Raw genomic sequence first — 72,089 nt, forward strand, 5'->3', positions numbered from 1 at the left:
AAGACCCAACTGTGAATTAAATTCTGCAAATTTTAAATCTAGACAAAACAGGTAAGAAGATATTATGCCAGAAAATACAACAAAACAAATTTCGAATTGATACTGCTCTTTGAAGCCATAACGGTAATGCTTTGTTTATGGGAGAAATATTTGGCAGCTCACCACGTTCACGTAGGTTCCTTTCCAAATGGCCATATCAAAACGGGTTCGAACACTCAGGGTGTGCCCTTCAATTGTGTCATACTGGTGTACGACACCCTGGAACAGGTGTAACTTCTACCCACTGTGGCGACCTTCATTTATTTATTGATTAATGTTTATTTATTTATTTATTTATTTATTTATTTATTTATTTATTTATTTATTTATTTATTTATTTATTTTTATTTTTATTTTTATTTATTTATTTATTTATTTATTTATTTATTATTTATTTATTGTTGTTGTTTAGGGGACTGGCACCCTCCTTTTAAAATGAAATAGGCAGGAGGGAGAAGACCAAAGAAAAGCATACGCGAAAATAAACATACTCGCATAGATAGAATCAACATCCGCCAAGCAATCCAAACATTGGCCTTAAGAAAAATGTTTAATTTGAATGCGCACTCCTTCTCATCAATTCAGAGGTTCAACCGGTGGAAAGCGTTACTCAAAACAGTACGTGCCACGAAAATTCGCAACTTTTTCCATCTGGCCGGTAGCGAACACAACTTGTCGTAGGAATACGTGTATGGTGGCGTACACATTGGAGCTCGTTTACTGAAATATAGCGGTTTTCTCGAAGACTACAGAACTACACTATCAGTGCTGTGGTATTTCTACTTTCTTTGTCCTGCGTCATTGTCGGGTGTTGGCTACGTGAAAGTGTTCGAGAGCTACTACTTGCAACCCCAATGGTCAATCTTGATTTTTTTCTAGCAATAATGAATTACCTCAAAAATTCTCCCACCTGATTTATATCAGGAATTCAATAACTGAAACGTTTTCACTAACAGCACTACAGAACCTAAAAAAAACGGAATGCACTAGGGCTTGAAAGCAACATTTATTCGGGTATTTTGAGGGAGAGGTTTTGAGGTAGTTTGTAAACTGAGCACTTTTACTTGTTGCGTGTTGGTTACATGCCTCACTGCTGACATCGTGTGGATAGGTGAACCAGGTATATTTTTTTTCTGAGAAGCGTATGGCGTTACATCCATGGCGCCCATGTTCCGTTCAGGTGTTCCGGGTAGCCGTTTTCATCCGCGGGAACGTTTTTGGGCGAAACTGCTGTGGCATCGTAGAGTCGCAACTTCTTCAGCAGAGTTGCCACCAACTGCACGCATCACCAAAAGAGAATGTTTCAAGATACAGTACGTGCCTCAGTGCTACGTTTTTCCTGCTGCTACGTTGTTTTTGTCTAGTCCCGGCGAGCTCACATACACCGTCATGTATTAATATCCGCCGCGGCCCAGAGTACGTTCCCGGATCATTCGCGGTAATCTGGCACACCAAAGCCGCTATGCGTGGACGGCCATTTGGACGTTTGACGAGCCTTGGCCAGGCTTGCCTATAAAACTGACTGAATGAAGCCGCACGCGGGTACAATTCATCACCACTAGACGGCCTTTTTTACTCTATGCTATCACCTTAGCTTACAACGGAAGTTTTATTTCGGAACGCCGAAAATGTCTGTTTGCCATAAAGAACCACCGCAAAAATATCACGCACTCTCGTCGTCATCATGCGCTTCAAGCTTTGAGAACACCGTTGAACTTGCAGAAGGAACGTTTTTTGTGCCTTGGTGGCGTCGCGAAAACAGGGGTCGCTTTTCATTCAGTAAAAGCTTGATACTAACCGCAGTAGACACGCAGCCAGCGCGTAAGGGCGTCGGCATTGCTAGGGACCTTGCTTTGCCGCGCGGGCTCTTTTCCAGTGATTGCAAAAAGCGGCAATCCGACATACTCGAGTGTTTTGAGGTTAGAAAACCAAAGTTACATAAATTCATGATTGCAAGTAATTGTACACTTTTTCGTTAATTTGGAAGGTTTCATCACTGCTGCGTTTTTCTGCTTGTTACGTTTTGCTTCTCCGGTGCAGTGAAAAACGTATGGACGAGTTTCACTGCACTAAGCCACATAAGCCATAAGTTTAGTACATCAACTGCAGAGCTGTTTTGTATTGTCTGAAACGGAACATGATTTTGCTCTTTTTATTACACATGCCATGGCAAAGAAATATAATATATCGGTTTTAATTTTGAGAACCCTTCTTGTCACTCTTGCATTATCACTCAGCATTATATCGAAAAAAGCCAGTGTCGTTTTTAATGACACAGCCGCTAAAGTTACAGAGCGAAGCAGCGCTCTTAGGCAAGAACTTGTAGGAACGACGATCGGAGGAATATATATAACGGTCATGCAAATCTCTGAGAAGATTTTTTTGGAGCAAACAAAACGCATCTGCTTTATGTTCACAATTCATCGCAGCTCTCCCAGCAGAAAAAATATCGTGCTCCGTAAAAAATCGCGCCCCTTCGTCCAAAAAAAAAAAACTTTACGCTCGAAACGTTTTGGTGAAAGATATAGTTTCGCGCATGGCTCACCCGCTATTACACCAAATGATTTTTTGAGTAGGCTCGCGAATACGCGTACCCTTCTGGCGCCCACAGAATACGAGCCCAATTAGCCTCGACAAAGAGTGTCTACCGACTTAAACCTGCCCACGCGGTCAACTATATAGGCAGAAAGGTGTTCCCTAGCGGCGCCTGTATGAGCGAAATGAACGACCCCAATAGACTCACTTCGCTGCAAATATCGACGAATGACGGCGGTCCTTTGCCGCTTCTGTCACGTAAGAGGCTTTCTATTTGCAGTGCACCTCTCACGCGCTTCACCTCACGGATCGCTCCTCTCACAATAAACACTGCTGATGTTTGCTTAAGGTAATTCAATTTCGTGCGTTCCACTGCTAGCGCGACATCTAGTACCACTTTAGATAATGTCGAACTTCGAACATCGTAAAAAGGCACATACGTCGAGTTCTATGTATGAACTTTTGGTTCGCAAGACTGTTTTCAAAGCGGAATAATTGTTGTATCACTCATGTCAACCAAAATGTATAGTTTAATTAAAAGAACTGTGCCAGTTACAGTTTTTGTATTGATGGTTGCTTCAAATATGCCTAATAGTTTATTTTTCATCAAAAGTTGAGGTTCAAATGCATGAGGTATCTGCCCAGTTTTAGTGGTTTGGAAACGCCCAACGTGCATAAACTTCGTGTTCATGAATCCTTTTATCATTTGGCCGGATGGCTGATTCCAGGGACAGCCAAACAGGTATACAAAAAGAGCAAAAGGCCAGAATTGTTCGGGTCAACTGAACCAAGAAAGGCTATCGTTCACATAAAGTGACCACCAAAATAAACCCATCCGCCCAATCAACTATATCGGCTGCACGGTGAGCGTGACTGGCGCGTGTATTTCTAAAAAAAGTAAAATACTCGGTTTACCGTTCATCCTACCATGCGTAAGAAAATTATCATAGAAATAAAACCGCTTGGCAGGCATTAAACTCTAATTGACCATGAAATCTTTCTTTGCTGGAGCACCGCAGAAAATAAAACAATAATAGGCGCCTGGCCCACAATATCGCTTGCAAATACTCGGCGCCTCCGGCGTCTCTCAAAACAGTATCGTAGACGCTGAGATAGGTACTCAAGTAATGATTGTCCATGTTATGTTCAAGTGTATATCCAGCCTAACCACAAAGAGGGGAAATACATATTCCACAAATATTGCGTCACACATCTACACTTCTTCATTTGGGCCACACACATGGACCTTCTGCATGGGGCAGAAGACAAGATCAGTTGTATAACTTCTTTGAGTTCATTATTTTCACTCCCTAGAGGCTCCGAACTTATTAAAAATACTTGCAAAACTGCAGATAATCTTTTGTAAACCTACGTGAGCTATTAGTATTTTTGCAGCCGGTATGGTGACAAATATCGACGCACACGTATTTATTTGGTTTGGCTTTTCTGCGCCTATTTGGCACTAAGAGTGTACTGGAACCATTCGCTGTGGAAGGTGGCTTATTGTTAGGCAATTCTGAATATGTTGATGGTGATATGTTGATGTCTGCTGTTAGGTGATCGGTGACCTTTACCCTAACCAGAGGTGTGTGGTGACTCGTGCAGCAACAATTTATAGCTTCTGCGTTATTTTCTTCTCACAAGAGTCATAAAAGCAATAACCTCTCTTAAACAATGTACAGACGAGCCGCTTGTCTTTATTGCAAATAGCATCATGGGGTGAGTGTGCAACGTCGGAATCATCGTGAAGGATAGCACCATGATGTGGGTAAGATTCATGTGAGGCGTTGTCTAATAAAGTTGTCTGGGATGAAAATGTATGGCCGAAAAATTGCTCAAAAAAGGCAGTAGGGTTTTAAAACGCTTCTGTGTATTAAAGCGCCGTCGGAGTTCTGCCTGTTCAAGGAGTGCGACCGAAGTCACAATGAACTTCGTGTATTGTGTCTTTCTGACCCCAGCTTAACCGAAGTTTAGGGACTACAGGCAGCGTCGGGAGCTGGGCCTCGGGGCTTCCGAGGGTGAAGTTCGAAAACCTTGACCATCGCCTTTTGGATCATTCTTGCGGGTTTTTTTTCTCGTCCGGAAATGAAAACAATCCTGTGTGGCAACGGGGTGAACTTGCTCTACTCCCCCCCCCCTCCCTGTGACACTTGTCAGGATTGCTTTAGCAGCACGTGCAGCAGACATGATACCACCGTCATTGTCAGAGAGATTAGTGGAGTTTAACCTGTCGTGTAAATCCAATCATTAGCCACTCCATCATTTTCTTCTGCACCAGCGTTTCATTGTCAGAGAGATTAGTGGAGTTTAACCTGTCGTGTAAATCCAATCATTAGCCACTCCATCCTTTTCTTCTGCACCAGCGTTCCGACCGTCCAGGTATGCAAGTCATCTTTCTCAAAACTATAATTTGTTTAAACACGTGCGGCAGAGTTTTTAGGCATTTAACCTTGATAAAATTTTCTCTGCGACGTGTTTTTTGTGCAAGTAGAAACATTCGTATAGAAGGCATTGCGATGCCTAGCAGTGGGCTTCTATCCATTCCCCAACATGACCCCCTGCCACCTCATTTTCCCAGCAGCATGACCAAAGCTTTGCCCTAACGATGTTCCTGCATAATTTTGCGCACAAAGACAATCAATCTGTTAAAAACAAAACGTCCGCTAAATGTAGCTAATAAACTAGAAATAAGTGATGTCTAGCCCGGAAGGACTCATCCCGAAAAGCCTGTTTTACCTTTGGGTTACTGCTGGCCAGGTTGTACAGCTCGCAGGGATCTTTCGCCAGGTCAAACAGGTAGGGTGATTGCCCGCTGACGAAATTGGACCCGTCATCTCCCTGCCTTCCGCACTCCACTATGGCGTGCTCACGCCAGTCTGGAGGAAACTGGAGATCGTCGACACCGTAGAAGTGCCTGCGTTTGTAAAGAATTGGGTCTTGGAATAGCGCGTTTAGTTGCATCCAAATTACCACCGCAGTGTCGAAAGCAAATGACTAAAGCAGTATTCAGTTTCCACCTGGGAACAAAATTTTATTGGCGTTTGCATACTACACTAATGTGCGATCTCTGCTATAGCTTGCATAGAACGCATAACGCCGTAGTTAGACTTGAAGCGGATTATCAGAAACTAGCCATGGTGTACCAGTACGAAGGTTATCGCGATGAAGAAAGCTGTAGATATTTCTCGCTTTCTATCATGCCGCAGTGCAAAAGATGCATAAACGAAAATATAATATCAATGCACTGCATTGAAATTTTTCCTTATAAAAGGGGAGTGTTACGTCTTGCCACTAAAATGAAGCAAAGCGGTATCATTGCAGCTAACAACGCTGGAACCGCCGATAGCTGGTTCCAGCTGGCTTGGGCTATCATCTAACGTGGCAATAAAACCAGTAAAAAGGCTTTTCTAAAGAATTAGGATGGGGACGTAAAATATTTTTAGCAATAGCTACTGTGAACAGCTCTTACCTTCATGTAAGTAATCAAGCTGAGCTACATGTTATACTACCTACGTCCTATGCCTACACGCATAGATCCATAAAATGGGTCTGCGCGATTCTTTGCAAGCGTTGATTGTAATTTTCCGCTTCGCATCTTGAAGTTCATACAGCACTACATCTGTCGTTAGCTGCTTCCGATTTGTGCGTATTTGTTTGCGTACTTATATGCGTGCACACACACGGGCACAAACAACTCCATCTTTCTTTGTCATGTTCCATTCACATTTCAGTTGTTCCTATATTTACTGTATTACCATACATATGCTTTCCACCTCCCCTAGCGGTTACGTGTAACATTAGTACGCTCAGATTACATTTTGGCCCATCTATACATGTCTCTGGCGCGCATTTGTAAGTCAAATGCAGCACGGCTTTAACGGGGTCCGTCTTTATTTATCCGGATCCAAGAATTTTCAGTGGTGTATCCTCGAGTCCTGAAGCCGCGCGCTGGACTTGCAGGTGAGACTAAACTGATTTTTGTGCAAGTCAGTTAATTTGCTTTGTTTAGAGGAGTTTGCTTCAGAGGAGTGTCCCAAAAATGGCAATATTTCAAGGGCTGTTTTCTCTTTATCTTACACTTCCAACCATCGCACATTTTTTGTCTACCTCTTGGCTACCATGTCGAATTTCAGGGCTACAGACATTGTGTTGCTGCCACCGTACAGCCTAATGCACCCCAGTGAAATTAAAAGAAAATAGTAAACACCATACTTGGAAGGCTCACTGTCATATAAGAGTACTTAGTGCACAGCGCATGATTTTGTCTACGGGGTGTAGCATTTGCCCACAGCCGTTAATTGAAACAGTGACGGCTTTGATATCCCTAAAACGCAGTCAGCGCTACACTACCCTACCGAGGTTGCAGTCAGCTGACTGTCACAACTGAGGACGCTTAACCTGCCTGGTCATAGACTGGTCACCTCAGCAGCTCAAACTTGTAATGCTTAGCACCAAAACTCTCTCGTGCGGAGGCAGCGAAGTTGATTCATCAGAGGCACCCTTAAGCTTTTAATAGCACATATATTTACGGAAATTGAAAACCACTGAGGGTGTTGATCTGTCGGATAGGGGGTATTGCGTAATACAGAGCCAAAACAGAAGCGACGGAGCGTCGTTAAGCACATTGAATGCTCAAACGTATAGCGGGGAATCAAACGCAATTTTACCACGTTATTTTCAAAGTAGACTTTATTAAAAATAGCCTAAAGAGTTGATAGAAGTAAATTTATAAAAACAGATTCAGTAATGCTTCGATAGGATACTGAGCATGTCGACACTGTGTGAATGGTGAACTGGTTTTATGAACGTAAACGCTGAGCACGATATTGCTAACCAAATTTCCTTAAACCGGCAGAAGCAGGCGAGCTGCCGTGCTTTGGGTCACATTACAATAATTTCCAACGTGGTGGTCTAGGATATTTTGCAGTGAAATTAACATAAAGAAAGAAACAGAAATCCATAATGCATTTTGGCGCACATGCGAATAGGCATTCCAGACAAAATGGCTTGAAGCCTAATTAAATTTGTCTTTAGTAACTACCCAACCAAACAGAGGTCTGTCAAATGTTCTCTTTTGCGAATAAGCATTCTGCATTGAAAAATTGAAAGACTTCAGAAAATCTTATTGGACCTTTCTCCAAGTTTTTGTAGTGTTGGTGGGGCATGAATTGTGACGACAGCAGCACAGAATTAGCGTATAACTGAGAAAAAAATAACGATACCACTCAAATAGGTAAACCACAGTAGACAGGGCAGAATAGCTTAGAGTGAAGCGCTGGTATGTCGCAAAAATATTGTAGATATGAAGAGTAACAACCTAGCTACGAGAAAATCAGAAATATTGGCAATTGCAGGACGAAGACCTGATAGAACGAAGCTGGTATTCAGGTGAATAAACGAAACAGGTTTTGTGAACAACCATAACGTTAAAATTTTTAGCTTGATTTAGAATTTAATTATCACAGCGTGCCAATTTGACAACACAACCATAAAGAGTGATCTTTGTTCCAATGAGGCAAGCACTAAAGAAACATGAGTAGAACAGACTTTCCACTGCGTCTGCGGCGTCCTACCCATTTTGAGGGGCAAGATTGAGTTGGACAATAGCGTAAGAGAGTCGTCTTGCAGTTTATTTTTTTCTCATTGTAATACGTTTATGGTTTTTGCAATAATAAAACAATTGTGTTCAAGCTCCGCGGTGAGGAGCCATAGAAGAACAGTACCGGAATTCACAGATCTGGAGGCAAAAATTCACCCAGAGGGCATATAAATATCCAAGGTACCCTTAACGTACCACGTTTGCTACAGCTGCCAAAGCAAAGCTGTAATAGCCCTTGCCCTGTTTTGATGCTACCTAACACCGCGACACCCTGCTACGCTTTAATTATAAGTTCTACTGGACACCTTGTAGAACACTTACCTGAGCACCTGCGCGACGGTTGAGTTTGCCGTCAGCTCGTCGAGATCATTGTGTGGCCGCGGATTTCCGGTTGTCATGTACCGACCGTCAAACTCCCCATTTTCATACGTGCCTAGCACAAGCTTGTGGTTTCCCTGTCGAAGTCCTGCCATCTTGTCGATAGGGTCAATGTTGTACAGCATCTCCGTTCGAGGTGACGGTAAGTCAAAAGACAGATGCCGCCACATGTCAATTCCATCTAGGCTCCCTTTCAGCTTGGTTGCGTTTCCACCTGTGGACGAGGAGTGGTGAAATGTGAGACAGACCTTTCTCTGGCAGGTCCTATGCTGTCCCATTAAAAATTTGTCAAAATAAAAATGGGAGACATTGAGGCAAAATTAACATCATTTATGCCTTGAAGCTGTGCAAATTATTGCTGTACTGCAAAGTTACCAAAAGCCGACAAATCTGCAACCGATGCGTGAGCTCAGAACTGATGTTTTGCCTTTCTTTCTTTACACGACGAAGCGTTGACTGTTTTTCTCAGAGGTTTATGGAGGCGTAGAGAGCAGTGCGCATCAACTGTTACCACAAAAAGTTGGTGGCACATAAGAGAATACTTCATGTCTATCAGCAACATCAATCACGTTACAGACACGCAACGGATCTTTAACTGTCATAATTGCTAAGCAAAAGCATGTTGTTTGTATTTTTAAAGTTTGATAAAGGAAGAACAAGTGAATGCACAATAATCTTTCGCTTTTATAAAAACTAATTTTCGTAACTGCTTAAAGCTAATCACTGCAATTGGAAACTATTCTTTGAGAGGAGTAAAGGCTACAACACATGTTTATGTTATGCGATCTGGTTCACGAGTATTGAGATTTCTACATGCTCTCTTAATAAAGCCGAATAAATCTCTCTTCCTAATTACTCTTTATTGCATCCATACGTCTAATTTTAGGCCTTTGCGTTGTCAACACGATTTACGATCAACCCGCTCTACTGTTTTTAAAGCGGCCAGTTGCTGTTAGTGAAAAGCCTCACGATCACTGAGCCATTTTTATTTTTTACCAATTTTGAACCACTGGTTTTGTAAAACCTTCTTGCGGATTTCGCTCGCGCTGAGTCTGTAATACAGCGGTGAATATATTGTGCACAGATATTAGTTAAGCATATCTCAGAATCACATATTCCTTGTCGCACCTACAGTCTTCTTCAAATTTTTATGGCCAAGGGGACAGTGGCCGGAGTAGGCGTGCGGACAACGAGGGGCGCTGCGACTGCACTATCGGATGGTAGCTCGGCTAAAGAACGCGAGAGGAACTTTAGTTTTTGCCTTCCTAGCGTGACTTGCGTGAAAGAGCAGCGCGAAGTGTCGCGCCCAACACAATACAAAAAAGAGAGCGAGACTGGTCCTCACTCCTTTGATTGCGCACCCAGCTGACAGAGACAAAGGCAGCAACTATGCTGGCATACGTGCCAGCTCCTGCCACTGTCGCCTGGGCCTACAAAATTAGGACAGAGAATGCACCTGCCTTTTCTTCCATCATCAAACCGCAAGCACACTCATTAAACTGGAATTTGGCTGAATGTAGCCAGACCCAAAGTCCTCTCGGCCTGTTGCTGGCTTGGTGAATAAACACGGGCTTTGTGTGAAAAAGACAATACACACAGGAAGGACGTGACAAGAAGATGAAGCCACTCTTCACTCTTTGTTGCAGTAATGGGTAATTTTACGTGAAGGAGATAGGAGCAGCACCGTCGTATTTGCGCAAACGTAGACGTCAACAGACAGATGCAGTTAATGGTATTGCGAATAAGAATGTCATGGTGCTTTAAAACAAAGCGTTTTATGTTTTCAGCAATTGTCCAAGCTCAGTAGCGGCTTCTGCTAGAACTATCAAAAGGAAATACAGTAGAAGACTGAAAAAAATCGGCCCACAATGCGACCACTTATTGTAGAGAACACACATTGCTACGCAAAGCACATCTTTCATGCTCGAGGCATAAGGTTCAATTGGTCTGAGTTCTTGAAACGGCAGTATGTATAACGAAGCCGGAAAGAATTGGTTGGTGAACACCAATAACACCACGTATGCTTTTGGAGTTTGAGTTTAGTGGGAGCCGATTTATTCGCAACTTCTTTGGCATCCTCGCATCGGCATCATTAAGAAGAAGACATAAAGCACACACAAGTTAGTAGTGTGTGTAAAACATATGCCACCACATCCCTATTCAAAATTTCTAACTGATCGGAGATGACCTATGTTGCAGAGGGTTTCTAAATGTAGGGTTTTGTGCACAAGTTTTTTTGGCTGCTACAAGGTTAACGAAGAGATATGAATCTTATTGTTTTGAAGCAAAAAACGCAACACAATTTAGCTTAGGGAAAAACCATACCGCTGATCGCCTTTCAAAGACGATATAATTTCAATGCACGATTTATCCTAGCATGTCTTGGTGCACCGGCTGCAACTGGTCTTTCAGGGAATCTGGTTTGAAAAATACAAGTGAACCACTGCGGTACAATGAGGCAATGTCACCTAAGCACCGAGGCAGAAAACATGGAGTTGTGTACAGCGAATGCCCGCGATACGCCAGATCCCATCATTTAAAAAAAACAACGGAATGACAGCAATGGAAGCCAGGAGTGCGCATGACAGAGAAATGTCTTAATAGATTCCCGACACGTATACGCCATGCTGAACTCGGCTTGCAAAATACAATCAAGTCTGAATAAATGCTTTCAATGAGTAAGTAATATCACTTCTGCTGGGGGTGTGTCCCTGCAAATTCGTTTGGGGGTCATGCTGTTTAATCAAACTACCTTAATGCAATTTCGTAATTGCTGAGTACGGTGTTGCAAAAGGTCTTCGCTCTGGTCGTATTTGCACTGAGGGTAATTGGCTAATGGTGAGAAAAGCTCCGATCAGAACTGTGAAGTGTACAGTCGTGTAATTAATTTGCAGTTGGCTGCTGTTTAAACATTGCCACCCACCATTCCTACATACTCACACACGTGACGGACCAGGGAAGATGGCATTATTCGTCAGAGGGTCACGGCTGATTCGCGCAACCTTCATTGGGATAATGATTTTGTATTCATAGCACGTAAGCAGATGCACGTGGCTCCGACAATTTTTGAAGGGGAAAGTTATTCCAGCTTCCACAGGGGTGGTGTGGGCCCTTAATGACTTTATTCTTAGTGAGCCGGGTCTGGCGTGGTTTTTTTTTCTTGTGTCGAATACTCCCTCCTTTGCTTCATCTCATTTAGAAATTCACGAAGCCAGATCCCGTTCTCATCGAACTGCAACAATCAGTATATGCTTAATATCTTCCACCGCGGTTTCCCATATGCGCACAAATATTTCTGTGACGAGTTTTGAGATCATGAGATTGAGGTGTTGTTCAGCCAATTACAGAATTTGACGGTTCAGGTGGTCTACCGTTTCACCGAATCAATGGGGCGCCACAACGCCCCTTGACATAGCATGTAGAACTCACCAGCTGCACTGTAGAGCGTTGGGAGCCAATCTGTAATGTGCATTAGCTGCTTGTACACTCGACGCTTCTTGGCAAGCAGTGGAGACCACAGGAAAGCTGGTACCCGGGTGCTGCCTTCCCAGAGACCAAACTTGGCACCCCGCAGGGGCCAATTATAGCTCCGAGTTGAGTGAGGGCCAAGTGGCGTCCCCCCATTGTCACTGCAGAACACCACAATTGAGTTCTCAAGCATGTTTTCTTCGTAGAGTGTTTCCATCACCACGCCCACAGACTCGTCCAGAGTGTCCATTAGTGCTATAGCCAGGAAATAAAAGCATGCAAAGCTAATTAGTAAAAAAAATTGGGCAGTAAGTTTGCGCATTGCGCATTTATATAAAATTCCAGCCAAATGCAACATAACGGTGCTCTCCGAGCAGGATGATAAAAAGTTTTTCCTTGGCTCAATATAAAAATATAGTGCGTTCGCTCGTCAGCAACGCATATCAAACGGTGTAAACCCCACGGCGACTCAACCCTCATGACAACAGCAATTGAAAAAAAAAAATACCTGGCAGAATCATTGTTCCTCCCAAGAGATATTTTTTTTATTTTCGTGCCGCAGCTTTTTATATTATCTTATAATGCCACTAAATTTTACCTGTTTGCCCCAAACGTGTAATGAGCAGTGCGCAACAATAAAACATTTTCCTGTAAAAGTCTACCCGAAAGATGTTGCGAAAATGGTTCCAAAAGGTCCAGATGGAACTACCACTGACCTCAGCCATTGTCCATTGATTGAAAACAGAAGCCATTACCGTCTCTGAAGGTGGATAAACCACGAAGCTTGGGCGACGGAGAATTTTCAAACATAGGCGCAAACTTCTATATTGTCTACCTAGTCGTTGCGCATAAAAGAGAGACCCAAAAAAATATTATATTTTTTTTTCGATTTTTGTACCCATCCGCGGATAAAACTAGAGAGGCATGGCGTTAAACATGAATGCCACCAACCATGTCACGAGTTATTACTATCAGTAGCACGCTGAACGCTCTTTTTTCTGCCTCCACCGCCACAGGTTGTGCCTCTACCGCCAGCACCGGCCAAAAAATGGCCGTCATCAAAATCGGTGTGTTGGTTGTTAAATGGTATTTTGAAGATCAGCCCAGTTACCGTGTGTCTGTTTACCAGAGGTACTTCATATGAACGAAAAAAAGGTGACGAAATTTTCGGAAGTGGGAAAGCGTATGGTAAACTGGACGAACCGCTGCGGTGTATAACTCAAAACAGCTGTTTTATGTTTGGTAACAGTTGCAAGCCGATATTTGACTGCGATTACAGTAGCGGAAAACTTGTTTTCTGGCGTCATTGCTTGAAATCTAGGAACTAATTCTGGAGGGGTGACGTTGCGTCGGTTCTAGATAAACAGCGATTTGTTTGTCTCGCTAATCCGGCCAAACACACACTTTCTGCGTTTCTTCCTAGTTCGTTTTTGTGTTTGTGACGAGGTGCTGGAGCCAATATGGCCACCAGAGGAAAAGAAAGCAAGTGAAGTTTCTGCTATGAGCGGGGTGGGACCCGGAAAAGATGTGCTTTAGCCACACTCAAATCATCCCACCAGCCGATCCGCTCCCTGGTGCTTTCAAGGGATCAGTGTCACTTCCGCTGTGAAGTGTGTATGGCCAGTGGTGCTCTCCAAGTCAAAAACATAGACCACCGCAATGTTCCAATCCTTTCAACGAAGACGAATGAGAAAAGCTTCAAGCAAACAAGCGCATAAATGTGTCCGAAGACAGAAAAAGGTACTTCAAAATTGCCGGCCTTCCACTGATAATAAAGTTTCTTCGCCAACCTTACTCATCCAAATTATGTTGCGATCCATAAGAGCCTGCAGGTGCATGAAGCTTGTCTTACGTTGCATATAGTAAAATTAGCCTGAAAAAGTGGGTGATGCAATATGCACCCGGATTTCGGTGCGGTATGTTTTGCTACAAAAGAGAAACTGGAAAACAAACCGCTTAGGCGTGACCACAGACTGCACTGCGAACATTGGCTTGGACTATATTCGAGAAGGTAAATTCAGAAAAAAGTATTGGTTGTTTTACTGATTGTTTGATCAATGAGAGGAATTACCGGGTGAGTAGAAAAAAAACAATGATTAAGGGAACTGCCGAAGATAGTAGCACACACCGTGTGAGAACTTAAGCAGATCGTCCAAGATATTTTGCTCTAGCACCGGGTCGGAATTTTCGCAGCCTTCCGTCGTGCTTTTGCTTATGGCTTTGAACTTTATTTGTTACTGCGCTGGCGTGAGCGCCGGCAAGCATAAGTTCTGAAGTTTGTGCAACTCTGTTTCTCTTTTCTGGCGAGATAAAAGAAACAGTTCTGAAAGAAAACGCCCTCCATAAAATAAAGCTTCTCCTACCAACGATGAGTGTGCAGTCTCCGGGGTCTTGCCAGTGCCTTATGGTAAACGTGAAGCGGGGCATTGTATTGGGGCCGCATTTATCCTACATTACTTGAAGTTTATAATCCGATCGCTGCTGAACTTACCAGCGTACATTGTGCGCGCCTCTTCTCCAATGTACGAAAACTTCTTGATATTCTCGGCTGGAGCAGCAAATTGAACGTCTACACCAGCGTGAGTCGCCTGGTGACTAAAATAAAGGAAAAGAGGCTGAAAAAAATTAATGTGCATACATTATGTGACGAAATATCAAGAAAAAACTTGAAATATAGACCTGCGTCTTTTCGATTAGTTTATAATTTTGAACCCAAAACTCATAAGAAGACCTCATGTATCCCGGCGCTTCTGGGAAATTATACGTACAATTATAACGCTTAAAGGACGTTTATACTAATTGTGGTAATATTTTTCTTTAATACTGTTTAAAAAACTTTGCGCAGACATGGACGAAACCAAGAATTATTTAACGAGTCTGCGGACCAGAGCGCTCATGTTACTGAGCACTGCTCAATTGCGAGAGATTTTGACAATATTTTTGTATAGCATGTACTATGTACACATAGCACGGTGTGAAAATCACAAGCTTAGCGAATATGATAACCACAGCCGATGTTTTTCTAAATGAATGAATGAATTTATTGTATTGAAATATGAAATGAACGATCACAAGCAGGTCGAATTTGTCACACCTTGGGGTAAACGAGGTAGCGCCTCCTGGTGAGGGGGGTGAGAGAATGGGGATGACAGGCCCATAGAGAGGAGAGGTAAAGGCGATAGAAAAAATAAAATCGGATAAAAAGTGAAGTCAAAACACACTGGCTAACAGATTTGCAAAGCAGTAGGTAAACCTGAATGTTACGAAGTTGACAATATTCGCACATTTTTGTTACATACAGGTTTTCGTTACATATAAGGTTCCCTTGAATGAAGCATAAACAAAACAAAATGATGGACATAAGTGATGCTAAAGTCCCACTTCAAGGATTCATTTCACAGGAAAACACGGCGTGATTCACGTCTGCGAGTTTCACCCACGAGTTTAGTCGCTACGCGGCTCTCCAAATGAGCAAGGTTACTTACCCCGATATTCACAAACGCAACTTGAGTATCAGTTTGCCTTTGAGAGTTTTGGATTACTTAACCACTTTAAAGGGCCAGACGTAGCCTTTGAGATTTTCGGGTTACTTAACGCCTTTCAAGGGCCAGCCGTTGCCTTTGAGAGTTCTGGGTTACTTAACTCCTGTCAAGGACAAGACGTTGCCTTTGAGAATTTTGGGTTACTTAACGCCTTTCGAGGGCCAGACGTATGCTGAAGGGACGCCCTTTCGCTAACTTTATGCTTTTGTCCGCACTCAAAACTGGAGAAGAAGGTAGCTTGGATATTGTACTGGGAGGGGGAATATAAAACTTATAGCTTGTTCAAAAAAGTAAAAAAATTCGTTTTCTTGGAGCCGAAATCATCACCGACGAACCACCACCACAGAAAACGGTGGAGACGCACGACTACACGTCGGTACACAGGCCTAGCACGTAACCGACGCGGCACTCACACGTGGAAACGCACGGTAGTGTGCTGTGCTGGCGTAGATGGCTAAAGTAGCGCATTTATCCAGTAGATTTTCCAGAAATAGGGCAAAGAACAATGGCTCATCAGCGTATCAAATTTCTTATATCAAGGTTAACTGTCGCAACGCCTTCGTTTTATAGAGGTCCAGAAAACGTGGGTTTCAATGGGGTTGGTAATGCAGAAATAAAATAATTTGCTAAATTCAGGAATTCGTTACAATGCGCTTCGTTACATGCAGGATTAACTGTATATCGTTTAGGTGAAGTTACGATTTTCTCTATCAGAAGCAGTACTTTTGCAATATTATCCGAGAATTTGGCTTATCAGAGGATAATATCAAACACTAAAAACAAATATCCGAAGCAATTCTTCTGCCGTGGGTGTTAAAATCAGCAGCAACTTTCTACTTTATAAACCATGTATTCATTTCGCTGATACATCATGGAGCCAAATAAATGTAAAAGATTGCCTGGGCTTTGTGGCACGTACGACGCTTTGTTTTTTCATGTTTTAGGGGCGGTATACATCTATAGCACAATCTGCGTCACTTAAATTTCTCAGCAGTCTATATTGCAGCAAAATAAATCGATTTCCTATAAAATATAAATACTTTTTACCGGTGTACCTAACAGAGAGATTCTTGGTTCATAATGATTAACCAGCGCAACCTAAACGGTACGAGAGAGGAGTGCACAACACGATCGCTGCTTACAACTGAAGTTTTATTAGAAAGAAAAAAAAACATGAAAAATTCAGCCTGTGCTCTTACCACAGCCAAGACGTAGACCACGCGGCAAACACACTATCAACACAGAAAACTGAAGCTCAACTTCTGTTGCGATAAGAAACTGCAATACCCGGCAGTGACGCCAAGTGCGACCTAATGCGCATTTCAGATTTTTTTTTATGAAGCAGGCCTCCGGTATTTCTCTCGTGCGCGTGTCATGTTTAGCAAACAAAACACATACATGGTTAAACTTGACCTAATACCCATGCTTAGAGAAAAGCTGGGAATGGTGGGACATGGGTTGGCCCTTTAACGTGCTTGGATGTTCCCACAGACGCCTATTATAGCACCGCCCCAAGTTACCAATACATATTCTATCACACGACAAGGGGATGTAGCACACAACGTTGGTTTTGCATTCAACAAAGAGTGACTGGTGTTTTACGCCGCACCCCTTTTTGTGCGAAGACCCTTTTTTTTGTTGCCGTTGTTTACTACCTGTCGATCACGGGAGAAAGGCTTGCTAACTAATTTTTGCTGAAGAAATGACGTCCACGTTGAGCTTTCAGCTATAATTTCCACCCTATGCGAAATTGCGTGCGTATACGGGATAATAGCAAAACGGTGTAGTTTTTCCTTTGCCTGCCTTGACCAACCGGATTTTTTGAATTTTGAGAAGCCTTTCTTTGCCGCAGAAAAAAAAACATGTTCCTGGAATCCTGCCTGTTTAATATATGGTAATTTGCAGGCGAAACTGGCACCCATGCTGTGAACGCGCGATTTCATTAAAGACGAGTGCGGGTTGTTGCGGCTATACCCAACTTGATCACCTCCGAGTGCAAAAGAAGAAAAACTTAGACAAGGCTTTCTTGACCTTGGCGACTAGGTCCAACACACGTGCTCATTTAGCAAACTGAGTGACAAATCCAAAATCTGAATAACCCTTCTTTGGGAACTTCGATTGTTAAAACCAGACAGTGTCCATTTTCCTCAAATGCATGAAGGATTTCAGGCATTTTTTGTTATAAGGTACTTGCTTTGAAGTTACACGAAGGTGCTTGAAGATGAAGTTGGAGAGATTCTTGGTTGCAAGTTTAACATTTGCACGGAGCTAGAAAGTTATAAAGCTCAATTTTCTCGTATCAACTGTCAGAAGTGTTGGGGTGTGTCTTTTCAGAGTCCGGGTGTGTCTTTTCAGAGTCCTAATTTATTTCCCTTTAATATTGTCACGGAACACCTACGTGGACAACGCCCCCTAGCGCCATAACCCGTCACCGAAGACGACGTAGAGGATGCGGCTCGCCCGAGCGATCATGGCCGCTTGTAAATAGATTGCATCGCTCTGCGGCAACATCTTGTAAATACACCACTTCATCGTCGCCCATGGTTCGCCTCATCATTGTCCTGCCGCCACGTAACATTTTGGTGGATGGTGCGGGTTTCAGTCCCATCCCGGCCCCGAGCTTCACCCCGACTCGGCTCATGAAGCAGTCTCATCCTGGCTCCTGGAAAGCGTCGGCCAGCCCCAGCCCCGGTGATCCACGGACGCGACATTCCCCAGCCCCGTGTCCCCTGCCCATGCCCCGCCGAGACCAGACGAACTGACCAGCCACGACCAGACGTATAGCCGATGACGTCCCCCCGCCCAGATCTCCGGCGCTTCTCCGAAAGCTTTGGAAGCTGCCTCGTGGGTTCGGCGGTGGTCACAGCTGTTCCAGGGCGGTGCTCATCGCGACCATCACCATCATCAGTGGCGGCAAGGACATCATTGTACATGTTCTCATCGCTTTGCTCATCCGCTTCGCCACCCTGTCTTTACCCTGGCCTCGACCGGGACGGTCGTCCTCCGCCGAGGGGGGGGGGGGGGGGGTGATGTTACGGAACACCTGCGTGGACAACGCCCCCTAGCGCCATAACCCGTCACCGAAGACGACGTAGAGGATGCGGCTCGCCCGAGCGATCATGGCCGCTTGTAAATAGATTGCATCGCTCTGCGGCAACATCTTGTAAATACACCACTTCATCGTCGCCCATGGTTCGCCTCATCATTGTCCTGCCGCCACGTAACAATATATTGCGAGGCAGAGTACCTTTTGTTCTAGAACACTTAGCCTCAAAAACCGCAGTTTTAAACTGCGGCAATAGGCTGAAGTCACATGTGTTTTCTTTTTTGTTGATGTGTTGTAAGAGACTGAAAAATAGGGAAAAAAAGTGTTGGGCAACAATTCGAATCATACAATATAGCTATACTTGAGTACACACAAGTAGAGAAAAAAAAACTACACATACGCACATACGCATATGTATTCAGAAAAAAATCCATCTTCATTATATCAGAAGTGCATAAACTTAACAATGTGCAGATATACCTGCACGGGCGTTTCTATGTCTATGTGTACTTACGCGCATAGTCGTCTGTCTGAGCTAGTACACACATCCTATACTGAATGCACACACGCAAGAGAGTTCCGCAGAGCTACAAGTTGTACACTAGATGAAGGGTAAATGTAAAATATTTTGCAGACACGCATAAAACGATAGCAACAGGACATTATATGTTTACATCTAAAAATCTTTTTGCAATAAATACAGAATTCCTACTACTGTTTTTTTCAGTGGAATCGTATTCAATACTTTCCCTCCGTATTATTGTATAAGTCGTTGGCCATGGTTAGTTTTTGTGATTCGTAAGGTAATATTCTCGTGGCATGCCTGGCGTGTATTTATCGTAGGAATTGTAAACCGATTGAATGATTCTCACTAAAAATTTTCCTGCGAGTGCCAAGAGAAGAATTTGTAGGTAGCGATATATCGAGGCACTTATTGCGTGACAGGGTCAGAAATTTATGGTGCCTAAAGCACCCTTCTGGATTGGAGCTACAGGTTCGAGGTGTGTTGGACATCTCCTTAGCACGGACGTCTCCTTAGCAGCTGCAAAGGAGATGTCTATGAAACAGGGTGAAGTAATTTTTCTTTTGTTACAAAAAACATAGGTATAAAGTGAGTAAAAGACACTTTAAAAAGAGATTTTACTACACGAAGAAGTAAGAAGCAGAGTTTCAACAATTTTTTTATCTATACACTTGTTTATTGGGTTAGGAAGCACTGCATGAAACTGTAGCCTCGCCCCCCCCCCCCCCCCCCGCCCCCCTCCCTTTCAGAGTTCTCATTTACAGTTCAGGCATACGTAAGCCTACAAAAAGCTCCTCATGTCCTTTGAAATACACATTTGTGAAAGAAATTTACACCTGCAAAAGAGTCATCATCATTATCGTCACCAGCCTACACAGGTCCACTGCAGGACTAAAACGTCTGCCATTGACCTTCAAGCGCTCCTTTCCTGCGCTGGTAGCGTTCATTCTTAAAAATAAACGAGAAGAGACATGCAGTGTAACGAAACAAAAACTTGTCGCTATTGTGAAACTAACAACTAGTGCTCCCACTGCCAATTTTTGCAGGTGAAGTACTCACGCAGATACAAACGTGTATTTGTGAAACGCTGTCCGAAAGCTCCCGCATATCTCCGTCAGATTGCCTGCAGATATTACTACTTTACTTTACCTATTTACCGTCTGATCAGCACAGAATAAAAGAAACATTGCGCACATTTCATATTTCTGCCTTAATTTTCAGCATTTTGGTCGCGATAATATCAGAGTGAAGATATTACCGAATTCTGCAGAAGCTACACCAACGACCGAGCTTGCGGGGAACCCTTAACATTTCGAACCTAACGTTTTATAAAATATCGAAGACTCAACAAAACGCTTTCTGATTACCTTATTTTTCTTCCTGTTTTTTATTATTCTTCTTGCTCGTTCAGTGTACAACGTTGTGGAGTAGTGGCCAGTTTCGTTCCAAAGGGGATCTGTGTTGTACCAGAAGTCTAGGCCAAAATGGTCCTCCTGTTTATATCCCCGGGAACAACCAAGAAAGAATGACAAAAGAGTCATTGCGCGTTCATCATTAGCAAGTCAGAAAAGAGTAGGAAACCAGCGTTATAAAAATGACATTTATTTTGAACCCTAATAAAACGACTTGGGACGACTCTATATAATAAAATGCGGGCCCTAAAATATTCTCATTTGGCTTCGACAACGAATGGTTTGGTTTATAGGCAGGTAAAAGTGAAAAATTGCGAAGAAAAAGGCATTTTTGTTTCCAGAAAAACATGGCTTGATTCCATCCTTTACGCCCTGTAGAAACCTCAACAGTGAAAGGAGTGGCTGTTGCGTTGTGCAGTCTTCCTTCAGTAAAATAAGTGTACCTTATCCTGCAGAAAAATTTGCATAATCCCAGAGAGCAATATATTTACATTATATTGCTTCTGCACTTCGTTTAATGCCTGCTTTTGCCCATAATACAGACTGTATTAACGAACCGATAAGTAATACACTCTCTTCATTTATTATAATCCTAAGCTAAAGATACAGATATGGAGATCTAATTATTGCAACAATATAATCTGAACGGTGCTTCCCTATAGAAGAAATAACTTACAACCACAAAATATTTTTTACGAGTGAAGCAGCTTGTTATTTCTTAAAGTCATTCAAGAGAGTGCATAGAAAACAACCATAAAGAGGTTATATCGTACAGCCGGCCACACACCTAACACGGTGATTTATAGGGTGCCCTGGACTGCCGTAAGCGACACAAAATACTGGTCATCAGGCGCAACAAGCTTCCAGAGCTTGCGGTGGCTTCTGATTGCTGATGGACGCTTGCATTTACTGCACTGCCGGTTTTTTATCGCCTTGTAGAAAACGTGTTTGTAACGGGGGCATGATTTTTAAAAGCGAAATTTTATATCGCTGCAGAGAAAAAGAGAGTCAGAGACGAAGAAAAAGCAATAACTGTTACTGAAAATTTTTCTATCTTCCTCAGTATAGCCATTTAAATTTTCACTTTAAAAGTGCAATCGTACATAGTTGAGTGCAATTCTCTTGCTCGTGAGCAAGAACGCCTTTGCGCCAGCCACGCTAAACGAATGCTGCGCCGCTGAGGATTATAAAGGTTTCTCTATCGAGAACTTCGCAAAATTACCGGCATCAAAATTTGCTACAAAGAGGCCTCGTTGGTTATTTTGTGTTTTATACGTTGTAGTATCTCAGGTTACATTGATGTGGTAGGCTTTCAAATATTCCCGTCAACTGGCAATACAAGGGCCCCTAAGGGAGGACTATGGTTGCGGGAAACGCTATAACCATTATTATCAAAACTATCGAAATGAAAGTTAAGCGACAATTGACTGCTTAGAAGACGACATCAATAGGCCAGGTTTTCATTCCTTTTCAATATTACGCAGTTCCCAATACATTCGTTTTTTTTTCCGAAATTTTTTTGTCACATCTGTGCCATGTGTTAACCAGCTTCACTGGTCATCCGCAGAGTGGAATAGCTCCAGACATTTGTTCCCGGATTTACTCCCAGTAATAGGTCAAAGACTTATCATTTTGAGACCCCTAAAGTGCGGTAACATTTACAATTCAATATATCACGTTGTTGCGACTTGAAAATTCGACGTAGTTAATCTGCAAGCGGAATACAATGCCCGTAACTAGAGGCTGGAACCTAAAGCAAAATGCGTAGTTTTTTCTTAAGCGCCCATCGAGCCTATTTGACATATCAGTGCGAACTAAGGGAAAAGAAACACTTTAAGAAATGCTTTATTGGGTTTATAGGTGCCTATTTTGACGTTCGCGTCTATATGGGCTTTTTACCGTTTACAAATGTCTTTTTGGGTGTGGGGTTTGTCGCGTGAGGTTTGTCGCGTCATGTTCTGAAAAAACGTTTCTAGATTCAGATGACCGCCACTCAGGATTTGTCTCGGGCTCTTTTCGAGGAGAATCCGAGCGCCGTGCCAAGCATGGCGAGATGCGAAACCTTGGTGCTGCAGCCACCACCACCTGCTCCTGAGGTTACCCCGAGCAACTAAACTATGCGCCAGAGGCCCGACCGCATCGCCACCGTAGGCAGCGTCGCCATGGTGTGTCAGCACAGGGTTTTCGTCTCTGGTATTCTGTCGCGCTTTTCTCTCGGTTCAACGCCTGAATCTTTTACCTGAAGGGCTGCCCAATACTAACGAAATAAAAACGAGCAAAGAAGAGAATGAACACGACACAACCGCGCACATGCTGGTGAAGGTTAAAGATGAAGGATAAGAAAAAACAATGACCATCTGCAATGAAAGTTTCAAAGATACTCTACAAAAACACGAACAACCTGCCGTCAAACGCGGGAAAATTCCCAGCTATCAAGATGCGGCGCGTATAGCATGTAGGAGGAACAAGACAATGAGGTTTCAAAACGAATATCTCACCGCTTCTTCAGTCTGGTCTCAACAACTTTCATCTGCGGTGCTGGGTAGTTTACGAGACCTTTACAATCTAGTTATAGGTTTAGTTTCAAACACTGGCGTGCTCTTTGATGTTGTCAATCGGCATAATTCGGGTAGATACTAAGTGGCGTTATTCCCGGCACCTTTCCTGTGCAAGCCAATCAGCAGGACATGATGCCTCAAGTTTTTATTCTAAAATTATTGCACTTCATTGTGCTAGCAGTGTAATTTTTTGGTTTTGTGGAATTGTATTCTTGCGATTAGCCGGTGCTGTCGTCAGTGAGCAGTTAGCGATTGTGCCTTTTCCCCAGATCCTGTTGTTACCCCCTAGGAACACGGCTAAGCGTGACCGACTTTTACGACAAACAGTTCGGAGCATTCACAGCTTTGCAGGCGAAGAGAGCGTTGCATACCTGATGATTTTAAACGACGCTACACTTGAGTGTACCTTGGCACATTTGTGTGGTTAGTTTACATTCTGTGCAGAATGAATTGAGGGGTGCAAAACTTGGGCGTCACTCTTAATCAGCAGGCTGAGCTCCTTCCGAAGATACGGGACAGGTCTGCCGCCATTCCAGATGAACCGACCGGTGTCTGGCAGAACCATTCCGAACCCTAAATGTCTAACGGTCATATCACATTAGGTACGTGAATTCTGTGAGCTAAAAAAAATTCCAAAGATTGTGAGCGGCAAACATTGCTATTCAAGATGGAATAGGTCATGTTCCAAATCACAAGGAAGCTCTGCCAACTTCAGGGAACATTGAGTGTTGTTTTTTGCACACAAATATCGACTCAAAGGGGGTACAACTTCATGCCCCAAAGCGTTTTAAGAGCTGGTTTGTCATCGCTTTTAAGCCCCTCTGTTAGAGCTGAATGATACAAAATTCACGCAAACCCGTCAAAACAGCCTCTCTTGTGTGGCGCATTTTCACGAAGAAATAGAATTACTTTTGGAGCCTTCAACGCATAGCCTAGGAAGAGTGGCGCTCCGGCCTGGAGAGCACAGATCTACTATAGCAGCTAAGGGCCGTACAGAGGGCGCACGACCCGGCGGCGAGGCTCGGCCTCTACGTTCCCACATTGGAGCTGCTCTCCGCGCTGCCTCCTTGGACTGGGCCTTCTGGACCTTCAATATTGTTCATTGAACAATATTGAAGGTCCAGTTTCAATTCCCAGAGCACAAGTTTCTGCTGTTTCTCTTGCTAGTGAAAAACTGGTCCTTGAATACCCTGCTGAAGTAAACACGAATTGGGTGGAGATACGCCTAAATTAGTGTTTTGGACGCCTATATGTGCGACTTTGACACTTTTTAGTGGCTGTTACATGCTTCAAAAACCTGCATTTCTAGTGCCTAGAGCTCGGGCCCCTACCAATAACATTTATTTTGTTACATCCGAAACATACATACTTACTCGACAGGGGAGTCAGCAACGGCAGAATCGCGCTCCGAGCGGGTTGCTGGGGCACGAGAAGTCACAGTCCCGAGCGAAACGCGCAGAGATATTTTCGAAACACCCGAACCTCCTACGCGGCGATTGGTACAGGCGAAGCATTCAAAATTCAAAGCGATCTGCGTGCCAGCTATCACCAGCCGTCGTAATCGTTACAAAGCTATACGTACTTGGCGCTGGCTGCAATACAGACCAGACTTTTTCCGATTCGTGTGATGCTTTTGGCAGACTGTTCAAATTTGTGCAGCAACTTCCATTCTCCGAGTGACTGTACACGAATAATGTAAGGTTGACGTGTATTGAGCAATGGGTGTCAGAGCAAGCCAGGTAGTGAGGACAAGAAAAAAAAGAAATGTTTAGGTCATGGTCATAAAGTTTGTAGCATTCGCAGAGCTCCACAGGGTGGAAGAGATTGGCTTCTCGCGGCACAGTCTGGGATATGTTTGTTCTTGGAAGGTGTCACTCCTGAAGAAATTATCACCGAAATTCTTTCGGGGGCAAGTTGTCAGCTCCAAGTAGGGCTTGGGTTTGGACTATTTGGCTATACATCGTTTGAACAAACAGCACAAGGTCGCGGACGACAAAACAGAAAAGAGGCAGTACAAGCGCTGACGTACCTAGCACCTGGACGTGTTTTATTGCGTTCAAAAACACAGGCGACGTCAAAACTTGGCGACCAATCAAAAGAAGAAAACGAGAAAAACAGGATAAGAAACCTGGCGAAAAATGAACAATTCATACAGCATTGAGGAAAACAATTTCTTGCTACTATCTCCGACAAGCTCTGTCTAAGTAGCCACGTTCCTTTGGTTTCAAAGTAGCAGAGGGCTGACTGATGCACGTGTTGCCCCTTTTCTCTTTCATGTAAGCTTGAAAAATTTCGCGCGTATGCACTCCCAAGTAGTGCTTCAGAATCTTGGGATCCTGAAAAACAGGTGAGGTGCACCCACACGTCTTGCAATGGGAAACCAGGTGGCTCCCGCTGCCGACACGTAAGACATACGTGTTCTCCCTCAGGCGTTCGTTAAGACACCTCGCCGTTTGTCCAACGTCCACTGCACCACACCTTCGGGGGATGTCGTACACTACGTTGTTGAGACAAAGAACGAAGCGAGTGCCATACGCCCAGTTGCTAGTCAGCGCTTGCACTGTCTTTTTTTCGTTCTGTTTTCCGCGTCCATGCGCTGGTTGTTCAAACCCGATCACTTCCAACTCGGCAAGTATCGCCACTCTTTCTTCACATCAAATAATTACTATATTTCATTGACGACTCCATGTATACATGTATTGCGTTACTGCCTTCAGGTTACTGCCTTCCTGAAGGCGGTAACCCAGAATCGAATTGTTTCGGATTTGAATAACTTCAATTTCAATCCTAAATACTGTTTTCAATATTCTTTTTACGCCAAAAATAAATAACGTGGCATCCTGTCCTGATCGTTTCTCTGTGTTCTCTTCTTTACTTTTACTTTTTGTTCAATCAACAAACCTTACCATTTTGTCCACCTTTCGTAGTTACTTCAGGAGAAAGATCAGCTGGGGAGAGCAGCCGTTTTCCGAATAACTAAAGAGGAACGTTATCGTAGCCTGCTGATTCTACAGTATGATTGTGGGCAGAATATTCTGTCAGAGTATATCTTAAGTCGAGTAGGCTGCTCAAAAACTGCCAACTGAAACAGTGACGTGAGAAGGGGATTAGTGTTACGTTTTAGTGCACAAATATTTTTTTCGCGCGAGGTTGAAATATTCCACCTTTAATATGTATTATAGAAGGCGTTCTCTCGCTCTCCGCTTTCTTGGCACTCAACTGCAGAGGGCTGAATGAGAAGCTTAACATGTAGCTCGAGCAAAGAAATAGCACGCTTAAAAAAAGTATGCGCGTTCTTTTCACAGCGGCGGTGTCAGTCGAATCACAGATAGTATAATTAGGTATAACCACCAATTAGGCGTAGAAAATCGCAAGTGTACCTAACTGTGCTGCACCTAATCACAATTACGAAAATCGAGTGCACTTTCCAAGAAAGTCCAGGGTTACCGGATGGCGCTGGATCGAATCTAAGGCATTAGCGCAAATGCATTGGAAGCGACCAGTGTTTACCAGAGGCATCTGCTACATCGTGCGTAATTGAGGAGCGAAATAAACAAAAACAAAACATGACACGAGCAAGGCCGACGTAAATGACAGTGATGTGTCAGTGTAATCTTCCTGATTTGCAAGGGGAACAGAAATCTTTTCACATTCCCTCCGCGTGTTCGCGAGATAGTTCAGCTTTCGAAACGTTTTTCTGCTTTTCTTAAGAACGAAAAGATACTCGTGTCACCAAATAGTGTGATTAGGACAGTGACGGATAAATAAATACACCAAAAAGAAGCATTTTACAGAAGGCGCGAAAATTATTGGAAGTATTTTTTTTTTAATTTTGCCAACTGTAAGCGCGAGACTAAAGTGCGAGAGCAGATCTTTAGCTAAAAAACCTCCTCAGTAAAATACCTGTATGTTCCTGATATCACGTGCAACTTCTTGCACTTCTTTACCACTGAAAATATTTTTTTGATCTTTGGTTGTAGGGTTTAACGCGTCGACGCGATGCAGGCGATGAGGTGCGCCGTAGTGGAGGGCTCCGGATTAATTTTGACCACCTGGAGATCTTTAATGTGCGCCGAAATCTCGTACACACGGGCGTTTTTGCTTTTCGCCTCCAGCAGAAAAGCGGCTGCCGCGGCCGGGAATCGAACCCGCGACCTCGTGCTCAGCAGCGCAACGCCTTAGCCACTGAGCCACCACGGCGGGTCACTGAAAATATTTCTTTTGTATTTTTAAATACATGTTCACAAATGTAAATAAACTAAAGTGCCCTTCGGGCATCCTCTTTTGTATGTTACTACAAGAATTGGTCTCAATACGTATGTGTCGTTCCCCAAAATGTGAAGTGCTCGATCCAAAGAGTACTATACCCATCTGTTAGTGTGGTTGAAGTAGTCCTCTTCACCGCTGTAGAACCCGTAGAAAGTATCGAAGCCTCGATAGGTTGGCGTGTGCTGCTTACTATGAGAACCGAGATGCCACTGAAAGCAGAAGTTGTCACCAAAGCATCACTATTGCATACTGACACGATACTGAACGCACGGCGAGGAAGAGAACTGTTTTATGCTCCTCAGATCAACAAAACTGTCGAGTGTTCCTTTGAACAACTAAGGTTAAAAATCGTAGAACTGCTACCGGTATTTTTAGGTGGGGGCCTACAGTACGACAAGAGATATTCGGTTTTAAGATAGGCATACGTCGGAACTTCCAGTACGATGCCGAACGCTAATAAACCAGACTGATATGACGGGCACCGTTCCTGAACCGTCGTAGACATACCAAACCACCCTCATATACAAAAAACGTTTGGCATCACAGCTAAAAACATTTAGTAGTATGATATACGAACATAAAAAAAAAGTGGCCACGCTGAGTTTCAAACCCAAGTCGTTCGATACAAAATTTGTTATTCCAACCCTGGCTGCGGGGTAGAACCGAGGGTTGGTTGTGAAGTTTCTCAAAGAAAAAAAGATGTTCAAAGCAGAATAGCACATGGCGTCGTTTGCGTACAGGAAGTGGAGGCGTTTATCTACCGGAAACGGGACGTCGCTGGAAGAACACCCTGTTTAGAGGAATATTGCATCCTTTTTATTGTGTGTAGACAATGCAACAAGGTCAGATAATAGATAATCTGCGGTAAAAATCAATATTTCAACGGAGTGTCATACTATCCGACAATTCAATCTCCCAATAACCACTCACCAGTAATACGGACAAAATTCAAGATTCTTGTTTTAGCTGCAGATTTACATGCAATATTCTCTCTTTAAGCGAGAGGAAGGCGTATTATACGTTCGTGATTGAACCAGTGCTATTCAAAACATAGACAAAGCAAGACACGCACGACGAAGCGCTACTAGCAGCTAAATTTTAATTTGAAAAACGAATATATTTATTCAAAGGACAAGACTCTGCGTCATCACCAAAGCCATTGACGGCCTCGAAACCTCTTGAAACATCACTATACTCGTATGACTAAAACATTGATAGCATATCGTACAAAATAATCACAAGGCACGTGTAGTAAAAAAGAAGAAAAAACGAAAAAAACACAATGAAAGCCATTGCAAAGAGCAAATTCTACATCAAATAACTGAACCGAGGGCTGCCCAACGGAACAAGTCCCTCCCTTCCTGATGCTAAAGGCTGCCATGATCTCTCTTGTGGATTGTTTTGCATGCCTGTGAATGATGGCCGTGTCATGTAGTTTGGGTTGACCCCCGGACGAATACGGGCACTTTTTCAGTGCATACCAAAATACGAATGCGGTGCCCCTTTCATATACGTAGGATGTTTGCGAAGCCGAAAGTTTAGGCATGTACCCATCTGGCCTATGTACTCTTTCACACATTTAAATGGGGTCGTCTAGAAAATGTCTTTTCTGCAAGTTGCAAGCTCCTTCATGCCTTGTTTATGTCACAGCCCTCTTTGTTAACATCTTCGTTTTATAATGCCTCTGCACAACTGGGCAATTTTTTCTTAATTTTTAGCCGAAATCACCGCAAGCACTCCATATCATGACGCACCTTTCATTAACCGATGACAAGTATTATGAAACCTCCGTATACTCACTACTTCGTCGGTTCCCCTACCTCATTTCACCCATCTTGTGTCCTGCTTCCTGCTTTTCTTATTTCTCGCCTACTCTTCTCTAACAGGAAAAGGACGCACTCGTCTGGATAGGCGGCTGCTCCTAGGCGGTCTGTCGGAGCAGCGACGTTTTGTTCATAGAAAGGCTTCCCCGAATTTGTCAGATGCAGCTTCATGCCCGAAGTACACACACCATTCCTTAATATCTTTGATTGAGCTGATTCGTAGTTCATCAAGGCTATGTTGACCTGGGCTTGCACATCCAAAAGATGTGGCTGGTCCAATCATGAATATATACCAATGTGCTCAACTGGCAATTCTTCTACGTGTTATATGGTGCTTTAACAAAGCTCAATCAAAACCAAAAGCAGGACTCAATGCTCAGAAAGAACTATGAGGCTAATGGAGGATGCCACTAACCTTTCCTACGATGTGTGTCTCGTAACCAAGGTCCTTCAGGTACTGTGGCATAATCTTGTGCTCTAGCGGGAGACCCCATGGTTCGGCAGGCATAATTACGTAGTGTTGGGTACCTGGAAAACAAAAAGGTAACTATTCTAACCAAATTTAATACAGATATTGACGAAACAGCTTCATTCTGTATCCCTGTTAGCGTTGCGTCAAGATTTGTATCATGGTTTCATTGTTTTTACATCGTTCAGAACTATAGCCTGACGTTTTCTCACATTACGTTTCTAACCTAAAAGTTGCGCTTATTATACAGCCACCATTATTTTGTTGAGTCGCATATTAGAAAACGAAAGAGGGCGGCACATATGATGTTAACAGTGGGCTTGGGGCTATTGCAGTGTTTGAAAAACTGAAGGTTTCGCCAAAATTTACCTGTAAACCGAGGAACGAGAATAACTACGGTCCACGCTTCAAAATTAGGTGAATCGAATTCGTAAACTTAAATACTCATTTTAGTGAACGTATTGAACCTAAAACGAAATTGAAAGTTTTTCGTTTGAAACAGAAGCTTTAATTTTGCAATATGTTTATTTGTATAAAATTCACGTGTCGCCACTGCATTAAAATGCAGTCATTGTGTGGTAAATGTTGTAAAACACATCAGTTGAAGCTTGAGAGTACCGGTAGTTTTTTTCGATGAAAGATGTGATGTAGCTTCAAATAGATTACCTATCTCCTGGTGAAAGGTGCACCATCATGCAGAATCCGTTACTCATAACCTTTGGGTATTTGATTCTGGTATCACAATTAGGCAATTTGGGGCCCGTACTGGCATAAGTTCAGACCACTCAGGCACCCAAAAACCATATCAAATATTACAACCGAGAGAAATATTTTACAAATGAACAAAACACGTAAAAATTTCGTGTCTCGTCTCAAGCACTGAGGCCCTGATAGCAGTCGGGTTTGATTAGATGTTGACTGAGAAATGTTAGCTCCTGAATACCAATAATACAATGAAGCTACATTCGAAGTATTAGTTTTTCGGCGTTTGTAGGCGTGCATTTTGCTACTTCCCAAGCATGGAAAAATTGAGAAGACACTCACCAGTGTGGATGGGGTATAGTCCGGTCATCAACGCTGATCGAGATGGTGTGCATTGAGGCTGTACGTAGTAATTGTGGAGTATGATGCCGTCCGCAGCTAAGGCATCAAGATTTGGCGTTGGTATTTGCGTCGAGCCAAGGAAGCTTACATCATCCCAGCCCTGCAAATTTGTCACGAATATATCATTTATTGTTGTAGGCAAGAACAGTTCGACCAGATGTAACATTTTTTTCGGTACCAAGCTTGTTAGTGGGCTGCATTGTACATTTTGTTTGTTATTGGAAACAAATATTTGATGTTTCCGTTACACAAAGGCATTGAATAACAAAGGCACAACTTTTAAAGAAGGCCCTTGCGAGTTTTGATTTCTATTAAAAAGGAGCAAACATAATCCCTCCTGCATACGCCATAATTGAAGCATTGTTGCTACACGTCTGCATTATTGTGGTACAAAAACGTGCACTGTTTAAGAATTCAATAGCAAGAGATATAGTAAAATGTATACGCTCCGAAGAAGTCCTATTCGGCGCATCGGTAAGAGGAGGTATAAAATGGCTGGCTGTGATGTTTCATGATAATATTGTCATCCTTAAGAAATAAATTCAGACAAAAATGCACATTCAGACCTCACAGTTCCGAGAATAGAAGGCAGAATAAAAAGGTATGCAACGATGTCTACAGATGATGAAGCACAACCGCAACACTACAGGTCCGCCACAAAAATCTTTAAGCATCTCGAACCGCTTTTCAATGATTGTACAGGTGCGCGCGGAATAAACGGAGCACAGGAGCGGAGACCAAGTTGCATTGTGATTCCTCCAAAGAACGCCGCTGAGAAAGCATTATTGGTAATACCTCCTGGCTCGCCTTACAAAAGCAGGACACGACATCTGTACTGGTCTTGCGCTTTCTTGGTGGTCGGGTATTCTGAGCTATTTTCTACTTGTTTTAAAGATTGCTGATAGGCAAACCAAGCCATGAATACTTGTAGCAATAAGAAGTTTGAACTGTGCGGGTTCCCAAGGAATGGTCTTCGCGAGGGATTGTGTGAGGCCGGCGAAGAACCGGCAAAGCAAAGAAAGATAACGCATCCTGCGCGCGCAAACACGCAAGCATTGAACGTCGGCTGAGCGTAGAGAAACGGTGCTGAAAAGCGAGCCTGAGCGAAGCAGGCGACAAATGTGAGTATTCCTATGCTGACGTGAGGCAGACGCATTTCGCAGCGCCACCCGCGGTCGCGATCACCGGCAATAGCGCGCACGTTCCTTTAAAAAACGCGAATGCTATGATCGCTGCTTACGGTAGCGACTGGAAATGTCACCAGTGCAATTTTACAGCTAACAGTCGCCTTTTCCAAAAAGTCTCGTCGAGTCAGACAGGCCAGCAGAGCTGCGCACGCAGTCCCAGTACTCCGCTTGTTCCTCGCCACCGGCGTTTATAGGCGGCGCAACCAGGCAATGCAGCCACCTCCCCCGTGCTCGGTTTACTTCTGCCCAGATATGAACATAGAGTGACGATGAAGTCGGGCAGAAAGCGCGTGGAGTCAGACTGAAAAATCTTTATGAAACCATTCCAGAACTGTTAAAAAAATCTTCAACCAATTTGGTGTTAGGTGCTGTGAAAGGGAAAGCATGGCGTCGAACACTTCGGTATAGCCAAATTCCGTTTACAACTTCTCCTACGCGTCTGTTCCTTGACCTTTTCACTCGAAATATTCTGACATGCAGATTGACCGCTATTCAGGTGGCAGCTTATCCAAAGTCAGAGCTCTTCCCGCGTGCACCTATGCCACGCATGAGCCGTCGTGTTCATCTGACAGAGGCGCGGCATGCACCAGGGAATTTTTGTTGTAGTGTAGTAAGGTGCCTGGTTATCGTCGGGGTAAGACACTTTGCATCGGCTGTGGCGACCCACTTTAAATCAAACGCGAATCGAAACGTTTCAAGTAGGTAGTTTTTACCGCGGTGGCTGTTTTAGTATCATTCGGACCGCGAAGGACAGCGGCGGACAGTGGCGGACAGCGACGACGGTCACTACTTACGTTTTCTACAGTCTGCTGAGGTGCCGCTGGAGCGTGATAAAATAATATAGCAATCCAATCGAATTGCTTATTTTTTTTACTTTTGCTCATTTCCAACTTCCGCATTCTTTTTTTCCCACCATCAAGTGGTCGTCAACACGCGTAGGAGCATCATGACTCAAACAAACGAGTTGCGCAAACAGCCACTACTCTTCAATACAAATTTCTCAGGGCATCGATCACTTGTGCAGCCAAAAACTTCGTCAGCATTTATTCCTCGCGGATTTCTGGCAACATTTTCAGCACTTTTTCAACACACTAAACAACGTGGGGTTAATTTGAACTGAGAAAATAGCTCCACGGTCTGCACTTTACCTAAATCTCGCTGTCTGGTCCCTGGAAGAAATGTTTGGTGGGGCACGGTTTACATTCACCGCTAATATGTTTGCCTTTTTAATTGCAATTGTGGCTTGTGGGCCAGATGCGGCTTCTATTTATTTTAGACAGATGTGCATACATCTCAGGTTGGGCATCGCCAAGACTGAGGTAACCTAATAGTTGTCGAACCCAATTGCCAAGACTTAATTTCTGAAATCCAATTCGAAAGAAGTATATTTGCTTCAGCTCAACTTCGCACTTAAGACGAAATTTGTAGCATTTTGTTTACTGCGAGGACCCCATACTTTGCTCTGAGGTACTTCATTACAAAAACATTTTACACACCTACAACAGATTCACACCAAGTAGACCACAATGACACATAACCTTCCAGCAGCCAATACCTCGACCACCTGTAGGTGGCTGGCCAAGGTGTGCTGAATCGATGGCGTCACAACAAACCCAATCACCCACTCAAATAGTGCATCGCAAAATTAACGGAAGAGGCCCTCACTCACTCTCACTATCTTGGAAACCAAAACTGTCGCACGTTTTGCGACCAAATGAACGGGCCTCTGACAGCGAAGAAGGCTTCAAAATTTTGAGAACGTTTTGGGCAATGCGCCATAGTACACCGCTACTACTCAACACATCGCCCGCCTCATTCACAGTTGCTCTGAACCTCAGAGCCACTTGGTTTCCTTCGTGCGGAAGAAGCTTTTTGGCTCCATGCCGGCTCCGTCGTCTACTTCTCACCCTGAATACCAAGGGTCTCCAAACTCCACACTTGCCGAGCAACACACGCGAGGAACTCTAACAATCGCTCGGAAGGTTTTCACGCAACCCGGGAATGGGGCACGGACAAATTACATAAAAGCTACTTCGACATCTGCCCCACGAGCATTTGGATTGTCTCCTAGACTGCTATACCCAGCACTGCAAATAAGTAACATTACGCTCAGAGTAGCAGCACGCTAACTTTACACTACTACCTAAACCAAGCTAGCCCCTAGCGTCGACATCTTTCAACCCATACCTATCCTCATTTGTGGGTAAACATTACGATCATGTTGCTCGCCTTCTTACAGAGCACCTAGGAGATAACGGTCGCTTTCCTCTCACCACGTTCGGCTTCCGGGTACATCTACTAGACACACCAGGCACCCAACACCGGAAAAAAGATCTCACACACAAGATGTCGGCTTGAATTTCACTCAATAATTGCACGTTTCAATGCGATATACTTACAACTTCGTCGGCGAAGATGAATATTATGTTTGGTGGCTGTTTCAAATTGTGGCTGTGGCCCACCCGCAGGCTCAGCAGCACTGTTAGCAACGGCAGTAGGCGCATCTAAGTGGGAAAGGTATCAAAAATGGATGTTATCAAAAGCCATGAAATTGGTAAATGCAGGATGTAGAATAACAAGATTATGACCGCGAGAAAAAGGTAAAAAAAAACAGGAAATTTTTTTTTCTTTTCGTATCGATTGCAGTTGATTAGGTTGAAACTTACTTATTGGTTTGAATCGCTATTGATGTTTTGTAAACATTTTTCACGAGTAAGTACGATACCCCTGTACGGGAAATGGTGTTTATATTTACGTCCTGATAAAGATTAGAAATCCTATCAAACCAGGTAGCATTTGTTGCGCGCGAGCTTTTAAATAATAGAGGTATTACAGCCGGGATGGCAGCAGAGTTTCAACAAGTAAAAAACATATGTTCTTTGAAATTCCAACTGGCAGGAGTCAAGCCTGGTGGTTAGGTTGGGCGAAGGAAGAATATGAAATCCATGCAGGTTTTTTCGCGCTAGAGCATCCGTCCAGGCAAGTCCAAAGGGAAATCTCTGGGAGTTCATTTTGAGCGCGGAATTTTCACTCTGCCATTGTGTGAGACCTAAGACTTGTGTGTGTCACCTTAGACTTGTTTTTGACCTTAGATGGCCTATATGGTCATCTAAGACTAAACACAGCTGCATGGCCCTAGGTGACCCCCGGTACCTCCGTGTGAACTGTGTTTTGAGTACGTAGCATCTTAAGCGCTTTGGAAAGCGGCGGGCCATGATGAGAGGGTTTTACAACGCCCTTTAATCAAAACTTTATTTATTTATTTATTTATTTATTTATTTTATTTATTTATTTATTTATTTATTTATTTATTTATTTTGTAATATCCTAAAGGCCTGTCAGCGCATTAAACAGGCGGGATTTGGATATACAACAAAAGTGGAAGATACAAAAAAAGAAAAAAATACAAGTCAAGGAAAACACACGGAAACAAATAAAACGGTCCGAATACCAAAGCAGAGAACAGGTGAACAACGCAGTACGACCAAAATTTAGCAACATCCAGCTCAAAAGAAGAACTTGTAGAGCACTTACAGCTGTTGCTGCCCTCCAGCACCAATCGAGGCCTGCCCAGAAGGCCATCAGTATTATCCAATTTCGGTGTAAATTTTAGTTTGGCCGATGGCAGTTCAGTTGGCGCTTGTTCAAAGCTTATGTATTCTGTAAGCCTACCGAGCAGCAAAGGCTGCCGTCTCTAAGACCGAAGCACATTAAAACTGTCATAAATACACTCGGATCTATATCAAGTTCTCAATTGTTACAGTGCACCCCCTGGCAGCGTTGGTAACTTCAACGTCATATTTGACGGGCCTCGTTTCATGCGGAATGTTTTGAACTGGTGATGTTTTTACGGGAACCCAATGTTTTTATAGGAACCATTTTTAAGCGTTTCTTTGAATCTGAAATCGATTGCGCTGTGGCGCACCTACTCCTCCCTACCATTGAATTCTCTCAAATAATTTCGTGGTGCAAAGGTGACTGGAAAGATGAATTAATGCGGGATGGTAACGAACTCACAAAGACCTGCGTAGTCTGTCTTACTAAGCGGACGACTGCACCTTGATTAGCTTGCGTACTACGAGACCACGAAAATGTGAATCCCCGTTTTGATAGTTCGCATCCACTTGAAATACCATATTTGCGATCATTTCCTTTTAAACAGAGAGGAAAACCTGTGCCCCGAATTCATAATGAGCAGTTTTATTCAGTACAATGACAATAATACCAAAAATATTCACCATTACCCCAGGGTGATGAGAAACACTATCTCGCACTCGTGTGGTATAAATCTACACATCCTAATTATAAGGGGGACCAAGAGGCTTTCGAAGATCGAGGTCTAATCAGGCAGTCGCTAGTTTAGGCGGTCACGACAACATATACGAAATATTACACAATGCGCAGTGCAAAGCCTGTGAAGACAAGAAAAAACTCGCTTTTTCTTTCGTTCTCTGCATGCACATTGAAGTCACAATTCAAGGGCGCTTGCAACATAGTTTTATGGCGATGACCTATACTTTATGACGCAGCTGGAGCTGAGAAATACGGAGCGACTATTCGAGGCTTGCCTGAAATACGCTGCCAATCATCATTTCGGAGACAGGGCGAGGGGGTTTCTGCGTTACGGGAGAGTTTCTGTTGCCACATCAAGCAGCCGTCCGGACCTGATTATGCTTTTAGGCACGGATATATATCGTTGCCATCCATCAAACGAATATAGCTGGGTTTGTAGCTACAGCGCCTTGTTTGCCCGATATGAGTAACGGTGAAAAGCACGGAGCGTCTGTGTACACGCAAGACCTACGCGAGTGACTACAGTAACGCGTTATCTGCCTGCAAGGTGGACAAGGTGCCCGAATGAATAGGCATACACCGCAGCACCTAAAACTTGCCGCCGCCATTCAGAGCAGGACTATTGTAAAAATTACTTTCCCAGTGCTTACGAGAGGAATCAGCGGTGGCGCAGCCTCGTAAAACTTTGACAAAATAATTGCGGTGTAGACAAGCCTTTTTTTGCGACCCGGCATCGAAGGGACCCCTTCGCCGATTAACCGCCGCATTCAAGAAACTCTGGCAAGACGCTAGTCGCTGGTGGAATCTTCAATTATTTTCGTGAAAGAGCATGTTTTCATTTGTGCCCCTTTATCTCGCCTTCAGACGTTCGTTTCCCCTATTTTAGAACTTACGTATGTAAGGTTGGCTTGGTGGGCTGGTTGGTGTAGCATCCTAAAGGGTTAACAGCGCACAAAGACGACGACACACAAGGAAGTGCAGGGAGGACAAGCGCTGACTTGGCATTGCTCGTTTTGTCTTCGCTTCCATGTGTGTCATCGTCTATGTGTGCTGTTAACCCTTTATTACAAACGTGCCTACGCTAGCACCGCTGGCGGGATTAGCAGTGCGATCGGGCCGACCGGAGGTGGCGAACAGCGCCTGCTTCCGCATGATCCAGTAGGCGGAGCGTGTGCATCGGCAAGTAAAAAAAAGCTTGGCGTAGCGCCAAGCGGAGCCAATAGAGAGTTTTACCTAACCGTTTTCGACGGTCCGCTCCGGTATCGGCGGTACGGTGAGCTCAACCGGAGCCAATGCCGTTCGCGGCCAAGAAGGCTAGGCATGCGCAATGGCGCTCCCGCTTGCTATCGGAGCGGAGCGCACCGTGAAAAACGGTCAGCTAAAACTCGCTAATGTCTGCGCGCGCCTCGGAACGCACGCGCTTTGACCGGTGTCTCTAGGCTGTTTTCGTCGGAGACGGCCACCTCGTAGCATCCACAGCGCTTTGAGGTGCGAGGAGAAAGGCGAAAGCTCTCTTCCTTATAGGTGATAAAATATAGCGAAGGTTAACTTGGCAAATACTTAGCATATAAATTTATTTTTGCGGAAGTATATTTCCTGGTTAGCACTCGAACGATTAAGCGCGTAACATGGCAGCCTTCGGAGCACTATTCAGGGCCAATTTACAATACCACTGATATTTCGCCGTCTATTGCACCGTGAAGGTAACGATGCTTGCGACCGAACCCAGTCGCCTCTTCCCTGCTTTTTTCCAATACATACTACCGCAGCGTTATGCTGAACCCACCTCCACTCCAGTATATTATTCCCGCAATAGTCGAATCAAGTCGATCTGGACAGGGGATGTTTCCCTATATATTCCTGAGTGAATGGTTTGGCATTACACGCCTACATACTCTGTATTCTCACCACATCATGCGCACGTCAGTTCACTTCCTCTTCGGCCATTTGCATCGCAATTTTGAGGTCCCGGTACTTATGCACCCTGGAAACTCATTCTCGAGCGCTGCACTAATCTAGCCACTTCTCATCCACGCCAGAACTACTGGCTGATCAGAGAACGGCGAGGCTGCGAATCAACATACGGCACAACCTATAGTTCAAATATATTTCACCCTGGTTGGATACTGACTGCACGATCAAACTTTAGTGAAGACGCATTGGTGATAATCATTGAGGAAATGAAAACGAAACTGCTCCCATGTAATAGGTATCTTCTCAGGTTCTAATATTAGAAAAAAATCTTTCACGCATGAGTGGTGCAGCAGCGTAGGTCATGTGAACCAATTTGTACTTCTATACTCGTAATGTTGTGTGCCCCTCCTCCCAGTTAAGCTGACCTTTTTCTACCTTTCTATTGAACGTCTAGCTAAGGGACAAGCGAAGCAACCTAGGTTCAACTTATGTTGTTACCAAAGCTATTCCGCACACATTTTCTGAAAGAAAAGTAGTGTCTCTTTTAGCAGCTACATAAAATAATAAAGCTGAACGCGCTGCTTGTTGGCGACGTGTCGCAGGTTAAGGCATTTATCATTGTTCATCCCACGTTGAAAAAACTCTATCAAGCACGACAAAACGAGCTAAACAATCTACAGCAATTTGTTTTCTCGCATACTCTTCGAAAAATATAGTGTTAAGCAGTGACTATTGTGCGCAAACGTTTTAGGTTTGTACTCTACCTCGACGACCTGCAGCAGCTTTGTCGTCCTTCAGAAGAAAGGCAAACGGGGGCATCTCAACCATAACATCCGTCTACCACAAGGCCACGAATTGACATGACGGTAGATAAAATTTGCGCACACTATCCCCACAATTTCTAGTAAAAACGTTCCTACTTGATCAATGTTTAAAATATTCGGGTTTCATGGGGGCTCTAATACTGAGTCTTTAACACGTCCACTTTAGTCTGCTTTCATAGTATTTTTGCAGCACCAACTGAAGTTTTTTACAGAACGCTTGTGCTGGGCTAGCAAGTAAAAATGAACCTGCAGCACGGCGAATGCACATACAGTGGAGGGGAAGCGACCCGTTGATGTTGCCAAGGGAAGCGAACAGATAATGCCACAAGGATAACGAGCGCTGAATAGAAAGCTTCGTACCTGCGAAGGCTAAAAAAAGGTGACGGCAGCTTATCGACGAAATGATAGAGGCCGCAATTGTTTTTGGGCTACGCAACAATACGCCGAACGTGGTGGCCGCACAATTTCTTTTCCACGAAAGATGCCACTAGTTTGACCTAGAAAGCACTAGTGAAGTTATCGGTATTCCCTACGAAGCGTCGTTACCATTTGCATCTTGTTTTTGCTCCATCGCTCGGAGCTTTCTTTTTTGATAGGACGAGCAGGTGCTTGCAGACTTGTTCTACGGAATAGAAACGATCTGTGAAGTGTTGGTTTTTGTCTCCAGTAGCATGCAGGTAAAGGTATGACCCCTACAGGCCAATATTTTTTCTATAAGGAAACATTCTAGTTGTTTCATTGAACAGGCATTCACACGGGGTTCACTGAAAAACGCTACTCCCTCCAAACGTATAAGCACGCTTTTCTACGAACAACACCCGGTTGAATCAGCCGTTTGTACTGGTTTCGCTCGACATTTGAGAGCTTGCAACATGTCACAAAGCTAAGCAAACGTAAACTCGCAAAACAAAAAATGTAGTTTAAGGCGTCAGAAAAAAGTAGGCGTGAGCGAAATTATCACTGAATGATACTCTTCCAGGTGTTTTAGGCTCAGCGCCGCTCAAACCTTTAGGTGCAGAATGACCTCAAGGCTGAACTATTTTTGTTTCCGGTTTCCTTCCTTCAAAAGTGGGAAATAATAACATTTATTCTTTGTAAAAGCGCCAAAATATACCTTTTATTATACATTCTGATAACCCGTTTTACACGTGTCGCTAGATGGGAGGCAAATTTTCAAGTACATATGATGGCGAGTTAAACCGCAAGGTTTTTCTAAAATATACACATTCCGGTATCAGTTCACGGACGTTCGATAGGTGCGGACGCCCTACTTCAGTTGATCAATGCCAATTTTCTGTTTCACACTGAAGGAAAGAAATGTTCGCCTGGTTTAAATTTTACGATGTTATATTCTACGAAGAAGACAAGTATAAGTTTGTCATAGTACATACGTTGGCGACCGCTTCCAGCACTCGGTGGTCGAGTATCAATTAGAGAGAATTTGCCAGAAACAGTTTTCGACGGAGACAGGTGTAACCCTGTCAAATGACTGAGCGCACGCTGTGAATTCGTGCTAATTTGACAAGCTTCACCTGTTTAAAGCCGCCCAGCTGGATTTCGTGTCAGTTCGGCTTGAGGTCAGTAAATTTAGAGGAGTTCTTTTGGCCCTAAAGAACAACAGCAAAAGATACTAATCATACTGATAAAGATCATTTTTTTTCAGTTAGGCTAGTTATGACTCAACACAAACGCAAAAGGAACCACGTAAAGTAGAAATTAGTGCTATGGTTTCGAAGCCACTTACGTGCTCAGCATTGAGCCTTGCAAGCGTTAGCAGCAGAGTCTCCACCAATCAAAAATTATCAAAACGGCATCGGTCCAGTTACACGCTGCATACTTGGGGCTCTGGCTTATCCTGAAACCCAATTGTGTCAGCTTCCAGACAGGTAACTATAACGAATATTTAAAGGCGTATGAGATAGGATATAAAAAGAACAGGGAGGCGCTACGCCTTTTCCGCTTGTCCAGGGAGATCTTAACGGCCGCAGCACTCGACAGCGCGCCGGGAAAGAAAGTTCCTGCTCCCCTCAGCTTTATACGACAACTGCTGGCCGCCAAGCGGAGTATCAAATGGCCTGCCTGAAGTATGTTAGCTGAATGAGCTCTATTGGCTTTATTAGGGGGGCTTTCGTTCGTAAAGCCATGGGTTAAAATATTGATATTTCATGGTGGTTAGAAAATGCCTGACTATCTCTTGCTACGCTTTCTTGTGTTCCGAAGAGCATATAAGAGAGAGGGCACCTCTCTTCCTGAGAGAGCTTCCTCATTCCCCTGAGCTTCCTCACTCCTCTGAAGTCAACACTGGCAAGCTACAGATAAAGTAGTCTGCGTTAGTTTCTTCCCGCCAAAACGTTAAAGATAACAGGTGTGGTGAAAGATTTGTTTGAAACCCGATAAAATAACATTCACAACTCTCAATGTACACCTCAATCCGTTCGCCAATGTTGTTAAGCAGTGCTTGAGGCGGGATTTTGCAGCCATTAAGAAGGAGGTCCTCATTTTTCTGCTCGGGATGTAGCAAGGCCCATAGTCATCTTTCTCGACAAAAAATATCCGAGGCCACTGGCCCGGTTATTTTTTCTAGGACTAGAAAGGTATACAGCGCCAAGTTGGCACCAACGTGACTGGCACGGATAGCATCCCGGTGGCCGTCACTAGTTTTGCTTGAACTCGCCCAATAAATCAAGGTATCATTTTTTTCTGTCCCAGCTAACGAGAAACAGGTTGTGAGGTCGAGGATGCCGCTCCTCACCACCGTTGGCCACTTTTATTAGCAAAGTCCGCATTGCCTTCTCACTTAGCTCATTTATTGACCATTTGCAGATATAACTGCCCTGGTCATTTCACACAAACGTTCTTATCAAACAAAAGAGATGGCGACGGAATCAGAACCTATTGGCGCCATTAGGTGAAATTGTGCTTCGAGTTGTCTAAGCAACACTCGGAGGTGCATTGTGGACCGATGAAAGTGCCCGGTATTTATCTTCCCCCAAATGCCGCGTTCGCAGTTTGGTGGATGGTCAGTTTGTGCATTTATACGGAACGTCAAGTATGCGCTTCAAGTATTTGTCAGCCTGGTTCCCGCATAACGAAGGCATTACGTAAAGGGTTCTGTGTGTCTAGAGAGGGCAGCAAAAGGAAGTGCAGTTCCTCCCGACCCCGGGAGGGGAGAAGGCGCATAGACCGGTCTTGAGAATTCTAACGTAGCCCTAACGGTCCAAATTTTCTATGGCCCGCGACATTCCGTTTTAAGGTAAGTGCTTGCGCTGCAGTTCCAGTGCGATACAAAACGTTAAATAAATATGTTGATTTACAACGCCACACCTGTGCACCAACTTAAATGATACGAAGGAGCGGTTATTTCGGAAGCGAATTCCCAATTTTCAGCTGAGACTACTTGTTACGTTGAAAAAGTCAGGAGCCTCAGAAAAACAATATTATTTACTATGCTGTGAGTTGAAAAAAAAAATTTTGTTCGAAAACCACAAATATACCCCCTAGTCAAGTAATCCAGAACATCGAAGCTCTATTAGCAGTTGCGGAAAAGAATGAAAGAAGTGTGCGAAGCGAAGCATAGATGAAGAGTTGCGCGAACAGCCTTGTACCCACATGAGAACGGAATCATGTGCAAATGTAATTTTTTGACATCGGTACATATAAGGAGTTAAACATGCTAAAGGCGCTTTCTCTACTGCATCCGCACATTTAATGAAAAACTACTCCACATGGTTCTTTTTGGTAGCGGCTACATCTCAGGAGCAGTGCTGCATTACGATAAGCGCGATGACAAGCTAAAATTCACGGTGGCCGTGTGCAACTGCTAACGTGAACCATCACTTTTACCCGTATTGTGCACGTACAGATAACAAGGACCGAATAATTACATTTCTATTCCAAGACACCTCCAACCACACATAGCCAACGCTGTGCAAAACCAGTCAAGCAGAGCTGTACAGAAGGTTTGTCCTTGTGTTAGACAAGTGGCTATCGCGCCATGGTTGCAACCGAGTTGCAACGCAAAAACTACTGATTTACTGCAACTGCGCATGTTTTGACAGGCATTTTATATCAGTGAACTCTAAATATTCTTACCAACAGTTTTTTTTGCTGTAAGGGCATTATGGCAAGCTGGAAAGATCTGCTGACAGTAAAAGGTAAGGAGCACCCATGGGCGTGCTACCATGCACAGTTTAGGAGAGGTAAAATTATTAGAAGATATATGGTTGACATTGAAAATGCTGAAGCGCTATATCCACTCAGTACGAAACCTTTCGCTGGTCCTGATTCGATCGCATTGCTCCGAATTTAAAGCTCGCCCCGTGGCGTTACTCGCTTGCCCTTATCAACTATGCGCAACAACATAGCTTTCTTACCATCTCAGTTGCCACGCTTCCTCTAGTTTGTAGAGGCGTAGGCTGCCTAGCAATACTTTTCCTGCCAGGGAAATGGTCATTTCATCGTATTTATTCCGAGTTCACCTCTTTTTTCTCGCTATTGTCTTCTACTATCATCACGCTTCAAGTACCATGGGACAAGCAGTGGGACAAGCAGTGACGCCTCGAGAAGCATGACGACGGTGACGTCAGGCACAGTCATCAGGATGACGCAGCACCACCGCAGACAATCCGTCAGCGGTTACGAAGCTTAGCTTGACGTACTCCTTGCGCGGAATTTTGAGCTCTTTGTTCTGTCATTCTGTGTCCGCTGAATGACGGGGAAATATGGGCTTGCATGCCCCTCCTATTGTTCCCACATTATAGCAACAGTCAGTACAGAAGACAGAACCTTTGGCATCAGATGTGACGCAGTGAATACAGACTGCTGCTTTTCTCTGTATTGTTCATGGTTGGTCTACATTTCTGGCACGCGTTCACTGCGCCAGCCGCGTTTGCGAAGCAGAGGCCGTTTACTCACACAAGCTGGAAACGGAGGCGACCATGGGTAGCGATTTAGGCACGCGTTAAGCGGGACTCGTCTGTTTACATTCATACGGGACTTACTGATTCATAACCCTCGGACTTAAAAAGCGTTCTATACTAATACAAACGTTTAAAAATCTATTAAACTGTTCCTAACGGCCTAGTTTGCTTCTTTTACTAATATGGCACATCTTTACGGAGATAACAAATACTCACGAAATCCATTCTAGTTTTATGCGGTTCTCAATAATGCAGCTAGTGGTCTACAACGTGAGAGGTTTATTTTTATTTCAGTACAGAGGTGACCTATTTCTAAAATAAGCAAAATAAATCGTTTTGCAAATTTTTATGTACTTCTGAACCTTTTCGCATTTTTGCACTATGGTTTTTGAACCCGCTGGTCCCGAAGTAGTTACTCCCACAGCAATATAAACAGGGGAGTCCCCCACAAGGCTGATTAGGCTGTCCTAATTATGCCTTAGCCTTCAATCACGGACTGCCTCATAGCTCAGCTGCAGCTCCTAAGATTCAGACCCAATTATTTGGACTTTTTCTCTTTTTCTCCCTGCCCTCCGTGACTTTCTTGCCCCATTTATGGGTGGTGTTTTTTTCCGCGGCAAAGGAATTTAAATATCATTGATATTGCTCAAATTTAAAGACCCCATGCTTCTCCTTTAGGGGTCGGTGTGATAACGTTATTGTCCTTGGCGATGAGGACTGTAGCGCAAGCCGCATTGCTATTCGACAGCGCATTGACCGCACGGCAACAAGAGCGGGCGTGTTACTAGAGAGTTTTAGTTTGGCGTTTTTACGCTCCGCTCAGCAGCTAAGCAGAGCGGGAGTGCGACTGGGCATGTGCTCTCCGCTTAGTGGCTAAGCGGGCTAGTGGAGCCAGAAGCACGGTCCGCTAAAACGCCGCCTGAGCGGACCGTCGCGGGCCTCTCCGCTAGCGCGGATGGGCGATGCGGGCGCCCTCTCGCGCACGCGCGACGACTTTGCTTATTCTAAGATGGCTGCCACGCCTGCGACGAGAGCCGCAGCTTCAGGCTCTTGTTTGCGCGCAAACCGCGAAAGCGGTTCTGCATCGGCGAGTGCTTGTTGCGAGAAGAGGCGACTGCGAACCGATTTAAAAACTACACACAACTATTCAAGTTAACTGCGACAAAACGCCGCGTTCGATCGTTGCCGTCGAAAAGGATTTGAATAGGTCTGGAACGCAACTTTGTTGGCTATTGTGTGGCTATCGTCAAGTCGAAAATTTATTTTCATTCAGTGTAATTTCCCAGTAACACAATACGATTGCAAGTGTCAATTCTTCATAAACAAATAAGTTATACCTACTGGTTTTACTTTGTTGAAGTGGCGAAATGGTTTTCGGTTCTGTTTCATAACGCCAAACTTGGCCAGACGGCGCTGCTGGTCCTAAAGGACCGGTCCGCTGCGAGAAAATCGCTCGCCGCTCCGCTGCAGCTTAGCGGGGCTACCCGGACCCGAGCGGAGCGTAAAAACGCCAGGTTAAAACTCTTTACTAGCGCCTACATCATCGTACCCCTTAACGGCGTCCGCGTGTGGTGACAACTGTTTGCTCCGACTCGCATGGCATTTCTTAGGTGGCGCTCTGAGATTTTTACCTGACGCCGATTTTCCGCTCATGGTTCACTACGCCAACGACGCCGGCGTTTCTCGGGGCATGGGGAACTTGGCCTATACGCATTTCGGGTACTAGCCAGAAATGCTGATTCTTGAGCGGCTGGCTTGGCCGCCTCACAAAAGTTTCAGTAGATCGAATTGGAAACGTAAAAGTTGTGGAGCCGCGCCTGCGAAGTGACGCCTGGCTGAGATGGAACTTGAATACAATAGGCGAACGCCCACTTTGCCGAACTGTGCACCCAGGGAAGCTGTTGCGTGTTCCAATCTGCTAGCTGATACCCGAATCGCGCAGTAACCCGAGGAAACGAAATGGAATAAAGAGACTCAAACACGGTGCACAGAAATGCAGCTGATTGAATTATTCCGCACCAGCTAGCAAAAAAGAAGGAAAGAAAAAAAATCCCCCCACCTCCCCGAAGGGGATCGTGCGGAAATGCGAATGCATTGGGTGCACCGAATTCTTCTTTGCGCTATCGTTGCCGCGAGGGATTCGACTTCACCGACTTCCATCGCTATCAAGGCGCCAGTCGGCAAGCAGTCACGGAGAGAGGCGCGTGCTCACGGCATTTATACGCGCAGCGAGCGGAGAGGGGTACGCGGAGAGGAGAGAGAGACCCGCGCCAGCCCGCGCGCGAGCTCTCTCTCCGCCCCAAGCTCCGCGATGCGAGCGCCCTCACACGCCGAGCACGCTCCTCCTCTCCACTCACTCTCCGCTACTCAGCCCGAGCTCCGCGATGCGAGCGCCCTCACACGCCGAGAGCGCTCCTCCTCTCCCCTTGCCCTCCGCTACTCCGCACCTGCTCCGGTTTCTAGGCGCGCGCCACAGCTGTTGCTAGGCGCACACCGCTCAACGACGCAAGACAACTCGCGCCTAAGAAATGCATTCGCATTTAAAAATGACTCGGAAGTACAATGCAACCGTAAAAACGTCGTTAATGCGCCTTGCCGGACGTTTTCCTTGAAATCACGTAAAGAGGCATATGTTCTTTGAGAAAAGTTTTTCCCCTGTTTTTTACTGAATGACCTTGATTTTCTAATAGGCTGATGTAGTTTTCACATCATGGCAGCTGGACAAACGGGCATTCAGCGTGAAATTTTAGTTTTGTTCTGCCTAATGTTATGTCTCGAATAACATAATGCAGAAAAGGTTTGCATACCTGAATCAGGTAAGAAGGGATGCGGTTTAGTTTAGCGTGGTCGGTCTACCAATCAGTTGTGGATGATGGCACTAACGCTGCATTTTGAATATCGGACGACTGCAGGGCGACAGCGTGCCGAGGTATGGTTTTACTTTCACTTCATGTGCTTTGTAACACGTCGTGGTACACAGAAAGTGAAAACGCGCCGAGTGTTGCCGCGCTGGCGGTTGGCTTTCAAGAATCCAGATGTTCTTGCCTAGCAAGAACGCGCACTTGCGTTCAAGGGAGGGTGGTACCCCAACCGTGGAATTTCAACGAGCAGAAACTTGGCAGGACAAGGCAAGGGGCGGCATAAGGCAGCGAGCGAGATTCGGTGGAGAGAGTTTCGTCGCGACTTGCCGATGCATTACGGTGAACACCGAGGAAAGAAAATCTTTTGAGAGGCCATGACGTCCCCTCTACTGAAGCCGGAAACAGCGTGTTTGGAGGTCCCCCGTTTTTTGCTGTATTTTGCCCGCACGCGACACCTCCTCCTCCTTCGCTCGTTCCACTGTAGTATGCTGATTCTTCACCTCCCGACCATTGGCAATCGAGTGGGCCCCGCAGTGACGTAGGACCTCGGAGCCCAGGCCTTCGGCGCCGTTGCTAAGACGCGGTAGCCAGTGACCCCCGATGAGCATTACAAACCACGTGACCTCCTCAACACTTCTCCAAATGCGCCGATGGCCACCGGGTCCTCTCGATAGCTTTCTTTACTCCATGACGGTGACAGAGGAGAAGAGTATCAGGCAAGTGGGCCAACCCTTAGCCTTCAAACCAGCGTTTTCGATATTTCTTGAACTAGCGCCAAAACCTGTAGTGGCCCTGGGTGGGATCATAAGAAAGTTGTAAGAACCATAGCAACCCCGCGACCATATTGAGCATGGATGCGTTGTAATTGTCAGAGTAACAAAGCGACCAGGCGCTGTTCGGAGGATCGGGCAGAGGTGAAGCCGTCGCCTCCTCTCTTGCCACCATTCTGTCCACCCCACCAGCGTCTAGTGCCCCCAAGGCCGGCGCGCAGCCGTTCAGGCGTACGCCGCTTAGGCAGCAAAGGGGGCAGCTGAAATCGCACTTCAGCACTTTATTCGCCTTAAAATAACTTCGACTGAGCGCGAATGTGACGTGCGGCGAGCAACACTCATGTACAATACAAAATAACCAAAAGTTGACATCGAATATCGTACAAATAATTGTACATCTCATTGCTGCCACAAAAGCCATGTATTTCAACTTGACTTCACGGTATGAAAACCAGTAGTTAAATTTTCACTAACGCGAAGCGAAAAGAAGTCTTACTGCGATCCCCTATCTGTGTATGGGGCATCTTCCTTTTTGTGGTCAACAAAACGCTGACTCGAGATTTCCCATAAGACGCTCCCACGCTGAGGAAGATTGATTGTAGGGTTTAATGCGCCGACGCAACGCAGGCGATGAGGCGCGCCGTAGTGGAGGGCTCCGAATTAATTTTGACCACCTGGGGATCTTTATTGTGCGCCGAAATCTCGTACACACGGGCGTTTTTGCTTTTCGCTGAGGAAGTCAACGAGACCAGGACTAAAATAAAAGAGCGTGGTGAGCGCGAGCACGCTCAAGAGCACCATGAGCGCGAGGAAGCCGAAAAAAAGAGCGCGAAGAGCCGGAAAGGAAGGAACGAAGGGGGGAAGCTAAAAGGCAGAACGGGAAAGCCGAAAGGCAGGGACGGAGAGAGCAAGCCGAAAGGCAGCTCGAGTTGATGATGCTCGAGTTGACGTTCCGACGGTGCTTGTCCGAGCGGTCCATGAATTCTTGACAAACGGCCGCCGTTCGTTGTTGACAAGTCAGGGTCGGAAGACGGAGCAACCCAGGACAAACGCGAAGTAACGGAAATTGTATTCTTGGACAGAGAAACTCCCAGGAAAACGACAAGAGAGCAGAGGCAGAGGAGCCGCGTGGAAATAAAGATATCGAATCGCGAAAACAGTCCGCGAGTATTAGCCAGCGCATGACACCCGCGAGTTTGCAAGATAAATTTCGCATTGCCCCAGCGAGCGAGACACGAAAGGACGCCGAGCAGCATAACCCGGACAACAAACCTGACAACAAACCTGCGCCTGGTTTGTTGTCCTCTTCTTCCGTCCCGTCCTTTTGCGCAGTTTTATTGTTGTCATGGAACACCAACTAGCCCAACAACGTGCTTTACTCATAACCCGAACTGTGAGCCGACCGAATACTCTCATGGTAGCGTACCCATACAAAATTATTGTATGGTCGGCTATAGAAAATCCTTTTTATGGTCCTCTTTAGCTATTTGGCCCAATAATAATAAGACTTTTCTATGGCTGTCTTTAGCGATTCGTATCGCCATTGCTAGGGTGTCTTTAGCTTCTTCTATAAGCGGTTCTACGGCTGTTTTTAGCTATTCTTATCGACATTCCTATGGGTGTCTTTAGCTTCTTGTATAGCCGGTTATAGGGTTGTCTTTAGCTATTCGTATCAACATTCCTATGGGTGTCTTTAGCGTCTTCTATAGCCGCTTCTGTGGTTGTCTTTAGATATTCGTATCGACGTTCCTATGAGTGTCTTTAGCTTCTTCAATAGCCGGTTCTATGGTTGTCTTTAGTTATTCGTATCGAAATTCCTATGGGTGTCTTTAGCTTCTTCTATAGCCGGCTCTATGGCTGTCTTCTGCTCTTCTTTCGATATCGCTATGGCTATAGAAGAATCTAAAGACACCCATAAGAATGTCGATAGGAATGGCTAAATACAGCTATAGAAATGTGTAAAGATAATTGGGCCAAATAGGTAAAGACAACCATAAGAAGGTTTTTATATAGCCGACCATACAATATTTTTGCATGGGCTGCAGCCAGAAGAGAATCACCACTACTTGAAACACAGCGACAGCAGCAGTTGCTGAGAAATTATTAGCACGCTGCCATGCCGGCATAGAGCCTTGCAGATCTCTAGAACTTCGCCTGTGGCACTTAGGTGCATTCTGTAATATATGCTCCGTGAACACTTCAGCGATATAGGGGGAGTGCGAGGTTGCGATTGCAAACACTTCGCCAGTTTTCATTCACAAAAGGCTTAAACACAGGCATTCAAGGAAAGCAAAATCAAGGGGTTTATTTATTCCATTCATTACATAAAAGACTACTACCTAGGCTACTTCACCACCAGTAAACAGTTGTTCACATACGCCGATCGAAAAACACAGCACACGCATTCCAACACTCTGGCTCACGCTTAAGTGACTTGCTCGACAGCCACACTACGCGGCACATTCCCCGTGAACGCCCGCCGAGACACAAATACCTACAGGTGCTCGGTAGTCCACAGAAAAGAGAGCACTGAGAAGTTGTTCATTACACTCAGTACTCAATGCACACACCTGCGAGTACGGTGGCTAAAATGGAAATGCACTCTCAATAAAACAATGAAGATGGTCGCCCAGATTGCAATGTTAAAAAAACGTTTTTCCTAGTTCACTCAATTAGTTCCTTGTAAGTTTTCTCAGTTCGCGAAAAAATTATTTTTTTCACATCACCGCGGCCAAATCTTCACTTCTGTGTACGTTGCAATGCCGATGTGGTGCAGGGTAGTTTAGAAAAGTGTTCGTAAACACCAAAAAAAGTCTGGCATTTCTCGCATTATAGAGTCTCTGCAGTTCGTAAGATCACTCACCCTGTGGTTTTGCGTACGATGAAATGGTTGTCACAGTATCGCAGGTATCCATTTTCGCATGACTTGAAGTTGATGTTGAAATATTCGTAACACTGTCAACGCAAACACCGAAATTTACGACACCAAAAAGCGACACATTTGCTTGGCGTCACACCATCTACACGAGCACATTGCCGTCGAGTCAAAATTCCCAGCACCAGGCAACACGTGCCATGCCAGCGCACATGAGCAAGGAGACGAAATGTGGCTGACTGAGTAAATCCAGTTCTAACCAGGTCTATCGCGATAGCAAATAGTGCAGAGATACGCGCCCATCTTTCGATCTTTTTCTAACTTGTTTGCTGGTAATTATTCTTTTTGGTAACGGCAAGATTGCTTAACTTTTTCTTTTCTTCATCCGAAAAAAGTTGTATCTGTTCTCACTACTCAGGGAACGTTGTCTGTCACTAGCATTGCTGCGCCCAGGAATACTAACATAGCGCGGGCCACACGGCCGTGTCCTTCAGTACCCATCCCCAGAACCAGTATGCCAAACAAACAAGAGAAAATGAAACAGAAAGCAGGGGTGTCCCCTCTACCCTTTCATCGCTTCCCAGAATTTCCTCGCCGCACCTCCTTCGGTCCGGCGTGGATCGCTCTCCCCCTTTCTCAATGACTAATCTGAAAGTGGGCTCCGTGGGAGAAAGAATGCGGTTGTTCACAGCTTCCACCATATTTCTGAGAGAGCGTACCATGGGCCGCGAAAGTTATTTCCAATCTGCTTCAACGCTGTGAGGGCCATTTTCAGAGAAGCCCGTTTTTTCACTTGACCGCGGCAGCGAAGGGCCGCGGAGGAATAATTCTACGAAATTATACGTCTTTCGGTCAACGTTCATTTGCAAGCTTTGCCGACGTGCGGTATCCAAAGTTGCAACCCTCATTTGAACGTTAATCAGTAGCTTCCTTTAATTGTACTTTTCCCGTATTGTTGGTATAATAAGTACCTAACCATATTGAACAAATACACTCATATAACAGGCCGATCAACCTCATCATCGTTATCCAATCTGTGTTGTAGATTTAGCTAGATAAATCATGAGTATATGAATTTCGCGTTATAAGTCATATTGAAACCAGCAGAATAGGATTTAATGGTTGTTCGAATTATACCTTTATAGGCTAACACTTTTCGATTAGCGGCTGGAAACGTGGAGCCTTATGTTACTATGTAGTCAGCTAAAGAAGCCTTTATGGATGCAGGCTTGTAAGTTCTGCGCAAAACGCTTTCTTAATGCCGGCAAAATGTTGCCTAATTATCACAAATATAAAGGTTTACAGTTATATATTGTACTGTACCCAGCCACAGAAGCTCTTATGGTTGCCTCTCTTTAGCTTTAAAGAAAATTCTCTCCAATAGAGAATTTTCTTTAAAGCTACCTTCTGTCTTCTGTTTAAAGCTACAGCTGTCTTCTGCCATACGGCAGAAGACAGCTGTATGGCTCTAAGTTTGTAGACTTAGAGCTAAACAACGGCCCATAGCCAGCCAAATGAGCTTTTATGGCTTTCTCTCTATAGCTTTAGGACGAAACCTTTTCAATAGCTGGAAAAAGACAGCTGAATGGTTTGAAGTCTCTACACGTAGAGCGAAACAATGGCCAATAGCCAGCCGAATGAGCTTTTATGGCTTTCTCTCAATAGCTTTAGGACGAACTCTTTTCAATAGCTGGCAAGACAGCTGAATGGTTTTGAGTGTGTAGAGGTAGAGCTAAACAACAGCCCATAGCCAGCCAAAAGAGCTTTTGTGGCTGTCTCTCTTTAGCTTGAGGACATATGTTTTCCAATAGCTGGCAAAAGACAGCTGAATGGTTTCAAGTCTGTAGACTTCAAGCTAAACAATGGTCTATAGCCAGCCAAAAGAGCTTTGCCGCGGCTGGTCTATAGAACTAAAGCCATACATATTTCTTTAGCTGGCTACAGAAACCTGAATAGCTGTGACTCTATAGACTAAACACACTAGGGTGTTCTATAATCGTCTAACAGGTTTGTAAGGTTTACAGTCTTTAGTGCAGGTTCTACAAAAACTTCAATAGCTGGCTATAAGCCTAATTTATGCCTTTTTATGGGTGACTATAGAGACCCATAGGCGGCCATAGCCCACCATACATTTTTCAATAGACGCCCATAAGGCATTTTTGAATGGGTAGTCGCGCCGCCAGGGGCTGAAGCAGGTTCCGTGAAAGCCTTCGGTGGAAAGACGCAGCCGGGCGAAAAGAAGAGTACGTTGCCAGCGATGTGGGATCACCTGTTGCGCGAAAACGAGTTCAAGGTCGAAGCGCTGCCGACAAAAAGTCCATTGAGCTCGTAGCGAACGACGCTACCACACAAAGTACCGCCCTCTCGGAGAGCAAAGGGGTACCTATACGGAATAACATACCAGCTAAGATTTCCGAGAGAGGGCCGTATGATTGCACTGATCTTGTTCATGTTTCGTCCTCGGTTTTAATGATCTCCGGCAGTGTTGCCAGGTATGGCCATGTATCGCCAAACTGGCGAATTCTTGAGGCACGTGGTGACGGAAATTTGTGTGGCGACTTGGCTACGTGTTGGCTCCTTCGAGCATTTGTGATTTTGTATATTTCTGGGCACTTCCGATGCCCCGCTTCCAAAAAAGGGCCCTATATGACATTTCAGGGCAACTCAGCCGTTAAGACAGACTGAACAAAGAGAGCAGAACAAACATTTAGGCATATAAGGGTAACCTGGCAAAGCCTAGGTTAGGTCTTCACGAATCAGTAGCTCAAAAACACCATCTTACAGCGCTACTTGCCGGCACAAATCGAGATTAACCTTGCTATTTTTAGTAACCGGCACTTGATGTCATAAGAAAAGTGTCAAACCATCCAAGCAACGCCGTCCGTAGAAAGTGTAAGGGCTCAGTGATTTACGGTAGCTTGAGATTTTATGCAGCGTTGTGAAAGGGTGCATGTCGTGTATAATAGCCACGGGATTGTAAAGAAGCAGCGAAAGTAATAAAACATGATGTGCATCAAACGCCCGTTCAAATTCAATGATACTCTCCGAATGATTTACCTAAACCTGCATATTTTAGCTAATGTGTTGTCATTATTCAACAGGGGTGGCTTTCTCGCAAAACAGAAAACGAATAAAATTTGCAATATGGTTTTCCACCTCTCTGAATTTCTACATTTCTTCAGCGAAGGTAATCAAAAAGTACCTACAAGCATCGACTTCCTCAAAATGGCGACTTCTGTGGCTCCATTTTTAACATTCTTTTTAAGTTGGCGACTTTCTTGGCTACTTTATACAATTTGGCGGCAACTTTTTCTTCTGTGCACATGGCAACCCGGACCTTGGTAGAATGCTCTGAACCAGCGGAGCCTTTGAGATGCTTTAAACCGGAGCGACCACAATGCGCTAGATAAGGAAGTTTCGCGAAAGGAGGTGAACTGTGAGGCTAGCCAGACAAAGCCGCGCGAGTCCACTGAAACAGGTGTTCCTTCGGGTGCGAGCTATAACTCAGGCGAGGTAGTAAAAAGCCTGCAAGCGAGCACAAAGTACCAGTAAGCAACAAATCCCGAGTGGCGAGTGGACCGAAAGCTCGGCCGGTAGCTTAGACAAGCCGCCGACGGCCGAAGCGGGTTACATCATCGCCATCGGCGGGGAAACCAAGCTGGCTGAGCCCGGCGAGGTAGACTCGACCTCGTCGCAAGTCTTATTAGCCAGAATTAAATCAACGTAGTGCACAGTTCTAACTTTCACCCTCATTACAACCCAGTGGAGCGAAGATACTCAGGGTTCTCCCTCATCAAAATTCCGACTTCTGTGGCTCCATTTCAAATAGTCGTTTTAATTTCGCGACTTTCTTGGCTACTTTATGCAATTTGCCAGCGACTTTTTCTTCCAAGCACATGGCAACCCTGACCTCGGTAGAATACTAAGAATCAGGGTAGGTCTTTCAGGTAAGGAGATTTCGCGAAATGAGGTGAACTGTGAGGCTAGCCAGACGAAGCCGCGCGAAAGTTGAAAGCCCTCCGCGATTTTTTGAAAACGCGATTGGGAGGCATTAATGCCTGCCGCAATGTTGTCCTTGACGTCAGCTCCTACGGGCTTCAGCCCTGCAAATATTGTGTATGACCGGGGAAAGAGAACATGTTTCAAACGACAAGGCGAGCCGGGGCGAAGAGCTAGTTCTAACGCCGCGTTCGTTTCCCGGTTCGAACAGTCCTTACCGTCATTTTCAACATCAGTCTCTAAAACGCGCCGTATCCCTCCTCGAAGCTAATGGATCACGTGTTTCGTGGCCTGTCCGGGTATGCTCTCCCATACTTCGACGATGTCGCCATCTTTTCTAACATATGGTAGGAGCATGAAGAGCACTTAGAGTCGCGGTGAGCAGTCTCGAAGAAGCAGACTTAAAGGTCAAACCATCAAAGTGTCACCTAGGTTTCGCGGAAGTGACGTTTCTAGCGCATGTGATGGTAGCGAGGCCGACGCAGACAGTCAGAAATCAAAGTAGCCGCGGTCGTGAACTATCGCCGACCAACCACCAAGTCCTAGGTGAGGGTTTTTCTTGGTTTCCCTGGATATTGCCGGTATTATGTGAAAGATTACTCCACAGTTGCTATTCCTTTAGGTGACAAAAAACTGAGCCAGTAAAGGTGGAGTGGGCACAAAGGTGGAGGACGCGTTTCAAACGCTGAAACTGGCCTTGAGCGAGGAGCCAGTTTGAACGGCCCCCTAATTTTTGAATAGTTCGTAATTCAGTGCGATGCGAGCGATCGTAGCATCGGAACTGCACTATGCCAAGAGGTTGCGAACGGCCGGGAACGACCAGTTTTGTGCTTAAGCCGCAAGCTCACGTGCAGGGAAGTGGCGTACACCACATCGTAAAAGGAATGTGGTTGCGTCGTGCGGGCAGTGTAGAAGGTGGCGTCTTATGTAGCCAGTACCCAGTTGTAGAAACTTATCATTGATGATGGTTGGGTTTTTATGGCACAAGGCCGAATAAGGGCAAACAGCGCCAGAAGAAAATTGATTTAATTAAGTGAAGGGGTTACCACAAAAAGGTAGGTAAACGTGTCAACCGAACATAGTAAAATCAGTTAAAGATAATGGTAATGGCTGGTGTATAGGCCCACATTTGATTATGCGTGATAGGAAATGAGGTTTAAAAACTTAAGGTCTGACAAATATTTAAACACACGTTTCACAGAAACAATGGCTTCGTCACCTAGAAACAGCGATGGATGTAGTGGGATATGTTGTCTGTAGAATTCTCTGAAGTGTTTGTGTCGTGTCGTGTGGAGTGCCTTGCATGTGATTAGTATGTGCACTACGGATAGGGCCTCTCCGCAGCTGCTGCACAGAGGTCTTGGAGATGCAGTGAGAAGGTGCGAGTGCGTTGCATGAGTGTGCCCTATCCGTAATCTGACCAAGGCGACTTGAGTCGGTGGTGTACGGTCACAAGTGTGGTTTTATTACGTGTACCTTGTTGTCTGTTTGTTCACTCCAGTGCGTTTGCCATGTTTCGGGAAGTTGTTGTCTGATGTGTGGTTTCACGTCTGTGTAGGGTAATGTGGTTATGTCTACTGTATTCAGGAGTGTAGCAGCAGCAGCCATTCGATCCGCTGCTTCGTTCCCAGCTATACCACAGTGGCCACGGACCCAGCAAAGGACTAGTTCAAATTCGTGGACATACACAGACATAATACCCTTGACTATTAACTATATAACGTGAATTTTTGAAGACTTTGTTGACGACAACGCCCGCACAACACTGAGAGAATCTGTATATAATGAATTGGGGGATGTGGCTTTGATGGATATGATTAACAACCAGAAGTACACCATAAGCCTCTGCCGTAAAGATACTTGTAATAATGTTAAGAGTTCTAGTGACAGTAAGGCCGGGCCCATGCGCCGCGCAGGACACCGAGGTGGAAGTTTTAGAGGCGTCCGAATAAAATTCAGAACATTGGTACTTCTGCTGCAAATACAAGAAGTGCTGCATAATTGCACATGTGGGAGCTCGGTTTTTATCTACATGTGTGAATTATGTGTCGCATGACACAGGGCGGAGATGCCATGGTGCTATGAAATCTGTTACAGAACTTTGGATGGTACATAAAAAGGAGACAGCAAGCTCTGACGCTTCCTCTCTAACTCTGTAAGAGAAGGGCGCAGGTAACAATGGTCGATTTAAAAGGAGTACAGTCATGAATGTATCATGAAAAACTGATTTAGAAGGATCGTGTGGCTTGGATGAAATTTGAAAGGCATAAAGGAGGTCTGTGTATGCTCGTTGACGTTGAAGGTTCAATGTGTTGCACTCTACATGCAGGCTTTCGACTGGACTAGCTCGGAAGGCGCCACACGCCAAGCGGAGCCCTAGATGAAGGACAGGGTCCAGCATTCTGAGGGATGTTTTAGTGGCTGACCCATTGACAACGCTACCATCGTCCAATCGTGAACCTATGAAGCTGGTAAAAACACGTAAGAGAAGTTGTTTGTCAGCACCAAAAGAGATGTGCGACAGAACCTTCAGGATATTCATTGTTTTTATGCATTTATGTTTTAGTTGTTTTATATATGGGATGAATGTCAGCTTTTCGTCAAAGATAATACCTAAGAACTAGCGTTCCTTTTTTACAGGAATAGAGAAACCGTGCAGTCGAATGTCTTGATCCGGCCGAATGCCACGCGTCTTGGAAAAGAGAACACAAGTGCACTTCCCTGGATTAAATTTAAAACTGTTGCTATCTGCCCAGCCGGCAAGCTTGTTCACACCAAGCTGCTCTTGGTGCTCGCAGATAGAAGAGTTAGACGACTCGAAGGAGAGCTGAACATCGTCTACATAGATTGAAAAGGAGATCGATGATGGCAGTGACTTCCGAAGGGAATTCATTTTTACAATACAAAAAGTGCAACTCAAAACACCACCTTGCGGCACGCCGTTTTGCTGCACATGCACCCTAAAGAGTGCAGCTCTGTACGCTCTCTACACGCGAAACGTTCTTTCAGACAGGTAACTAACAAGCGTATTCATCGTGTTACCCGACATGCCAAAGGACTTCAAATCGCTGAGGACGCCGTACCGCCAAGCACTGTTGTGCGCCTTTTCAAGATCAAAGAATACTGTCATACAGTAGTGCTTATGGAGGAAAGCATGTTTAATATATGACTCTAAGGCAACGGGTTGATCGTTCGTAGATCGCCGCGCCCTCAAGCCTGCCTGGCAGCTCTCGAGAAGACCGTTGTACTCTAAGAAGTACACGAGTCGCCTGTTTATCATCTTCTCGAGGAGCTTACACAGGCAGCTTGTCAGGGCAATGGGACGATAACTGGCGGCTGAAGAAGGGTCCTTCGCTTCCTTTACGAAAGCAACTACCCTGGCCTCCCTCCAAGAGCATGGAACGTGCCCCGAAAGCCATATTTTATTGTACAGGTGTAAGAGTGTTTCAAGAGTGTCTGGGTGTAGGTGTTGTATCATGGTGTATGTAATCTTATCTGCGCCTGGGGCTGAAGGTTTGCACGTGCTCAGGGCAACCCTCAACTCATAGAGAATGAATTCAGAGTTGTAAGAAGTATTTGATTTGTCTTTGTCTTGTAAGGGCTTTTTTTTCTGCAGATGTTTTGTGTTTCATGAAAGTGCTTGTGTAGTGTGCTGAACTGGACACGTGTTCGAAGTGTTGTGCAAGTGTGTTAGCCTGGTCTTCGAGTGTGTCCCCTGTTGTGCTAACCAGGGGCAGGCTGTGTGTCTGTTGTTCTTTGAGCTTGCGTATACGTGTCCAGACTTTGTGTGTGTCCGTGTATGAATTAATATATATCAAGAAGGTATGCCAACTCTCCCGTTTTGCCTCACGGCGCACACGTTTTCCAAACGCCTTGGCCCGTTTGAACAAAATAAGGTTACCCGACGTGGGGTACCGACGAAGGATACCCCACGCCTTGTTCTGGGCCTTTCGCGCACGCCTACAGTCCTCATTCCACCACGGCCTCCTCTGGTTGCGCAGAGCACCAGAGGCGTAGGGAATGGACTTTTCGGTGGCGTCGAGGATGTGCGCCGTGAGGAGTTAGGTAGCTTCTTCAACGTGCAGGTGTCGTATGGATGTGTGGTGTAGTTTCGATGTCTCTGTAAATGTGTTCCAGTTAGCTCGTGCTTCATTGAACCTATTATGGGAGGATGAACTGGTTGGGCCTTTACCTATATATGTTAGTTAAGGTCTGGAAGTGGTCACTGCCATATTGGTCAGTGCCCACTCCCCACTGAAGACATGGAAAGAGAATTGCCGAACCAATAGCCAAGTCAAGATTGGAGTATGTATTGTGTCCTATGTTATGTTATGTAGCCTGTTTCTTGTTGAAAAGGCATGCTCCAGAGGATGTTAAAAACTTCTCTATCAGGCGACCTCGGGCATACGTGCGAGAAGAGCCCCAAAGAGAATTGTGTGCATTGAAGTCGCCTGTTAAGATGTGCGGTTCAGGAAGCTGGTCGACCAGCGCCTCAAAGTCAGAGCTCAGAAGTGCAAGATCAGGAGAGATGTAGATGGAGCATACCGTTATCAACCTATTAAAATTATTGTGCGGACGGCTACAGCCTCAAGGATGGTGTTCAAGGTGACAGGGTGGCATGCTAAGGATTTGCGGTTGATTATGGCCACACTGCCAGAAGAGTTTTTGCAGCCATCTCTGTCTTTCCTGTATATCAGGTAACTATTCAAGAAATTTGTGTGTTTGGACTTCTGATGTGTTTCCTGGACACACATTAAACTTCGCTGGTTGGCATGCAGAATCTCATGCACGTCGTCAAGATTATTCAGAAGCCCTCGGCAGTTCCATTGAACTATCTTTTCTCTTCCCATTATGATGTGTTAGAGCTACTGGAATGTGATTATTTATGTAGGGTCTTTCGGGGCTTGGACTCTTGGGAGGGGCTTTCTGGCCTTCTCTACTGACCTGGACGTCGCAGCCCGTTCCTTCCGCTGCGATGAAAGCCGGAAGGGCTCGACGTCCATGTCGTCATCTGATGGCAAGGGGGTGCCCAGCGGACTGGGCCCCCTTGACGTGGTACCCTTTCGGGTGTTCTTTGCCTGCGCTGCCAGTGCCGAAGGCGTGGGGAGCACAACAGATGGCACAGGCAGTGAGGCGGAGGAGGGGGTCGCTGCGACTACCTCCGTCTCCATCTCCATGCCCTCGCGTGTGGTTTGGGACGGTGGAGCGGAAGTGGAGGACGCAGCATCACTGCCACCGGACGTGGATGCCACCACAGCCGCTGCTGGCCCAGCGAGCGGTGCGGAGGCGGGTTGGGCTGCAGGAGGCAACCAAGGGGGAAGGGGGGGGGGGTAGGGGGCGGGACCAAGGTCGACTCTCGGTACTGCGTCCCCACCGAAACAAGACGCCGCTCCGCCCCCCGGCGAGCTGCGTCGGCGTACCTGCCCAGAGGGAAGGAGGTGAACCTCTTCCGCGCCTCTGAGAAGGTGATGTTTTCGGTTACCTTGATGTTTATGATTTTCTTTTCAAATTGAAATTTTTCACATTTGGTGGAGTAGGCCGCGTGTGGACCCTGGCAGTGTATGCAAAAAGACTGTTGCACGTTACAATTTTCGGACGCGTGGTCGTGCTGCTCGCATTTCGCGCAGGTAAGTCGGCCGCGAAAGGAGTTCGTGCCGTGCCCGAACCGTTGGCACTCGAAACAGCGCCGCGGGTTCGGGATGTAAGGCCGGACTGGACATCGCACGAAACCTGCCTTGATGTATTCCGGAAGGCTTGACCTGTCGAAGGTTAGGATGAGGTCCTTTGTTGGTATGTGTTTATTATCTCTTCGTATAGTTATTCGCCTGACCGCTGTTACGCCCTGGCGACGAAGGCCCTCCAGCAAGTCGGCTTCAGTTTCATTCAGTAGGTCATAGTCGGAAATCACGCCCTGGGAGCTGTTTAGGCTGCGGTGGGGCGTGACTCGGATTGGCAGATCGGCGATGCTGGTTTGAGCAAGAAGTTTTTTGGCCTCATCCTGGTCACTGACCTCGAGAAGAATTTCACCGGTTCGACGGTTTTTGGCCTTATAGGACCCTCCAACAATAACGTCAAGAAACTATGAAATGATAAATACCGACTTTGAAGCAAGAGGTTTTGACTGGTCTACAGATTCCATCACGATGAAGCGAGGGTAGTTGTTCGGTTTTGGAGGACTCAAGTCAGGAAGTGGTGGAAAAGAAACTTCGGTGCGGCCCCTTTCAGGGCCGATCACGTGGGGGGGGGGGGTTGGAAAATGTCATAGGATACATTGTAAAGCAGGGAGACGGGGATACTTTTCTCCTTTGACCTTACCCTGGTAGTCAAAGAGGTCTCGGAGCTCCCTGCCTGGTAGACAGGCAGGAAGCCCATCGGCCGGTGCTTGACCAAGGCTCCGACGGCCACCGTTCCTGGTTTCTAACCCTCCACTTATAAACACATCTCCACGGTTTGATCCAGCTTATGTTTGGGGGCTCGGGGTCCGCGGTATCGCCAGTACCGTCACCAACATCGCTCAAGGTGCCCCGTGCGGGGAGAAACTGATCCTTGCCGGCTAACCTGGCTAAATAGCATTTCGTTTAAAAGCGGCCGTTTGCGAAGTAGAGTATGATACTCCAGCAGCACAATCCTGTCTTTCGCTATAAGAAAGGAAAGTTGCAAGCTAACGCGCACGCACTAAGCTGTGCGTTTTAAGTAATCCTGCCTCCGTCGTCCCTGTGACTTCTGTTTCGTCTCTTCACGAACAGCTCTTAGCTTAGCAGGTATATGAGAGCAAAATTATTGCCCTCATTGGCTGCCTCAATTGATTATTTCCGCACCGCGTGATTTCAACTAATCAACCTTAGTTACTATTAGTTTATGTCGTGTGCTATCTTTGACACATAGGTTGTGTTCTCATTTAAGAGTCTTGCGTCCCGCATGGTCCTCTTTGTGAGAGGGTCTAAATTGGGGATCGACATTTAGCTAGGAGGGTTTGTCACGTTTTTTGGAGTCTGGTAATAAAGCCTAAGGACGGCGCACACGCAAGGGACAGAACCGCTAATGCGCAGCGTAGAGGGAACATTGATTTTCTCTGCAGAAGGCATGCCATTGCTTCTAAATCAAGTCAAAAGACCCCGTAATACGTTATTGATCTTCTAAGTAAACATTCTGCTCTCGCCAAAAGCAAACTTTCTCCCAGAATATAGCCTTATTGCTACATTTTTGTATTTGGCGAGTCAGGAAAAATGCCCGTGTAACGTTTTTACATTATAAAAGCGTTAGCATTTGTAATTTGTGGTGATAGTGGTTGGCGCACGCTGAATTTTTCCTCCGGATTACCCGTAGCATGGCGGGAATGGCTGGTATCTCCCACGAAAAGAAACCTCCTTGAGCAGCCAGTTTTACACCCCCACGGAAGATCACCCACACAGTTTATAAAATATACCTGCAATGTTTTAACGGTTTTAATGGTGTTCTTATTGGAAAGTCGCATTTCGCCAATGACTTTTGGACATTTCGGGGGCCCTTCGCCATGTTAGTTTATATCTTCTTTTTGCAATTAAACAGTGTACCGCATCTCATTCTTGCTTTGGACAAGCGCCACACGCAGTTGGATGCTTCTAGATAGCCTGCAAAGCCAGAGTTTCAAAACTTTCCACGGGCAATGGAATAACAAGCTCCCTTTCGCACGTCGGGAAAATTCCACCCGAATTATGGAGCACTCGCGCAACGCTTTGGAATATTTTTAACATTGTATGTTCTGAAATTCCTCCTCAACTATACAATTTTTCCGTTTGTGAGCACGTGCCGAAGAACTTGTATAACATGTCCTGAAGTTTCAATTTGTCTGCACAGTTGCCTTTTGCAGGATACAGGGAAAATGATTCACCTAATGTGTACACCATCACCGTTCATGTTGAAACGTCCCCGTCAAACGTTAATAGTCCGCAGCTGCCAGCTGTCTTACACACCCCGAAACATTGGGGTATACTTCTAGAGCACTCAGATTATTTGTTTTTCGCAACCCGTGTTTCAGTCACGCGGCTGACAACTTGACGTCACAGGACGCCTACCTGCGCCCGATGTTCTCACAATTGAACGGTCTGTTGCATTCTTTTTTTCTTTTGACGCAGTGGGCAACCAATTTGTGGAGAGCGCACTTCGCCTCAGCCAGGATCGCCACATCGTTGAATTCTGGCACGGCCCCACACACAATGGGCTTTGAAAGATTATGCCGCATTAAAAGACGCCAAAATAAAATTCAAGGTAATTTCAGGCTGTGCTCAGTGTGGTGAAACAGGCGAGCTCGGGGTCTCTTGTTTCGGCTCGAACTTCAACGGGTGCTCTACTAATAACAGCAGCGCACGTCGCCCCGCCAATTCTACGGTTTGAGCAAAGGAACCGGCATTAAATCTTCAGCGGGGGAAGGCATAGATTGCAATCGACCTAGCGCGAAGATTTCACCTCGGCATGTTTCACTTTAAATTGGCTTACCTGTTACATATTTTACAGCGTTATCGTGTCCTATGGTGTTGGTAATTGTTCTCAACGGTGAGAACTTGTGATTACGTGGAGAAAAACAAAGCGTAGCGAGACGCGTTGCACGTCACAAGCCCACTCACAGAGATATCACCATATCTAAGAGAGGATAACGTAATCCACGCAAGAACTGAGGGATCCATAAGCACCACCCGCAAGCCAATTTCCCGAATCACCCAGCGGGCGGGGTACGGCACGCCAAAATTACGTGGTGTTGCTGCCTGCACAACACGGCGTGTCACTTTCCTGGCCCTACGCGCTCGCTGCTTGGGAGCCAGTGTTACCTTGCGTGAGCTAAACCCCAGTGGCGCGTCTGCATAAAAAGTAGCAGCAGCCCTGGCAAATCCGGCAGTATATCTAAGACAAGGTGCGCTTTAAAATCCGGAAGCGGGACTTTGTACCACGAGAGGTAATTTTAGGGCGCAGCCCTTGGCAGCCATCTCTGGGCTGAGCTGCGTTCTCGGCGTAACATAGTGGACGATGGCAAGACCAAGAAGTGAGAGAAAAAGCGAAGGATGAAAGAAAGCAAATGAGGCGAGTGTCGCGAAATTCATAGAAGAGGGCTGTTCGCAATGGCGCCGGGAGCCCGGGCTCTCCGAAAGTGTGCTTTGGGGGAGGAGAGAGGGCAGTATGCTGTCCCCGCACGAGGCGCTAGACGGCGCGTCTCTTCGCGAAAACGTGAGGGGGCGTGCACGTGGCTATGATGCGCGTTTGATTAAGACAGAGTTCGCGGTCTCTTCCTGAGACGCACTTCGCCCCGTCGACGGAGAGGCTCACCCTCGCTGCCGTCGAGAGAAGCCAGCCGTGAGGGCTGCCTCAACGCACTGCTGCTGCGCACAAATATCGCATGAGGGAGTATAGTATCGTAATCGCCGGCCAGTTGTTTAGCTGGTATTCATACTCAGCAACTACGGATGTCTTTACTTTTAATCGACAACACTCCTCTGCTATGCCAGAAAGTTTCGGACGCAAGGTGATGCCCTAACCACAGATAGCGTTGATGAAGAGCGCGTCCAAGTGCTGGCCCCGCAGCGGGAGGAAAGAGCAAGGATGCGCCGTCATCGCGTTAGGCCCAAGACTGCTCATTTTGTGCATCTTTGTCAAAGTACTCGAACCTTGGCGTACAGTGTGGTGGAAGTAGCTCTATGATAGCATTGAACAAATAGAATGCCTAGCTAGGCGACACACACACTTTAGACATTCTATGTGCGCCATGCGTTAGGCGCACTGACATCACATGACGCTCACACATGTCGCCTCATACCCGCAATTATAATATCTTATGTGTGTAAAGATATAAGATAAGGTCTATTGTATATGTAATAAAAGTATAAATGCTGGCTTCTAGTGTTCCCATAAACATTCCTGAATGAAACAGCAGCAGCAAAGTCTACAGCAGTGTCGTGCATGTAATACAGGTCAAGATTGTGTTATTATTCGGAGCGCATAGAGCGCCGTTGACACGGACCGGCCATAAAGTTTTTCCGACTGCCGATAGCACTCTTCATGCTGTTTTATTTTATAACAACTTAACGTTAAATGAATGAAGAGGTGGACGATGCGGTTGCGGACCATGAGGTTTTAAACGATGGTGTAGGGATGCTTAAACGTACCTCATCTGTGATAGGAGGGTTGTGTACGTGAATTCGTGCCGCAGTTTACGTAACTGCAAAATGCAATGCTAGCGAGTACCGCTTTTAAATGTAAAAACCACCACGAATGCCACTTTGTCCAAAAAGGCTGCGAAAAAAGGGGAGAAAAGGTCCGACGGCTGACTTGTGGTGACTGCCCCTTTTTCTGTTTTCTTTTTTTTTTGAAGGCCATCGTAGAATTCCAAAGACGCCATTTGTGTTCGTCATTTCTACGAAAGGCTCCTTGTTTATTGTTTTCCACATCGCAGGAGGTCGAAGGCTGTTTTCCCGTAATGAGAGGAAAGGATCAGTTTCTGCTTCATAGACAGGCGTCGGTTATTTTGTTTGTTTCGATGTTTCTGCAACATCACCGGTACTCGCAGGTTCGCAGGTCCCGAAGTATAGAGCAGTCGCACAACGCTCGGGTTACTTTTAAAATTGTATTTTTTAGAATTCCTGCTAAACTAAACAATTTTCCTGTTTGGTAGCATGTCAGAAAAAAACTTGTACAACATCCTCTGAAATGTTAACTGTGCACAGTTGCCTTTTGCAGGACAAAAGGAAAATGATTCATCCGATCTGTACACCATCACCTTTTACGTTGTAGTGTCCCCTTCAAAAGTTAACAGTCTGCAGCTGCCAGCTGTCATATCACACCCAGAAACCTCTGCGTACACTTTCAGAGCACTGAAATTATTTGTTTTTTTTAACCCGTGTTTCAGTTACGCGGCTAAACGTTGACGTCACAGGACGCATTTCTGTGCCCTATGTTCTCACAACTGAACTGTCTGTCGCATTTCTTAATTTCTTTTGGCACAGTGGGCAACTGATTCGGGGACGGCGCCCTTCGCCTTAGCGAGGATCGCCACATAGGTGAATTCTTGCAGCACCACACAGACAATGGGGTTTGACAAAAACGCCAAAATAAAATGAATGCGAATTTCACGCTATGTGAAATCTGGTGAAACAGCGGAGCCCTGATTTTCTTGTCTTGTCTCAAACGCCAACGGGCGCTCTCCCGAGAAGGGCAGCGCCGCCGCGACGCCAATTCTACGGTTTGCGCATAGAAACCGGCAGATAAACGTCAGCGGGGGAAGACTCCGTCCCCTCTCCCTCCTATAGAGGTAGGGAGAAGGACCTACCCATGCTGGACCACTGCGACTTTCATCGGTTGGTCTGGCCGCTGTCGGTGAGGTAGTTCCTAGACCAACTGATAGATGCCGCAGGCTGGTCCGGGAGCCTGTTACTTAAAGCAGACAGACAAAAAGACGCGACCTACAACACCTTTGATGTCAAAACACAGCCTTTATTTGTAACAGGGTGTCCAACTGGAACTAAACCGGACCAAAAACCGGAACGAACCCGTATATTCCTGGAAATAAACCGGAACCATAGCTTGACCGTAAAAAGGAGTGACCGTTACCGTTTCAGAGCAAAACAGTCCGACAATACGCGGTCGATACAACGTGTGAAAAAGATTCGGAACATTAATCAACGTCATAGAGTGGCCTATGGTATTCCAAGGTTTTTAACAGTTGAGCGAAAAAAGCTGGACAAGGTCATTTCTCTTGGCACCCCATCAAATCGGTAACCTCTTACACCCTTTTCCTTTCAGATGAGGCTCAACACTATCAACGTGATCGCAACATCAGTAAAGGAAGGTGCACCAATTTCGCAATTTTATGCCACTTCTGGTTGCGGGAGCAGGATGCAAGGCTGAGCAAACGGCATGCTACGTTCTCGGCAGACAGCTGGTGAAATGAACTATCTACTTTCTGCTTCCCTCGCTGCGAGTGTATAGAGCTGCGGGCTGACGGTTGGTTGCAATGCGAACTGGCCAAGGACAACACCAAAAGCGTTCATACTGTTCACGAGTGCGGCGAACAGGGCAATTTTGCGTACGTTCATGGCATAGCTCGGCCAAACTGTATGCCACTCAATCACACTCACTCAAAAAGTACGTTTATCCTAACAAACTCACTCGCACTCACGCTCGCCACTCCGCACTCACCACTCGTACTCACTTGCACTTACCCTCGCCACTCTGCCTCATTACTCAAACTCACTTGCACTCACGCTCGTGATTCGTCCCCACCACTCGGCCTCACTCGCGCTCACACTCACCACTCCGCTCTCACCACTCGCACTCACTAGCACTCACGCTCCCAACTCCGGCCTCACTACTAGCGCTCACTGCCGCTCACGCTCACTACTCGAGCTCACTCGCACTCACGCTCGCCACTCTGACCTCACCACTCGCACTAACTCGCGCTAACGTTCTCTACTCGTCCTCTCTACTCGCATTCACTCGCGCTCACGCTCACCACTCGTCGTCACCACTCGCAATCACTCGCGCTCACGCTCACCACTCGCTCCAACCTCTCGCTCAAGCTCACCGCTCGGCGTCACCACACGCACTCACACGCGCTTGCGCTCACCACTCGGTGTCACCACTCGCACTCACTGACGCTAAAGCTCACCCCTCGCATTCGCCACTTACACTCACTCGCACTAGCACATAGCCAACACTCACTCACAACCACCACTAACTCGTATTCCAAATCGCTTTGTTTATTTACAGCATGATAATTTTAACTTCGTTGTGTTTGCAAACCACATTAATCGTCCTGTTTTATGCCGAGCTGCACTGCGGCCCTATTGACAACGACACCGATACCGTTTCGAGAAGGGAGGAAAAAAGTGCCTGTATTTAGAGAGGAGCTTTAAATTGGCAATTAGGCATGCCAAAAACAACAGTTAACACCTAACAACTCTATCCAACTGGTAAAAAACATGTAATAGGAGAATTAAAACGCAGAGCTTTCAACGGTTCAACTTGAACCAAATGACATAACAAAATTCAAATCGATTGATTGGTGTCGCAACAGACCAATTGTAGGGCATCGGCTTTATATCGCGGGTAACCGAGGTTTTATTCCGAACACGGGAAACCCACGCGGCACAGAAAGTGTGCCCAAGACCGGCCCGTCTATGGCGGCTTTCTGGCATGTCCGGCCAGCATCCAGGTTCTGGCAGCCACTGATCATGCGTTGAACGGCCAACATTCGGCAACCAGCGCTTCGGTATTTTTCCGTCCGCCCGTGTCCGGACGCACAACGGCAGCTAACCGGCTGCCAGATATTCAGTTCTATTACGGCTGCCGATGTTGAGAAAGAGAACGGCCGAAGTACGGCCTTAGGGCATCCGTTTTTTCTTCGGGAAGCGGTAATCGGCCGAAGCACGGCAAGCGACCGGCCACAGAATATGCGTATTCTTGCGGCAGTTGGTGTTGGAAAGGAGACCGGCCGGAGCGCGGCTGCCGTGCATTCGTTGTTTCAAGGGTGAACCGCGCGTCCGGGGGTTAATCTTCGTTTTCTTCGGGCAACCAGTGTTATAAAGGATACCGCCCGACGTGCGGCCCCAGAATATATGTTTTTCATTCGGTTAGCTGCCCTCGGCTGAATTACGGCAAGCGAATGGCCACAGAATATTTGGCAACCGGTGTTCAAGAGGAGACCGGCCTACGTAAGGTAGGTTGTGCGTCATTTTTTCGGCAAACGGCATACAGCCGAACAACGGCACGCGCCTGGGGGCCGAGAATTGATGCACAGACGTGTTTGGAAGGAGACCGACCGGTTTTTTTCCTGGGGGGAGAAAATCCGTTAGGGAGCCGAACGACGGGGACGCGTTTTTCATCCGCTCCGTGTTTCTACTTTTTAAATGAACGAACATCGTTTGTCAAACCTAATTAGTGTTCTCGGTGAACGGGCAAGATGCAAGGACTCACTGGACATTAGCACGGAACCTTTTAGGCCATCGAAATGTCATTTATTGCCACAAGAAGACTGTGCCACACCGACGGGTGAGCTAAGCCTCGCCAGTCATCGCCGCTACCACGCCTCTGCCGCCGGCTTCGTTGACGCATCAGCTCGAGGCTATTCGCCCCCTCAAAAAATGGAGAGCATTCGAGACATGGACCCGGCAGAGATATCCGATCCGAGAAGGAGATGGTTCACCAAAATAACTGGAGTTCAAGGGCGTCGAGCAAGCGGCCACCACGCAGGAGCTAAACCGCCACCATGTCAAGGACTCCCCACCAAAGAAAGGCAAGTGCGAGCAAAAGCGCAAGTTCTTCTGCTTACAATTAAACTGCGACTAGCAATGTTGCACTATGTTGTTGGTGATAAACGTAGAAGAGACTCGCTCGTGCATTGGTAGGATCAACTTCATGCCCTGCACTATGTTACTTCATGGGATTTTACGACTGCCTATTTAGAAAAAAAAAATATTTTAAATTTGCGATAACAACAGAGCCTTGTCACTGAAGAAGCCTCGCTGTTAATTTAGTTCCGATGTTTGAAGGTGAGCTTAGCTACTCTTTGGATATGACTCATTTGGTTAAACATAATCGCCAGCATGCTAGCAAACACGGATTTTGTTAGGATTTTCTTGCTCAACGCAGATTGTTGAGTTCACGCACGATTTGGCTCTTGCAATAGATAAGCTTAAAGTGGTTGACTGTATATTCGTGGACTGCAAAAAAGCAAATGATGGTGTTCCATATCACCTTCTGCGTAGTACATTTTATCCTATGAAGTGAATGAATCGGTTTTTGCATTGTTATTATTATTGGCCCTACAGCTTTGTGCAAAAGTACTGTGTAGTTTACCGGACTATAGCGAATGAACGTGATTCCGTATACCTGCAGCTTTATTTGACTTTAATAACATCCTGGTGTGCTGATTCAGAAAAGTTTTTGGATGTTAAACAGTGTGTGAACGGCACCTTTACAACAAAACCTTCATTCCAATTGAATACGTATACCGTAAATTATGCTGCTGTGACAACGGCCGAGGAATATACCTAGGAGTTTATTTAGAGAGTGGTTAGAGGTTGAATAGGCAGGTTCACACCATAAATGTTACGGCTGCATATGTTTTTGGCTTTCTAAGATGAAATTTCAGTGAACCTCCATCTAACTGAAAAGAACAACCGTATTTCACTCATGGGCGCTCAATCTTGGAGTACGCATGTGTTTTCGTGGATCCCTGCACCAAAGAGCTGGTTGACACGCTCGAAAACATACAGAATATGTCAGTGCGATTCGTATTAGGTAATTGGCACGCTCAACTTAGCATGAGAGAAAGTAAAAGGAAACTGAAATGGCAGGATGTGAAAGATCCCAGACGAAACCACAGGTTGAACTTTTTTCGTAAAATCTATCATTCGCAAACTGGAGTAGAAGGGGAGAAGTATATCCAAGCGCCATTCTAGATATCGCAAAGTGGGACCGCTAGCTTAAAGCAAATTATTAACTTTTATTTAAAGGTGACGCCTTGCGCGATTCATTTTATTTTACATCAATACTGCAGTGTAATTATCTTCCACGTATGATTGCATTAACTCTTTATATTGACGATTTTCAGCGCGCTTTGTAGAATTATTTTGTTATTTTGTCTCATATTTAATGCTTAGTGTTTATCTCCTTTCTGTAATGCATGAACAGGCAAGCTGGCATCAAATAAATAAATAAATAAATAAATAAATAAATAAATAAATAAATAAATAAATAAATAAATAAATAAATAAATAAATAAATAAATAAATAAATAAATAAAACAATGAATAAATAAAAATAAATAAATAAATAAATAAATAACCTTCCAGAGGCGCAAGATTGCCTCCGACGGGTTGGGAATCCTACGCATTCAACCTTGACCAATAAAATATTTATTGCCCTATTCGTTGCAGTATGCAAGGTTTCCTGTATGCATGCTACAATTGCTATGTTATTGGTTTAAAACAAATTATGTAACTGTAATTTTACGCCTTTCCTTGCGTGAACACAGAGGGATACAACTGCAGCCACCTGAAGCAGGGCGTCATTCGCAACGCGTCTAGAATTTTTTGAACGTAGTATGGCATTAGAAGAAAATTAAGTTCTTTTGGACTATTAAGTGGTGTGGACGTATACTCATGAAAACAACATTAAAATAGATTGAAAATGAAAGTACCTGTTCGCTCCTTTTTAGGATCAGCCCTGCGCAAGATCATCAGAAAAGTTGATCGAGTAGATAGTGTGTTTGCAAGAAAAATGGGCAAAAACTGGAGATACTTTTTTGTGAGGGAGTTATATTAAATGCTCCTGAGTGTTTTGTTGAGAACCAAAACGCTTCGTAAAGGCATTCACGCCGGTTTTATATACATCAAAATTGGTCAAGCAACTGTTATAAAAATAGTTTATGTAGTCATAGCATGAAAGTGTTCCGGAATATTGCCGTAAAAGAAATTGGCTAAAAGCGGGGCAATTTATCTCTCTGAAATTCAACCCACTAAAGTATGCGCCCTCCGCCGCCGCCCCCCCTCCTCTTTCCCCGTTTATTACAGGTAAGCCGCCCCACAGAGGATAACAGGGCCTGGACAATACATCTATTCAAGCTCTACAAAGAACTGAATATTTTCTGTGTTCGGCAGTAAAAGAGGCACAGCAATTAAAGGAACGACAATTTGTGAGCACTGTTTAATAAATGAATTTTGCTGTCAACTGAGGCTGGTAATTAAGCAAAGCTGCGCTGAAAGCTTGACGGCTGGTGGTTGCGCGCGAGTGCACTTTGATGTGGCTGCATTGGATCCAAAATGCTGGGTTTGTGCTGCTTATGCACTGCGCGAATACGTCATCTGCTTGCGCGACATGCAGTGACCGGCCTCAGTACAGTTAACGTACTGTGGCTGAACTCCAATGCCCGTAGCACGGCCGTATTTCCGGTAGCTTTAGTCCGGCTGGAGTCCGACGACCGCATCTCGGCTGTCCTCCGGCGGCCGTACTTCGGCCGTACACGGGTAGCTTTAGAATGGCCGGAGCCCTACAGCTGGAATCTGGCCGTATGACCGGAAGCCGGTCGACTGGCCGACGGACACTGGCCGTTGGACAGCCATGGGAGTACGGCGGTATACGGCCAAAAGGCCCACATTTGGACATGGGCCGAACATGGCTGCCGGAAAACGGCCGGAGAGAAAATCACCGGCCAAAGTACACCGGCCTGTTTTAGGCCGAACAGTCCTGTGCTGCCTGGGAAGGTTTTTGCTTGAGGCGCTTGATGTGCCTTCCCTCACCATCATCATCGTTTTGTAAAACCCACTGTGTAAAATTGGCTTTCCTGCCGTGATTTTTACTCAAACGCCGACGCCATCAGTGGGGAATAGAAAGCTTCACATAAAAAACTGGCAAAGCATGCACTAAGTCAAGCAAGGCTTGAACCACAATGAAGCTGGATTATTTATTTCTATATGCGCACTGAAGGACACACCACAACACGCTTCATTAGTCTTGAAATTTTTTATTTTCATTGTATTGGTAGTAGTCATATTATTGTCCATCTATATCGTTATGATCTTCCAGCATGACTGCGAGGCCCGGGTCGCGTTGTCCGCATGTGGCAACCGACTTTGCAAACAGGGCGTCTGTAGCGCGGACTCTCTGGTGCTACCCCTTAATGCGTCCGCCGGGCACTTCTCTTGAGGCGCGTGCTCA

General features: G+C 45.4%; 1 protein-coding gene across 1 annotated transcript; it reads right to left on the reverse strand.

The window, feature by feature from the left end:
- Positions 1 to 1,044: 1,044 nt before the first annotated feature.
- Positions 1,045 to 34,452, reverse strand: LOC144145357 (arylsulfatase I-like). The gene is made up of 10 exons (XM_077676929.1): positions 34,352 to 34,452; positions 30,706 to 30,865; positions 29,608 to 29,720; positions 27,468 to 27,578; positions 20,498 to 20,623; positions 14,511 to 14,634; positions 11,981 to 12,274; positions 8,495 to 8,765; positions 5,311 to 5,488; positions 1,045 to 1,315 (listed from the first exon to the last, which is right to left on the reverse strand). The coding sequence occupies exons 2-10, from the start codon at positions 30,731 to 30,733 to the stop codon at positions 1,190 to 1,192; spliced, it is 1,371 nt and encodes a 456-aa protein (XP_077533055.1). The 5' UTR covers positions 30,734 to 30,865; positions 34,352 to 34,452; the 3' UTR covers positions 1,045 to 1,189.
- Between the last annotated feature and the right edge of the window lie 37,637 nt (positions 34,453 to 72,089).

Source organism: Haemaphysalis longicornis, unplaced genomic scaffold (assembly GCF_048455015.1).
Source record: "Haemaphysalis longicornis isolate Haplotype H1 unplaced genomic scaffold, Haemaphysalis longicornis Haplotype H1 scaffold_7, whole genome shotgun sequence".
Classification (NCBI taxonomy): Eukaryota; Metazoa; Arthropoda; class Arachnida; order Ixodida; family Ixodidae; genus Haemaphysalis; species Haemaphysalis longicornis.

Coding starts and splice junctions, on each gene's coding strand:
- LOC144145357 (XM_077676929.1), bottom strand. CDS start 30,733: ATGACCGGACTATACCCCATCCACACTG. Junction 27,579..29,607: donor AGACACACATCGTAGGAAAG/GTTAGTGGCATC, acceptor TTCTGCTTTCAG/TGGCATCTCGGTTCTCATAG. Junction 20,624..27,467: donor TCAACCACACTAACAGATGG/GTATAGTACTCT, acceptor GGATATAAACAG/GAGGACCATTTTGGCCTAGA.